The sequence below is a fragment of the Nuphar pumila genome, chromosome 7, assembly GCF_984573655.1.
Source record: "Nuphar pumila chromosome 7, dmNupPumi1.hap1.1, whole genome shotgun sequence".
Taxonomy (NCBI): Eukaryota; Viridiplantae; Streptophyta; class Magnoliopsida; order Nymphaeales; family Nymphaeaceae; genus Nuphar; species Nuphar pumila.
Window position 1 is genome coordinate 121,378,746 of NC_143255.1, and position 72,089 is coordinate 121,450,834.

Genomic DNA, 72,089 nt, shown 5'->3' on the forward strand with positions numbered 1-72,089 from the left:
TTATTGGGGTTGTTGTTGTACCTCCCATTGTTTTCGTTATTCTTGTTGTTTGGAAACTTGGTCCTGCAGTTCCTCTGTATGTGTCCAAACTTGCCACATTTGAAGCATTTAACTTGAGAGCCTTTGTTTCCTTGTGGTCTTCTGAAACCTGCACCTTGTCCTTTGTTGAATTTTCTATTACCCTTTCTTTTAAAGTAGTTTGTTTTAAGGGGTACTCGATTGGATAAAGAGGTGTCTTGAGCAATTAACAGTTCAGACTTATTTTCTTTAGCTATGTGTTCTTGTTCTATGGCTAGTTGCAGAGGTAATTCAGTCAAATTTAGGTTTTTGGAATTTAACCTTACAATCGTTGTGACCATCTTCCAAGAAGGAGGTAGGCTATTCAGTATTGTTGAAACTTGCATCCGGTTTGGGATCACGTTTTCGGCAATGGCTAGATCCTTGGCCATAACTAACATTCTATTTACATGGTCAACCACACTTTCTGACTCTTCCATTCTATAAGAGTTGTATTGTTCTAGGAGTAGTTGTATGTGGACTTCGGATGTTGTATCATACTTTGTAGCAATTGCCTCCATCATTTCTTTGGTTGTTGTATAATCTTCAAAGACCCTTATAAGGTCATCATCCATATAAGTAAGCATAATTGTTTTAGCCATTAGGTCATCTTTTTGGAATTTTCTATATTTATCTTTGTCATCTTTTGATGCCTCTTCATCTGGTTTAGGAACAAAGGTAAGGAGAACATATTCAAGTCCTTCTAGAGTTAGAGCCAAGGGGATGCGTCTTTTCCAAATAAAAAAGTTTGTTCCATTTAGTTTGTCAGTTTTGGCCAACTCGGATGTACACATACGACTAGTCATTTTTCTATTTATGTATATATATATATATTGTTTATTTATTTATTTATAAAAGAAGGACAAGAACAAGTGAACAATAATGTTAATAACTTTATAAAGAAGGAGTCAGAAGACAATAACAAAAAAAATAGGTCGTTAACCGAAAATAGATCAAGAATGGATGGTTAAAGATGCAAAACCTGTCGGTATAATTTTATAAAAGATTCAGGTACTTGTCTGGTATTTCAAACAAATTTGAAATTTTTTATGAAATTTCAAACCACGCAACCCTTGTTTAGTAATTTTCAGAAAGAAAAGAATGCAGGTTTAATTTTAAAGACTTGTAACAGTCTTTTGGAGAAAATTTAAAAAAGCCAAGGGTAAACACATCTTTTCAAAAATAAGGCATATAAAACTTAACAAACACGATTTTTAGTTCATTTTAATGAGGGTTTTCTCTCTCCTTTCTTGAGTCTTCGTCGAGAAGACGAAAGGAAAACTGACAACTCTGGTCGATTCCGGTAGTGGGGAGGCCAGACGACTGCTTGGGTCTTTAGATCTCGCCTCAGGCTCCTCTCAGCGAAAAAACCCAAAACAAACCGACGGGTTTTCCCCACTTTGGTTGATATCTCACGTTTTCCAGTTTTTCAACAGATGGTTTTCCGACAGACTAGACTCTGAGTTTCTCAATTTTCTTGTCGTCGTTTTTTCGATAGATCCTGAGATTCCTGTTGTTTTACCAGCTTATCTCTTGTTGTGTGTCGTTTTCAAGCTTGGTGTTTTCTTTTCCAGGAGGAGTTTGATGATTCGGGAGAGAGGAACAACAAACAATTAAGAAAGCTCCTTCCCGGCGACCAGAAAACAGAGGTCGCTGGACAACTTTCCGGCGACAAACAAGATATTATATATATTTCTTCTGTGTGTGTGTTTATGGTTTAACAAAAAAGAGATACACAGTTTTCCTGTATTGTCAAAGCGGGTTGCCCAAAGTTGAGTGAGCCTTGTAACTTGTCCCCTGTGTTGTTTATGCAGGAGCCGTATCCTTGATGTACCAAGTAAGGGGTTTAAAACAAATGCACAGAACTAACTACTGTGATTTTGTTGTGGCTTACAGGAAATACATGCTTATTTTCAGGAATAACAAAAACACAGTGAGGAGTCCTCAGCTCGTTGAGGCACATGCAGACATAAGACAAGTTTCCAGAAAGGTAAAGCTCTAAGTGTGCTTGTTTTCATGCTTAAGCACATATGCAAAAGGGCTTCCCCAAGAAACCCTGACTTACTTGATGTACATTTAATCCTATTTGCTTGTGTGTGCAAGAATGATCAGCAGGTACCCTTTTGCAGCTTCAGTGTCAGAAGCAGTTCCTAATCGCAGCAGCAGTGTCCATCGAATTCGCGGATCAGTGACACCTGAAAGCTCTGATACCATTGTTGGGTGCACAACAGAAAGGGGAGTCCACGAACGGGCTACTGCTCGAAGTTTCAGAAAAGAAAAGAAGAAGGAGAAAGGAGGATAGTGTTTGAGGTTTGCTTTGAGAGAGCTTTAGTAGGAGTTGCTTAGAATTTTTTTACCCTCTTAACATTTGGCTAAGCATAACTATTTATAATTTCTCTCTCGGTTTTCCTCAGGCTCAGCTGTTGCAGATAAGCACAACGAGAGATATTAGGAACGGGCAAAAGCTGAAATCTGTTGAAAATAAATTTTAATTTAAAAAACAGTTTTTGAAAATAGCACATGCATATCCACAAACATGGCATGTTTGTGGATATGCCGAAGTGTGCAAATCATGGCCACACACTCCAATAGGTTACCCTTTGCTAAATATCAGAAAATGACATAAATGACATACTGCTTAGATCATTTGATAAAAAATCCAAGGGGGTCATGTTTTTGAACAACTCCGCTTGTTTGGTAGATGTTGTTAGTGCACCTCATCTTGTGTTGGGATGTTGCAAGTTAAAAACCCAATGATAAGTTATGTAAATAAGGGGTGTCAAAGGGTTTGGTTTGGTTTGGACCTAGGTGGAACCAGACTTGGACCCAATTTATGGGTATGGTATAGGGTTCAGACCTAGGTTGAATCAAATCCATTATAAGAGAAATCATACCCGAACCTGATAAAAACTACATGAACCATACCCGATAATTTTTTTTTCTTTTTTAAGTTGAAAAATTGTGGGTCTTAATCAGAACTCGGGTCGAGCCTTGGTATAAAATTTCACAAACTATACCCAGATCCATATATTAATCAAACTTTTGAGTCTAGACCCGGGTCTTAATCAGGCCTTCTTATTCATCACTATACCTATAGAGTTTGGTCCAGGTAAGGATGTTATATGGCTTTCTATGGGCTTAAACTTACCCAACTGAAACAAATGCATTGGGCAGATCACAGAGAATATATGAACCATATCTTTTATATAATACAAGCGTCCTTGCAAACATTGATTGGTTTTCAATATTTTGTTGTGCGTGCCATATCCTAGTGAGTACTTGCCAACCCACAGTCTAGTGCTCCATGAAACAGTACCACCGTCTAATATTGGTGACTCTGCACTGGTGGGACCCACTGAACCAGCACGTCTTTGTGTGGTGTCTGCCTTTGTGACCCATACCAAATTCAACTAATCAGATTCACGAGTCACCTGGAAAAAAAAGGTAAGGCCTACTTAAAAAAAAAAGCGGCCAGAAAAGTTGTTGACCCATATAAGGCCTACCATATATATATGTGGTAGGTGCTTGAACATTAAGTAGTTGACAGTTACTTACTTGATAGACGGCCAACTTACAAAAAAAAATTAACATCTAAAATGAATTTTTTCTCCAAATGAGCAATAGCGGCCAGAAAAGTTGCCCCTAATGACCTTTAAAATCAACTTTTGTCGCCGCTGTTGCTTGTTTGGCAAAAAAACTCATTTTTAATGCTGGCCGTCTATCAAGCGCTCACGATGAACAATCAGCATGTTCAAGTACCTGTCAAGTACCTAATGTTCATGCACCTACACACTACTATATATATATATATATAACAAAACCCTCATCAAACGATAAAAACCTTGAGTGAGGCCCTGTGATCACAAGACTAGATCAAGTGATTTGGCATCCTCACCGATCACAATATACACAAGGACCATGAGGTCCTTTGTGGGATGAAGCAATGGACAGTGAAGATGTCAAATCACTTTCTTAAAGTGATCTAACAGATCACCTGATCTGCTCTCCATGATCACCCTGTCTTACCTGGTCTCTGTCTTACAAGTTGTACAATCTTAAACCGAATCCATCTCTAATCAGCTTAGGTCCTTTCTTATCTTTGGTGTGTTTTTTTTCAATGTAAGAAGTCACTCATACGCAAATGACAAACTAAAGAGATCTCTCATCTTTGGTACTATTTTTTTCAATATAAAAAGGTATATAAAAAAGAAAAAAAATTGAGTTATTTCGTTCCTTTTCAGTTTTTCTGGTGACATTGATGTACCAACAATTTATTTCTCCTCTTTTGACGCAATGGCTGATGAGCATGATTTTGGTGTCATGGCTTTTGCCCGGACAACCAACGGCTGTAGAACTCCAAACTTTCTTTGGGTTTGTACTCAGGAACTGTGTGCCCTGCACCCTGCAACACCAAACACAAATCATTGGTTTTTCTCTCTTTTTTTTTTCTTTTTTGAAAGAAACCGAAAAAATCATTGAAAAAATAAATGAATCGCCCATTATGTGACAACCTGAGGATAGACTGATGTTATTGGCTTATCCATCACAAGGTCATTCATTTGCATTGTTATATGGTTCAAGTGGTAATCCAACTGCTCTCTCTCTCTGAATTTCTATTATATAGAAAGCACCATGAATAACTGATTCTGACAAGCTCCCTAAAAAAATGGAACCCTTCTCTATCTCTTCAATGTGATCCAAGTGTCATTTCTTAGCAAATCAACCATGCCAAACACAGCATGGTCAGAATTGCAAAAAACAACACAAAACCCCCTATTCCATTATATATATATACTGTTTCCTGTAAGGTACAGATACCTCATCTCATGTTCTCTCCAAAACAGTTAATACAACAGTAACTTTTAAGTTTTTATTTACCAACATTCATTTTTTATTACCATTATTTTTAAACCTCTCTCTAAACTTTTCCATGTAACTCCCTCCCCCTTATCTCCTTTTATAAAATGCAGTTATCAAAACCACCTCTCTCTCTCTCTTTTATGTTACTTTACCTGTTTTCCTCTGTTTCGTCTTCTCTTCTTATCTTAATTTCATAAATGTGTTTCATATGTAACATATTGACATATACATATCTTAAGTTCTTTTCTTTTATGGGATTTCCAATTTGTTTTTGACAAATATTTCAGTTGTGAATCAATATGATTTAAAGAAAGGTAATATTCGGTGGAAAGACTTATCATTTTGTTGGTATTCTTCAATTTTTTCTTTTGTGACAACCCTCCACTGAGTTGTCAATTTGGACATCTCTCTCTCAACATTTTTTTGTTTGGTGCAGAGCACCAGTACATTACTAGTACTGACAATTTGCAACTGGTTAAGTCCATAAAAAGAGAGGTCTTGGGGGTAGTGACATCAATAGATGATGGGCTCGCCAGGAAGCTCGAAGAGCTTTCTCTGTCAGAGAGTGAGTGACGAAGGGAAGTGACTCATCGTAGAAGCTTCCTAAAGCAAACGCTTAGCTGCACGAGCAAAGCCTAAAAGATTGGCTTTCTAAGGTGTGGTGTAGGGAGGGTAGAAGGAAGCAGTAGGAATGAAGGGAGGCCTTATCCTATAGGTCGCTACAGCTTGCACATGCATGTTTGTGTGCGTGCGCATGCATGTTTGTGTGCGTGCGCATGCATGTGTGTGTGTGTGTGTGTGTGTGTGTGTGTGTGTGTGTGTGTGTGTGTGTGTAAGAGATACTTTGTTTTAAAAGTAAAGAAAGGAGGTCACCTTGATGGTAAGAAATGTAAGATTATTGGCATAACCTCGAGTATACCTGCATACATAATATTTCCAAAATTAGTAAGTATATCTAGTTCTTGTTCTTCACACACACACACACACACACACACACACACACACACACAAGTATTTCTAGTTGTTTTATGAGCCCTTTGTTTCAAACAAGGACCGCGGGAAAGCCTTTTCATGGGAAAGGGCACTTGGCTCAAAAAATGGCTATGCAAACACATGGTTTTGTGAAAAACAAAAGATGGGACCAGGTGGGCTGACATGTTTCCCATGAGCGGGTGTTTGGCTGATTTCCTGCAGGAAAGGCAGCCATTTCCTAAGAAAATGTCTTTCCCGTGAATCATAAAGACCCTTAAGAATGGCCGGAGGATCTCAAATATGGGGAACATGATCTTTCATTGCTGCCTAAACAACCAGGCCTCAAATCCCAGGGAGATGGAGAATCAAGAGTTGGTGTTTGAATTGCTCGCATGGTTGCTGATTACTTTCTTATTGGTCCCAATCTTAGTAGTTTTATTTTGATTAGTGAAAGGTCTGACATCCAGATTGGTCCTAGTCTCAATACTACTTCCGGGTGAAAGTTGGTTTACAAAATCCAAAAAACACTTAAATTGGATCTTTAATTTGGTATCTTAACCAAGGGATCTCAGGTTCAAATCATAGGTGAGACTGCTTCTGACTAGAGACAAAGTAGATGGCCAAGAGTTTTGATGCATACCCAGCAACATCCGTGCCTACCAACCATGGTCTCCACTCATCCACTACTTCATACCCAAGCGATCTTGTCCATGCTTCACTACCAGTGAATGGTATACACATGTCATGATCGCCACTGTCACGAAGAAAAAAATAACCATAATCAGTTTCCAAAATAGAAGGCAATTATCGAATGGCACACAATCAAATTGGTTCGATTTAATCAGGATCACTTCTCCAAAAATAAAAATAGATCAAATAACTTGGTTTGAGTCCATGTCCAATAACCAACATGATTGCCCAAAAAAATCTAAAGATATTTTGTAGTTCTTCCAATAACTTCTGAAAATATTCCAGAAACAAAGAGTTGCAAATATTATAAGAATTAAGAAATTTGGTGTCATGCCTTCTGTTTGTAAAAAAAATTGCCTCATGCAATTGAAGGCATTTAATTGTTTACCACAAGCAGTTTGTAATCAAAGCCAGGAAGATTTTGGTCCCAAACTTTTGAAGATAAACCTTAACCTGGATGACTCTAGTCAAGGCTGTGGAGCTGTTACCCAATATGCTATGACAATAAAACATTATCAAAATTGTGAAGTAGTGTTTATCACGTTAATATCAGTAAAAATCATGATATTTTTCATAATATGCAATGTTTTGAACACGATATTTTCAACATATCTTAATATTTGAGACATAGCTGGTATTCTATGGTTCAAGTCAAGACCTATCCAGTTTCAGGGACGGGCTGCAAATTTGAAATATTGGCAATGCGTATTTTGCTTGCTGAAATATCTTGAACTTGCCTGTATATAAGAGCACGATATCCTTTAGCTGTCAGATTTCTGTGATAATTGAGCATGCTTCCTGAATCATGGGAGAATCTTATGCGGGCTGTGCACAATACCCACTCTCCACTTACATCTTTCTATATATATACATAGAGAGAGAGATTAGTCCACCTTCAAAGATGAAAAGAACAACCAAAGAAGTTGAAGTGTTGGGACATACCGATGCAGCATGAAGTGAACTCCGGACTGTTTCATCGTTCAGCCAAGTAGTTGCAACTTGGTCATCCTGATTGTTGGCACAAAAACTTTTGAATTTAAAGTTCGTGAAAAGGTCAATGTACAATCACTACTTTGTAGTGAGCCTGCTCAGGCTTAGCACGAACTCATGACAGGGCAAGCTTGGGTTAAGTCTCAAGCAATATCAAGCAAAACAATCCAAACTTGAACAAGGCAAGCTAGTTTTTTGGCTCATATAGCAGCACTACCTGTAAGTGATCAGGTTGGGTTTTATGAATTAGAAAGATCCTCCCTACAAAGTTTGAGGTTAGCACATTTGGTGTATTTTGTACGTTTCCACTATACTATGTCAGTATGTTGGGATAGTTTTTTTTCTCATTATCCTTGAACAAGGACATTTTTTATGGTCTTAATAATAAATCAGTGATTAATCTTTGTCCAAACTTTTGTAAGATGGAACTGATACTGCAATGCATCAATGCATTATTGTGCATTGAATGAACCTACTTATTGAATAAGAATTTGGTTGCTTTGAAACATGGAAAGATCCAGGTGCTAATTAAGCAAAATTTCACAAGGTACTAGCCTTACATGCACAATAGAGGTGAGGAATGTTTATAAGGGTGAGGATTAAAGAACTACTACAGTTGGCAATTTTGAGCAAAATATGCAAACAAATGCTCTGTAAGTGAGACCATTAGCAAGAAGAATGGTTATGCATGCTAAGACCTGGTTGTGTAATTGGTGACATCAATCAGATTAATTCTGCATTGTAGAGTTGCAGTTTAATTGTTTATCAATATAGAGCATACCAAAGATGCTTATACTTACTGTGACTGATAACCGTTCATCTAACTTCAGTACTAATGTTTATCTTTTAACAACAGAAAATATAGTATGGGTTGAGATTTTTAAATGAATGATAGCAATATGAGTACTACCATGTGCTCCAAAGTCTATCCTGAAGTAGAGGCCTTGGATGCTTGGATTATCCTAATCTGTGCCATGTATATGCATCAAGCATGATTCAGATAGAAACCGTCACAGGATTTATTGGTAATATTTAGAGTTTAGACAAAACAATATCCCTTGAACCTAATTATTAGTCATTTAAAAGTTTCAGACTTTGTGCTAAAACATAAAAACTGTATGTGTCTAGAAAGTAAGATTAGAGCTACCAAAGTGCTGAATCTGGCAGCACTGAAAAGAAATTCCTGGAAAAGAGGTGGGGGTTTGATTAGTTTATGGAAGGATCATACTAGGTTACTGGTGCATGTTGTTAATAGTTTTTGGATCTATTCCTCCACTCTATGCAAGTTCATATTCTTTATCACAATATCATGAGTAACTGAGCCCTGTTTTCATCATACAGAGTGAACCTAACACATGCACATGGTCACAACTTCTTTGAATCCCACTTGTATTCATATTGTGGTTTCCCAGCATTTCGCTTGTTTAAAACCATGGGATAACAGATAATTTAACTATTTCCATGAAAATATTTCAGAGCACACTGATACTCTCACATTTCAGTTGGTGCCTTGAACAATAAAATAAGAAATTGAACATCCAACTTATGTGATTTTCCTAATGCGAGATTTTCTTTCTTGTAAACAATGTCTACATTTATTAAGATAAAAAGAGCAGCCTAAGTAGTAGACCTATCCAGGCATTTGCCGCAGCTGTCTACTTGTGATGATAATCATAGGTAACTATGATCTTGTGTAGGGTTTGCAGTGGACCAGGGGGAAACGGGCCCCCGCCCTGCCTCGCCCCGTTTGGACCGGGGATGAAGGACATGAAATGGGGATGAAGGTTAAAATCAGAACCCGTGCAGGGATGGAGGCTGTAAGAAGACTCGCGCTTTAAAAAAAAAATAGATCCAGGTTGGATCCGGGTCCATACAGCTACCCCCCCCCCCCCCCGTATTCTATTTAAACCCCCAAGGAGGGGGGTGTTCTTTTTAACGCAAACCCCTTTTCCCCCCGACTCCTCCCCTGCGCAACCCCGACCTCACACCCGACTCTCTGTGCTCGACCCCCTCCCTCGCCGAAAAGCAAGTTGGGCACCCTCCTGACGCCCGTCTTCCCCTCTGCTGAAAGCCGGACCCCCACCGGAGTCTCCCGACTCCCGCCCCCCTCTTTCGCACGCTGTCGCAGCTGAGAACCCCGAACCCCCTCGAACCTTCGCCGACCCTCTCGCTGGAGCCCTCCTCACGCTGGCACTCATCTCTCTCTCTCTCCCTCCCCGCCTCTTATCTCTCTCCTGTTCACGCCAGGGCTCTCTTCCCTCGCCGAAAAACCTCCCGACTCCCGCCTCCCTCTCTTTGCTCACCGGAGCTCGCCCCTCTCAGGTACGATCCTCGACTGTCCTCTTCTCTCTCGTCTCCCTGATAACCCCAGGCAGATGAGGGGCACCGCCCTTCTTGCACTTCTCTCCCGCCTCCCTGTTTACCCCAGGCAAAGGAGGGGTGTTGCCCCTCCTGCTCTCTCTCCCATCTCCCTGTTAATGCCAGGCAGGAGGAAGTCGCCCCTCCTGCCCTCTCTCTCGTTTGTGGCCAGCAGGAGGGCGCCACCCTCCTGCCCTCTCTCTTTCACCTCTGTTGTCGTCAGGAGGGCACCGCCCTCCTGCTCCTCTCTCTCGTCTATTGCCGACAGGAGGGCGTTGTTCTCCTACCCCTCTCTCTTCACTTATGTTGCTGGCAGGAGGGCGCCACTCTCCTGCCCCTGTTTTTTTCTATCTCTCGATGGTGGCGGCATCGCCTGGTACTGTCGCCCTGCCAGGAGAAGTAGCATTGCACGGGTGTCGCTGCGTCGCTTTTTCCCCTTTCTTTCTCAGCAGCAGTCGTAGGCTGCTGCTGCTGCTGCCGACAGGGGGTGTCGAGTCCCCTGTCGCACCCCTTGGTACTCCCCCGCTCAGCCAAACTGAGCCCCAACAAGGCCAGTCCCTGTCGCACCACCCTCAATCGAGTTGAGCCTCGACAGGGCCAACCCCTGTCGCCCCGCGAGGCGCTGTCAATGAGTTGGGTTGTCTAGGAATGCAGCCCTGTCAGCCCCCCTTCCTATCGCAACATGGGGACCAGGCCAGGCTCGGCCTGACCACCGAGCCCACCCCCTCCCGTTGGTCGCATAGCCCACCGAGCTAAGCTCAGCTCGGTCTCCGCTTTCAGACCGAGTTGGCTCAGTTAGCAAGTTGAGCCTGGCTCAATCGAGCTTTACTATCTGTCTCTTGTACCAAGCCCAGCTCAGTCTGGTCGACTCGAACTGGGTTCGGGTTCGACCCTTGCAACACAAACTTTGCTTACTTTGTTAAATTAAAATGGTTGCATCGTTTCTTTCGCAGCACAATAAAATATCTTTTAGCACACCACATCAGAGCAATGGACGCAACACACTCACCAAATCACGAGCTCTTGAAAACCTACGCTCGGAATCATCAGTTAGTCCAACCATCTCTGAGGTAAGAGAAAGTTGCATACGAGGACAAATGATAGAATACTTCTAACATATATATATATATATATATATATATATATGCTTTTAACTCAAGGATGTAGTTTTGCGTATTCTTGTCCATTTAAAATTGACGTCATTTACTTTGTCGTCGTGCTGTTATGTGCACAGGTTACTGCTTACGCAAATTACTAAGCCGATATATGGTTTCGTATATCGTGTACTGTTTACACAATTTCTTTAGCCAATGTACGGTTTCGTACATCGTGCACTACTTACGCAATTTATTTAGCCGATATACGGTTTCGTACATCGTGCATTGCTTATGTAATTTATTTAGCCAATATACAGTTTTGTGCATCGCTTACGCAATTTATTTAGCTCGATGTATGGTTTCGCACATCGAGTCTTGTTTTATGTCATTTACATTGTTGTCACATTGTAATGTGCATAGACTTATGTTTTGATATACATGTATTATATATACATACAACTTTGTAAAGTATGCATTTTTTAGTACTCCTGCCTATCTTGTATTACGCTTGCATTTAAAGATGCAGATTTGTGCATACTCGCCAAGTCTTTAAAGAAAAAGTGGATTTCATATGCAAGATTCTAAAGCTCGTAATATTCATTGTTTCGAAAAGCAAAAACGAATATTTGGCGTTTGCATATTTGCAACCAAGTCTTTTCCTCAACCCTACGTAGCCCTAAGTGGAACATACAGTCCTTTGTTTTGATGTCCGAAATGACTCAGATATCCCTGGCCTAAAGCACGAGACTTATCGTAGTGGTACTATCAGACATGTGCAACATGTTAATACTACGGTGATTGGATGAGAGGTTTATGGTAACCTCGTAGCGTGCAAATGCACAATGATAAAAAAAATCACATAAATGGTGATGATCGCCTTCATAGGCAAGATGCTCAAGCTGGTTTGAAAGACCAGAGGATGTAGAATGTGTTGTCAGTTAAAATAAAATATGATATACTCATTCGGCTATTTGGTTCCGTTAAGGAAGAGGATGAGATGGTATAAAAACTCTAATGGACAGGTTGTTAACAACTACGTTCCTCGAGTAACAATTGACTCAGTGTCCCCAATCATCGGAGTTAGGAGAAGAGGCTACCGAAAATTATCCTAGGTGGTAAATCCCATGAACTTCTGCAGAAGTTGGATACATCCCTTGCCACAAATGCTTCTGGAGAATTCTCTCTCGGTCACTGACCGTCCTCTTAAAACCGGACTCAGCTATTTTTCTGGGATATCAAAATACAAAGAATAACAAACCCCAGGGCAGTCTCAGTTGTTTCTACGTTTCTCCTATGCGTACCCTCGTGACAGTTAATATCGAAACAAAATTATCATGCTCATTTTGCTTATTCTGAACTGCACAACATGAAAGAAACAACGTATTTGTTTTGAATTTTTGATATCTATGCACCTACCAGATTTTTATAAGTCTGACCCGTTTCATGGGTACAAGTGATGATTAGGTCGGTACGACAAGTGATGACATGATGACGTGATGATATCAAGATCTCACTCTTTCCCTGACATTTCGCTCCTGGGAACATTTTGTAATTTGGTATAAGAGTTTCTTTGAAATTACACTTTTCGTGTAAACTTTAATTATTAAAAACCTCATTTTGAATCTATATGGTTTTTAATAAATGTACGGAGATACAAATCTATTGTGTAAAGGAAAGTTCACCTGTAATGATCCCAAGGTTCGTTGACTTGTTATTTCAAACACCATTTTTCATTGAACTGCTATTTTAAACTCTGAAAAAAGAATTATTACAAAGCTTTCAACATTTTTCTAAAAAGTTATAAGTCCAGGATTTTGGGGGCGTTATAGAGGCGGGGATGGACTTAGCTTTCCCCCTCCCAACCTCGTCCTCGTCCCGATCCCTGCCTTGCCCTGCCCTGCCTCGTCCAAAATCCTTGTAAGGGATGGCAATGGACCAAGGAAAAACGGGGCCATGCCCCGCCTCGCCCCCGTTTGGACCGTGGATGGAGTGTAATGACCTCGATTTTTGATAATTATTTATTCAAATTTATTTGAAAATAATGGGTATCTTTCTAAATTTGGGCCTCGGATCCGTTATCGTTATTGGATCCATAAAAGAATCCATAAATAACCCACAATGGGGCGTTAAATTATACTTATAATAGTAATTTTTAATTAAAACAAATAATTAATAGTTTTTATAAAATAAATAAAGTTTAGTATATAGGGTCGGACCCACGGATCCAACTGAGGATTCGTCACTCGTAGGCGAAATCGGGTCCATTATTAAAATGGACCCAGCGTCGCGGGTCACGGGCTCGGACCCGATTTCACTTATTAAGGGGGGCGTAAAACAGAATCGTGCTTAGGGCACGATTCTTGTTTTCAAGAATGGGAAACAGAAGGGGGAGGGGGGTTACGCAGGGCGTAACCAACCCCGCGTCTCGCGATAAAGGGGAGTGGAGAGAGGGTTTTGCCCTCTTCACTCGGGCTCTCTCTCTTCCCCCATCTCTCCCTGTCTCTCTCTCTGTCTGTGTGCGCACGCCGGAGGAAAAGAAGTCGTCGGCGAACTGCGGCAACCAACAGTCACCACAGGCCACGACGAGGACTCCCTGTCACGATAGCAGCAAGGAGTGTCAACCGTGACTCTGCCTTCGCGTCCCCAGCCTCTGATCGCCGGAAAGACCGCCGGAAAAGCTTCAAAAAGGTACAGTGCTTCTTGGATTTTGGGTGAGGGATCGAACCTGAGTTTGATTTTGGGTAGTGATTTGAGAGGTGGGGTTCTTGGCTGCCGAAAAAAAACTCAGATGGTAAGGTATTGGGTTTTTCGGTGGCTGCGACCCAGATTTGAGGTTTCTGTCAACCCTAAACCTAAAACCCGAAATCTATGATTTGGGGGTTTCAGATTCTTTTTTTTTATGAGTGGTGTTTTGTCTTTGCTGGATTTCGGGACAAAGGGGAGGGGTTTTGATTGTGCTATGGGTTGATGTGCCATGCATTTCTCGTGTACTCTGTTGTTATATATTTTTTTTGTTTGTCTGGTCGTGGTGTGGTACTCGAGTGCTATTTCATTGTTCAGGCAAGACAAGGATGCCTATATACTATGGACACTTAGATCCATGTCGATGCTTCTGCATATTGGCATTTCATGTTTGTTGAAGCGCGGATATACTTTCCCTATTAGTATGCACATGATTATGGGATTGCAAGATGGACGATAAAGCGTGCTAGTTGTAGGAGTCAGTAAGTGCACAAGATGAACTGTGTCTGGGATTTTATTGCCCATTCCAGAAAAGTGGCGAGCATACCATATTGGTTGCCAAAAACATTTTTATCTTGTAACTGTCTTCTTCATTGTGAAACATAGTCAGAGGGGAATCTTGGCCATACCCCAGGTTTGTGCAAGACAATATGAACAACAAGTTCCTTGTTGCTTGGTGTAGGTTTCACATTTTGTTTTCATAGCACAAAGAGCTCTAATGTACATATATGCCAAATATAGGTTTAATATGAAAAACATTGAATCTGCACATTTGAACTTGTACTCCTTATTTATGCAATTACTCAATGGTTTGTAAGCTCTTAATACACAGGAATGACCATCTGTAACTTAATCATGTATAGTGTTAGGTTCAAAATTTAGTGATCATTAGGAGTATACTTGCTAAAATGAATATCCATTAGTATTAATGGACTACACTAGTATGTGCTGAACAATTTGTGTCAATTGAATACCTTAGGGTATGCTGAACAGTTACTAGAAATCATATACTCGGTGATATTCTGACTTTCCTACCCTATCATACTAGCGTACCCTGCTATCCTCTGATTTGACATAGTTGGGCTGTATTGCAACAATGTGACTTGCTTCCACCATACTGATTTTTATTGCACCATTATGAATTGCTTTCACCGCTCTGATTTTCTGGAAACAGTAAGATTTGACTTTACTTGATTAAAGTAACATTGACTATTGGTTTTTGTATTAGGTTACACCAGATTGTTTACTTTTCCCTACTTATGAATATTTGATATACCTTCTCTTGAATGTCTTGTTCTGTTAATATGATTGCAAAGTTTGTTTGGTGGAGGTGCATACATGATGTGAATGCGTGCAACTTTGAAAAATCAATTTCTAGATCCGGTTTATGTGCTTGTGTGTGGGTGATAACTCATGCTATGAATGGAAGGTTTCATGTATCTACATTATGGGACATGTTTAATTATCATGCATGTATGATTTGGTTTCAAGTGCATGTGCATATATGGGATCGAAGTCTATTGGCATGTATAATCATGCATAAATATTCTCATATACTTATGAAACTATGGATGAATGCATGTGTGTTAAGTGATTACATGAAAGCACTTACACATGAATGATTACACATGCATATGACTGCGAAAGCTCATGCACATTGTTAAAATGGTATGAATGAATGTGCATGTGGAATTATGTTGGTATGATTGCATACATTGCAAGTTGTTATGATTTTTGCATACGATGCATCGATGACCTAAATGGACCATCATCGGCCTGGAGAGCCGTGGGTTTGGTTTGCTTTCACATAGGTTTTTAACTGTATCACTTGAACCACATAAGATGGTTTGGCACATTACTACACTGTTCTAGTGGTTTATATGAGCTGGAGTCCCGAATGAGTCCCCGCAAGGGAGGATGCGGGTTTTCACTTTACTTTTGCATATGGTGTTGCAAATTTAAAGAATTAACTTTAATAAAGATATAATAAGAACATTGTAATATACATTTTTGGATATCTCATCTGGAGTATGAGAATCTTAGAAATCCGGTCTTGGGGAGACTGTGAGGATGCAAAAACTCCGTGTGCTGTAATCTGGTCCCCTGAACCCGATATTGAGGTTCTTTCTCCTGGCCACGGTTTTAGGGAGAGTCTGTCACTTTACCCGGGAGTGGTGTGTTTGACACAACTGTTGTTTATGGTACCAAGGAAGTGACACGTGTGGACGTGGGGTGTCCCTTGTGTCCCCGACATTAGATGTGGAGGTCTAATGTTCCGAAGGTGATTTGGTCGCTAAGTTGGAACCCAGTAATAAAATACAAATTGTGTGTTAAGCTACCCTGGGAACCTACTTGACCTCGGAGATTGTACCCGTTTGGTATATCCGCGGGCAACGTTAAATAAAAAAAGAGGAACTTAAGGTTGTGTGCATTTAATAGAGCATGCATATGGAAAGATGGAACTTAAATAAAAGATAACAGAAAAAATCATACATTGCACATAATCATGCATTTTTCTGTTGTGCATTAGATCATGCATGTTTGAATCATTCTCTATATCATGACATGATTTGGTGGTAGCATAAGATTTACTTATTGAAATCATGTTGCAATGTTTGGTTATTTAGTTCTTGATATATGGTACTGCTTTACTGTTCTTGACTGGTGAGCATATGTAATTGTTGGTAGGTACGGATATTTGAATACTGCAAATTTTATATCTGTACTTACTCAAATCATTGCATGAAATCTTACTCATGTTCTTTGTCTCACCTGGTTTCTTTAGAAGTAGTTGTGCTCAGAATTTCGGTTCTAACACCCTACTTTGTTGGTTTTTCACAGGACATGGTGAACAGTGAGGCTGAACTGACTACTGGGGATGGATGAGAGTCATACTTGAGCTTGTCAGCTTCAGCATGGGCCATAGTGGCTCTATTTTTGTTTCTTTTAGTTCTTTCTTTTAAATTTCTGCAGTTGTTACTTCACTTTTGAGTTGTGTATGAGACTCTTATTGGTTCATTAATAAAAGAGTTTTAGTTGGTTGTTATGGATGATGATTGCAACTTCGTTTGTGGTGGTTGGGCTATCCAATGGAAATTAGAACTGTGAGGACTCCGGATCTCTGAGAAGGTTTCCGCATTGAAAAAAAAATATTCCGCATTTTTAAAGGGTATGGATTGGGGTCGTTACATGGGGGACATGAAACGGGGATGGAGGTGAGGGTGGAGGTTAAAATCCCAATCCGTGCGGGGATGAAGGCGGGGATGGAGATCCAGATTTTGAGATGGGGCGGGGGTGGAGACGTCCATTGCCATCCCTAATATTGTGTTCTAAAGGTTATCATTTACTACTAGTCCTGAAGAGTGTAGCATTGTCAAAATTCTAAATTGAGTGATCCTGAAACAGAAACCATGTGAAGGAAAACATTGAACTAATCAAGAGTTTTGATATAATCAAATTATCCACCAAACTGCTTTAAGGTTGTTTTAATCTGTACTCTCTGGATACCTATCAAGCATCTTCAGACGACAATTGTGAAGGCTGTAAAGCTACTAAAGATATGTGTTGTGATGAACTGTGCATTGGTATGTGCATGTGACAGTGATAGTAGTGACCGTCTTTCATATCTATAACTCTAAACATTTATTATGATATGCTAAACAGTGAAATTGATACTTACAACACAAGGAACTCTGGAAGTGAGAAGATTGATCTCTGGCCAAGTTGGAACGATCCCATCTCTTACAGGAGCTCTAAGAGGCCAAGAACGTCCAAACATTCTTTTTCTCACTGGTAGAGGCCTTTCTGTCTGTCCCAATTGACGGAAGCTTGGTGGCAATCGATTTCGGTGATCAAGTGTCTCAGAGTTTTGAGGTTGGTGGTAGCATGGCTCAAGAATATCATATATGTTAAGAGACTCTATGTCCTGTTTTCATTTAAACTAGTCAGCCATTAGAATTTTTCATGATGACTGAAAATTTCTCAGTATAAAATAGTTTGACCAGTTTTTCTGCCCCATAATGTAGCAGGGTCAATTTTACATGGCCATTCATAAAACTGAGTAAACCATAGTGGCTGAATGAAATCATAGTGATGCTCTAGGAAAACTGGAATTTTTCTGGTTGCGCTATTTCACAATTTAATTGGGTTTACTTGGTGAGAGAAATGAAACACTAGTTAGTTACCCAAACATGAATTGTTATAATACCTCATCTACTTTATGTAAGATGCTTGTGCAATCATTGTTTCTGCCATTAACTTCCCAGTAGTTCCGGTTACAATTCTTCTTTGCTTCCTGCAGTATTTCATGCAAGAAACATTATTATTTGATTAGCAGAAACTAAAATTCAGATTCATAGTTTTGGAGAGTCATGTCTCGGAGGAGAGTGAAGTCAACTCATTTTAATTGTGGTTCTCAATTAAAAATTCAACTCTGGTAACACAAGTGCATGGCAACTGGGTGATTCAGTTCACCATACACTTGCAGACAAGTGTCACCTGCAGTTTGTTCCTCACCTCATATAGATCATCTGGTATCAGACCCATTCCATGTGCAAATGGGACAAGAGCATTGCCATCAAAGACTTCATCAGTAACTCCATTTCCAATCAAGTATCCCTGGATTAAGTTCAAGCATAAATAAATAAAAAAAGAAAAAATGTTGTGGCTATTATATATGACCAAAGCAAGAATTTCAAATGGCCTACCTTGAAGTTTATAACAGGTTTCAAGCCGGATTCAATTCCTACAGGAAATTGCAGATTATGAATGTCTATCTGAAAAAAGTACTATTAGATAACATAAAATACTGGAACTCATGTAGTAGTACCATTAACAACTTCGTGTGCAAGCGTAGGCACGTACACTCCAGCATAAGACTCGCCAGAAATATAAAAGGGATTCTCTAAGAACTCTGGATACTCTGCAAACCACTGTTCAAATAATAACCATAAGCCAATAAACCATGATCTGAGGTTACTGTTACAAAAGTAGCCCAGTGCTTGCAACCATGGAATCAACCCAGGAGCTGTAGTTTAGAAAATCTCCTATGGATTCAGATGCATGCTCTCTCCCTTAGGGCCTGATGATGCACAATAACAGGGTAGAAGAACTTGGATTCAGCTGGTCACTGAATCTTTTACAAGCTGAACACGCTGTAGTGATTCTGAGAGCATGCTGACACTAGGACTCAGACCAAGCTTCATCATCAGTGCCTGAGTCAGTGAATTCAAAAGCCTCATATACAGAAACTTATTCCAACCAAAATTTGGCATCAAGGAAAACCAAAGTTCTCAATCTGAGTGTATGGATCATATATGAAAAGGGATGAACCTTTAAGAGGAACTGGTGTGTATCAGAAGCAGTTTTAAGATCTCCAGTAACATAATCAGTCGAGTCATTGGAATACGAAAAGCCGACACCAGCTGGTGTGTCCAAGTAGAGAACATTAGAAATCTGAAATGAGGAACAAAAAATTGGTATCAAATTTGTCATCTTCTCATCTCAGCAATCACCAGATCAATGAATTAAAGAATTCCGAATTTCTACAAGTTTACCTTTGACCAACTGTAAGGATTGAGATGAAGTACAGGAAGGCTTCCGGCAATTTTTCCCGATTGAAAATTGAATGGGCCTAAGAGTCAAAGTTAAGATACTTGAATCTTTCTTCTATTTCACTGTAATAACTAACAGAATAAATAATTTCTAAATGGTGATCATAAGATCTTGGATCGACAAATAGCTTTAATAATATGCATATTTGCAGTGACATGAGAACAATATACTTCGGTGCCAAAATAAAGTACTGGGCGATAAGCCAGGCTTAATGATCCAGCAGAGCCTCCCAAGTTCATTGAGTCCCAAAACCAGTAAATAATTTGAATTCAGAATTTTTTCCAATGGTTTTTTTTGTCTTTTCACGTTACAAATTACCAGAGGCAATTTAACCTTTAAAGGGGATATTTGAGAAACTGAACATCTGCAGATTGCAGTTCTGCTTTCCATGTCTCTTGCAAAATAAAATTAAGACATTAACACCATGACTCTGCTTTGCTTTCTAAATATCAAAATTCGAAGAACTCAAGGGGTTTTCTCTCCATTTCTTAATATGGAGAAATGATTCCACCGTAAATTCTTTGCAAGGAACTTTCTGCTTTCCATGGAGACAAATGTAATTCATAAAACAGAAATTGTATCATCCTAGCGTCCTTTTTCCTGAAGTGTCAAAGTTTGTCAGCCGTTGACATATAAAGTAATAGGTGTTGCTATCTCTTTTGCTTGAAGTCCATTAATAGTTGAATCCTGGATGCATAATCTCTTTTCCCAGTCATTTATCTCTCTCTCTCATGCATAATCTCTTTCTCCAGTCATTGATTTTGAATTCAGAGACAGAGGACTCTCTCTCTCTCTCTACCACCTAACACCATACAATTTCTACTTCTGTAATAGATGCGACATTCTTTCCTAGTCAGAGAAAGTCTCTTTACATGTAAATCCTTCCTCTTATCTTTGCAGGTTTTTGGTTTCTATATATCAAACAGGCAGCCTAGCATTGACTTCCTAGATAGTAAATACCAACCAAGAAAGAAAAGTAAGGGAATAAATAAGAGAGTTAAATTTTAAGGTTACCATGTTCATATACGAATCCATCAAAACTGGAACATCCAGGACCACCATTCAGCCACAGAACTAGTGGATCTTTTGATGGACTTCGCTCCGATGTCACAAGATAATAGTAAAGGCTTCTTCCATGTTTCTCATCAATGGTTACATATCTACAAAAACAACAAACAATTCACATAAGAAATTATCCTCTACAAAAACAAAAAAAACAAAAAAACAAATGTGAAACCACCAGGACAGAGACCAGAAAAATTAGAAGAAAAGAAGAAAATAAGGAACTTACCCTCCATAATGTTTTGATGGTAAAGTTCCATCAAAACCAGGAACTTGGCTGATGAGAGATTGCTGGGGTGCTGCCTTGGAAAACTTAGTACTAATCAAATTAATAAAGATAAGAAACAATACGGTAGAGAGAAGCTTGCTCTTCATCTCTTTCTCTCTCTGCTTTGAAGCTTGGAGAGAAGAATGGGAAAAAGAAGAAACAAAGAAAAATTCAGTATATGGTGAATTGATTTGTTGGTATCTGTAGAACAGATTGTTGAAAGAAGAAAGGAGAAGTTGGTATGTGGAGGCTTGATTTTGTTGGTATTTGTAGAACGGAATCTTGAGGTCAAAGGATTCTATTTAATTGAGTCACGCTATGGGTAAGGCAGTTTAAACAAAAAGAAAAAAAGAAAGAAACTGTGGAGAGAGAGAGAGAGAGAGGGAGCCTGACAACAGAAATTCTTGTTTCTTACATCATTTGGTGGCGGCATCATTTGGTGGCGGGAAGTTACTTGAGAGAGAAGGAGAGAGGTCAGGGGATCGAACCGTTGTTTGGTTCCTAGGTACAGGAGAACATCCCCTTGGTTTCCGGGAAAGGAAAGACATGAAGATATGGCAGAGAGAGAAAGTACTAAATTGCCCCTAGTGAGGAAGATGATAAGTCCACGCCAAGAAAACTTTGGTCGTCGTCACCACCGAGGTGGTATCCCATGTGGTAAGTGGGGTCCTGTGCCAAGCTGAAGGCCCAGGTTCGAATCCCTTTGTCACACGAGGCTTAAGAGAGATCTGGTAGGGATCTGCCTAACCCCAGCTTGCCTTTCAAAAAGAAAAAAAAAACTTTGGTAATCGCTCTCGCTTTTGCTTTAAAAAAAAAAGTACAAGACGTTAAGCATGACTGGTTGGTTTCTTTTCCCTTTATTTGCTTTTTTTTTTTTGTTGGTTGATTGCATGTGACTGTATCGTCCCTGCAATCTGAGTGACGTTGCTGATCTTTCACCCTGCATCGAACCATTACATGGTTGGATTCCTTATCGCTCTAACTGGACCTCACAAAAATTTTCAGAGCCGTCGATGCTTTAGATCAATGGCATGTAGGACATTTCTAGTAGATGGCTCAGAGGAAAAGTCTCCAGTTGTGAATTGAGACCAGGTGCAATGTGCATGCACAATTTTAAGTGTGCTGCTGCACTTGATCACTCACCATCTGCTGTTGGGCCTCCAGCCGACAGGTACCATCCGAAAGTGATCAGGCGCAGCAGCACATTAAAAGTGTGCAATCACATTTCACCTAATCCTCCCTCCTCAGTTATGGTGGTTAGTGGTCCTGTTCTTGTAGGGTGCGTGAATGCCATGCTAAAGGTCCAAGGCATTAATAGTCCTAGTCTTCAATTTTTTTTTTCTTTTTCAACAGAGAAAGCTGGGGTGGGGTTAGGTAGATATAACCATACCATTAGGATTCGAACTTGCAACGTCCCAACACAAGGTGATGTACACTAACTGCTCATTCCAAGGAGCCCCCCGTTGGTTGGTCTTTAATCTTTTTATTCCAGAGATTTGAGATCGCTGAAATAAAAGGAGAGAAGGAGACATCCGAGGAATTCTTCTTCATTCTTCTTCTATAGAGTCTGATAAAAGGGTGTTGAGATATGAGTGAAGATCATGTCAGGGGCAGATGAACGGCATCTAAACCACTATGGTTGAGATGTCTATCTTTTTTGACAGGTCCACTTTTTTTTTTTTCCAATGCTTTTATCCTTTGAATGAATGTCATCATAAGGGTTTAAAATGAGTGGCTCAAAAAGAGCCATCCATATATACCTCTTTATAGGGGTAGTTCTTTTCAAGATGAACATCTAAATCACCATTGATCTGATACTCACTCTTGTGGTATTGCTTGGTCCAATGGTATAATGGCTGCCATTGGTGGGATAAAAAATAAATTAGAATTATGAGAAGGACCACACTTCATGCTAAAAGCAGAAGGTTATGACCACCTTTATTCATCCCATCACTGCCATTCTTGTTCTCTTGAGAACTCGCTAATGATGAACGTCTTACTCATGGAAATGAAACTGATACAAGTTGATTAAGAAATACAACTTGTCCTCCCCACCAGGAGATAGGATCGAGTGTACAACATTAGGATTATGCAGTATTATACATGAAAGATAGGGTCCTAGCCTCGGAGTTTTAGGCTGCCGGCATGATGGCCGTAGGTAGGGCAGATTGAGCCAGCACTACCAGGTCTTTGTGCTGAGTGTGGTTTCTTCTGATAATAAATTCAAAAAACACTTTCAAAGTCTTGAGGTCCAACGATCAGAAGGCATTATTAAGAGTGTAATTATATAAGTTTCGGACCATATATAGACAAAAGAATATACCCTAATTTTGGACCCAAATACCATATATAGACAAATAACAATAGGCTAATTTCACTGTCAGGGTTCACCACCCACTATGTCCAAATATATTAAGTGGAGAGATCAAGTATTGTTGATGCTGCTGCTTTACCAAAACTCTCTCTCTCTCTCTCTCTCCAGGGACGGACCAAGAAACTTTTATTGGGGGTCCAAACATAAACCAATTTGTTTTTCTTGGGGGGGGGCCAAAATTTTATTTTATTTGTTCAGTGGGTTGGGGGCCAGAAGTTTCTTTTACCTCTGTTGGGAGCAGCCAGATAAAGGCTCGAATATCCTTTTTATAGAGGAGGGGCGACGCCCCTCCCTGTTTTCCCTTGTTCACAGGAAAGGGGGGGTGTCGCTCCCTCAGTTCCCTGTGGTCGGGGGAGGGGCGCAACCCCTGTTGCCTCTCTCTCTCTCTCTCCTTTTTTCCTCTTTCGCCTTCTGTCAGGCAGGGCAGGGGCTGCGCCCTGCCCCCTGCCCCCTTTCCTACTTTGATCAAGCCGGCGGGCAAGCAGGGGTTGCGCTCCTGTCCCCTACTTTCACTTCTTTGGTTCAACCCTTAACGCAGGTCGACACTTTATTTTATTTGAGTTTATCGGGTAAAGATCTCACCTTTGTATTTTTTGCATCTAGCGCAATAGATCTCACTCATGCCCCGAAGTCTGATTCCTTTGTCACTTACATGCGGACGCCTGCACAACCTCGACACTTCCTGAGGTAGAGGAAAGTTGTGCAAAAAGGATAATGGACGGACTAAACTAAGCAATTAATACTAAAATGAAAAAATGATAATATATATATATATATATATATATATATATATATGCTTTTAATTCAAGGACGCAATTTTGAGATTCTTGTTATTTTTCTTTTCGTTATTTACTACTTTCTACTTTTACTTGGTCACCGCACTATAGTGCACATGCTTCTGCTTTCTATCGTTTACTGCTTTTGTCATTTATTGTTGTTGTCTTTACTTTACCACCGCGTTATAATGCAAAGGCTTTTGCTTTCTGTCATTTACTGTTACTGTCTTTACTTTGCCGTTGCGCTTTAGTGCACATATTTTTGCTTTTGCATTTACTACTTTCCGTCTTTGATTTGCCACCACGCTATTACGTGCACAGGCCATTATTTATGTAGTTTATTTGGTTGATGTACGGTTTCGTACATCGTGCATTGGTTATGCAGTTTATTTAAGCTTGTTGTGTGGTTTCACACATCGAGTCTCATTTTATGTCAATTACCTTCTCACCACGCTAAAATGTTTATAAGCTTACACTTACTCTTAAAGACGCATGCTTGCCTAACCTTTTGAAAAAAGGGATTTCATACAAGATTTAAATATTTGAAATATCTGTTGTTTCGAAAAACAAAAATCAAACTTTGGTGATTGCACACTCGCAGCCAAGTCTTTCTCTCAACCCTGCGTAACCTTGAGAGTTACGTACTGTCGTTTGTTTTGATATTCAATAATGACTTGAATATCCCCGATGAAAGGTAAAGGACGTTGAGATTTTCTAAATAGAGTTGGAGTTACTTTGTAATATATGTATTTACATAAATGCATCCTCGTAGGACACGCAAGAGCGTATCCTGTCCTATCTATTTCTTACTTGCTCATTTTCAAAAGACATGGGTTTGCATATGAGCGTTAGAGTTTTAAAGAAAAAAGATTCTTTGCAAGAACCTAATATTTTTTCTAAATACGTAGTTTTGCAAAAACAAGGTTTCCATGCTTATGGTTTGTGAAAACACAACTAAGTTTCCCAAGTTGGTGCATTTGAGAGAAGTGTTTTATAATTACGGTTTGAGATTCTGATACAACTCGGATAACCCCAATTAGAGGTATGGGCATGAGTTTGGGTAGAGTTTTTATTGAGAAACCTGTGTCGTAAACAGTATCGCAAGACATGCGTAGCATGCTGATACTGCGATAATTTTGATGACAGATCCATGACGATCTTGTATCGTGTAATTTGCATAATGTTGTTCAAGTGGTATAATTAAAAGACTTGATCTTGTCAAACTAAATATTTGTTACATTGTTTCTGTTACGAAACATTGAGATTGAGTTTCTTCTGAGAAACCAATACCCCTCTCATCATAGTCGTGCTTTTTGTCAGGCATGACATGTTTATACTACAATGATTGGATGAGACGTTCGTGTAACCTCGAAGCGTGTGAATGACACTTTGTAGAAATCACTTATATAGTGATGTTTCGCCTTCACAGGCAAGATACTCGTGTTCGTTTAAAAGACCAAAGCATGTCAAATAAAATGATTACATTGTTTCTTTTACAAACACATTAAAGTTGGGGTTTCTTTCTGAAAAACTTATACCCGTCTCATCATAGCCGTACTTTTAGATATGCACAATGTGTTAGCACTACGTTGATTGGATGAGAGGCTTATGGTAACCTCGCAATGTGCAAAGGCACAATGATGAAATAAAAATCACATAAGTGGTTATAATTTACCTTTACAAGCAAGATGCTCGAGTGGGTTGAAAGACTAGAGCATGCAAAATGTGTCTTCAGTTAAATAACACCTGACACACTCATTCGACCCGATGTTTCTCATCAAGAGAGAGGATGAGATGGTACAAAAACTTTGATGGACAAGTTGTTAACAACCACCCTTCAGGCAAATGACTCGGCATCCCCAGTCATCAGAGTTAGAGGGTGGGACTACTGAAAATTATCCTAGGTGGTAGATCCCACAGACTTCTGCAGAAGTTGAATGCATCATTTGCTACATATGCCTTTGAAGAATTTTCTCTCGATCACTGGCGTCTCCTTAGGAGAGGACTCCGCTAGCTACCCGTGGTATCTAAAATACATGACATAATAAACCTCTGGATTAGTCTCAATTGTTTTTTACGCTTCGTGCCTTGTGCATATTTGCAGGCCAGCTAATATCGAAACAAAAGTTATCATGCTCACATCACTTGTTGAATCTAGATTAATTTATATTACTTGTTGAATCTAGATTTGTTCACGTTAACTTGTTAAATTGTGTATCATATATGCATTTAATATATATGCCACATTTGTTCATATTACTTGTTGGATTAGGCTATTATGTGTTAATTAACTGCTCATTCTAGCTTTGTTGTATTAATTGTTGAATTGTGTATTATGTGTTAATTAACTGCTCATGCTAGCTTTGTTGTATTAATTGTTGGATTGCGCATCATGTGTTAAATAAATGCATAAACTATACATGTTTGCATCACTTGTTGAATTGAGTATCATGTTTGAATTAAATGTTTAGGCTAATTTTGTTTTTTATTGTCTTACTTGTGCACCTATCAGCTTTTCATGAAACTGACCCATTTTATGGGTACATGTGATGATTAGGTCGTTATGACAAGCGATGACATGATGACATGATGGTATCAAGATGAGACTCTTTTCCTGATGTTTCGCTCCTGAAAATATTTCTATAATTTTGCATAAAGGTTTACCTTGTAATTTTCTCTTTTGTATAAACTTTGAATTATTAAAACTGTATTTCTTTTTTTTATCTATTTGGTTTTGAATATTCAGAGTTTCAAATCCATTATGTAAAGGAAAAGGTTTCACAAGTAATGCACCCAAGGTCCATTGACTTGTTATTTCAAAAATACCCTTTTTTGTTGAATTATTATTTAAAACTCTAATAAATGAATGATTATAAGGCTTTCAAAATTTTCCTAAAAGTTACAAGTCTGAGATTTTTGGGATGTTATAACTTGATATCAGAGCGATAGAAAAAACAGTAATTCTTGATCATCCGACATTTACATCGCACTGTAAGTATTATTGATTAAATTATCTTCTATTTATTTTGATTAAAGAAATATGTTTCAGTTTAAATGTCATACAAGAAAATGATCGAGTCATTAGATGCATTGACTGGAATAATTGAACAACTCTAAGCAATGGTCTACAACCTAGATCATAAGGTGAATGGGTTGACTTGCGAAAGCACTAACCTAGGATGATGTGATAACCAAATAAAATACCATCAAAACTCTTTCAGGATAAATGTGCCCCCGAGATCCTTATGATTGCGATGCTTATGTTAGCGTATAGGTGAATAATACATCACACCTACAAATAATTAGTTTTTACTTATTAGGTGAATGACACATCACACCTACAAACTGATTAGTTTTGGCTTATTAGGTGAATGATACATCATGTTTGCATAATTTTATTGCAAATGATTGTCTGGTCTAAATATATCACACCTACGTCTCATAAATGTCTAGCTAAATTACTTAGAAGGTATGTGCGTGTATTTCACGCTGTAATGCCGGATGTGATTTGACTTATTGTCTATAAGAATTATAAATGCACATGAAAATGATGCAATGATCTGAATGTCTTAGATGCATATATGACTTGAATCTTGTTTGCATAACTCAAACTACGTAGAAGTTACATATGTTGAGGTTTATTTGCTTCGTATTATGAAACATGCATGTTCACGTATGCATGCATAGAACTCATGCTTTATTTATGCTTGCTTCGAGGTTCATTTTATGAAATGCAATATTTCTTGTGGCAATGATATGATGCATAGGATATTATGGTTCTGTATGATATGATTTAAATGCCACATGATATAAAATTATGAATGCATGCGATAAAATGTTTAAGTTCAATAGTGAATTATGATTCTTGGAACCTTATTGGTTTAATGTATGATTTTTATTATTTAAGTGTCATATAAAGTGATGCGATGCATATTGATGGTGTACATGCTTGTGTCTGTGTTGGTGGCTATCGACCTTGAGAGTAGTCAATTATTTTGATGCATGTATCACAATAGTTTTTCACTGAATATGGTACCGATTGAGAAATTGTCCCCAAAGGATTCTCTGTGAAGGTGTGTATGACCAGATCAGGTAATCTAACTAGAGTGGTAAATCTCTGTGAGGAAGTACATTGTCCAAGAGCAGGTAGCTACGAAGACGGTATATTCCTGTGAGAAAGTGTATTGTCGAAGACCAGGTAGACCATCTTGGGTGGTAACTCCTTATGAGGTTGTACATTTTCTAGACCAGATGATCTGACATGGATGTTGTGAATTTTTATTAAATAAAGTGTTATGATGAGTTGTGATGATTTTCTGAGTTAATTGAGATAGCCAGTTGTGAATCTATAAGATTTGACTTTTCTGTGGTAGAATGATTATATACTGAACTCTGATTAAAGAATCAAATCCTTATTGATTTTAGATCTTGATATGAGGATATGTTTGTGTCTTCTGTGAAAAGGTGGGTTATTCTATGAAAGAATGACACCTTAAGTAAAGTCACAACAGGAGACAGCTGACCGCACAAGGCCTTGAGAAATGAGAGCAAATTAAGGTTATTTAGGACAAAGGGTCTGTTAAAAATAGTGAGGGCAATAAATGACGACCTGATAACGATAAAATACAGAGACCCCCATTAAAAAAATAAATAAAAGCAAGCTGGAGAAGTGGCAGGCCGTGCCTATTTCTTCGTGACCAAACAAGTAGAGAATAGCGAATACACACTCTAATAGTCTTAGGTTAAGACTTTTTTGTGTTTTAGTATGGATTTTGTCAGGCAAAGGTCCATCAATGAAATCATATATGAATTTTCTTCTATTGAATTGATAATTCAACACTTTTCTTAGAAACTCATTGTGAGTAGTCTTAATCACTTTAAAAAATTATATGTTAGATACACACACATGTTGTGTATCATCGTCAATACCATTTAACTTAGACTATGATCTTTACATATAGTCTTTGAATAAAATTTAGTAGAAAAATTATTTTAAGGAGGGCAGGATGTAAAACCCATGATTTTACAAAAAAAAAAGATAGACCTAGATTGGATTCGGATCCAACCCAGATTCAAACCCAAACCCTCACCCGTGCCCTTCTATTTAAGCACGCAGGGGGGGTCTCTCCTTTACGAAAAAGGAAAATCCTCCCCCCGACTGTCGCTCATCCCCCTCCCTCGTCCTCTCCTGTTCGCAAGAGGCCCCCACACTGACATCCTCACTCAACGTTAGTGGTCTCACTTGATGCCTACTCTCTCTCTCTCTCTCTCTCTCTCTCTCTCTTGAGCTCCCTCAGTCACCGTAGCCCCGACCCTCACTCCCTTTCTCTCTCACCCCATTCCTCTTCCTCCCTCAACACGCTGGTAGGACCCTCGCTGGAGCCCTCGTCTCACCGGTGACCTCCCCCACATATGTGTGTGCCTCCCCATCTCTTCTCTTCTATTTGTCTCCCTTTGTCTCCTCGATTCGTAGGGAGGGGTGTTGCCCCCTCCCTGTTCTCTCTCTTTGTGTCCTCTCTCTGAGGACGGGGAGGGGTGTGACCCCCATCCCCTTGCATTCTGATCGAGGGAGGGGTGTCGCACCCCTTTCTGCTCTCTTTCTCCCTCTCTCAGAGGATAGGGAGGGGAGCATCCCCCTCCCCCCTTTGTTCTGAGTTGGGGGAGGGGCGTTGTTCCCCTCCCCGGTACTTGTTTTGCTAGGATGGGGCATCGCCCCCTCTCTAGTTTCCCTTTTTATAGCGGGAGGCGACGCCCCTCCCTGTTTCCCCTTGTTCACAAGAAAAAGGGGTGTCACCCCCTTGGTTCCCTGTGGTTAGGGGAGGGGCGTAGCCCCCCCCCCCCCCTCTCGTACTCTCTCTCTCTTTCCTTTCGCAGGGGAGGGGCCTCGCCCCTCCCTGCTCTCTCTTCCATTTTGGCAGGGAAGGGGCACCACCCCTCCTTGTTTCTTTTTTAGGGAGGGGTGCCCCTCCCTACACTTCTCTCTCTGTCAGGTGGGCCCAAGCTCATCCGAGCCCACCACACCTCTCCGTTTTTATGGGCTGGGGCCGAGCTTAGCTAAGCCCACCCAACCCTTCTTTCTCTGTTAGGTGGGGCCAGGCACAGCCTAGCCCAACCCACCTTTTTCCTTTTTGGCCTTATATCAGACGGGGTAGGGGCTGCGCCCTGCCCTCTTTCCTACTTCGGTCAAGCCGGTGGGCAGGGGTTGCGCCCCTACCCCCTAATTTCACTTCTTTGGTTTAACCCCTAACGCAGGTCGACGCTTTATTTTTATTTGAGTTTATCGGGTTAAGATCTCACCTTAGTATTTTTTGCAGCTCACGTAACGGATTCTACTCGCGCTCTAAGGTTTGATTCCCTCGTCACTTATACTCGGATGCATGCACAACCCCGACACTCCCTGAGGTAGGAAAAAGTTGCGCAAAAAAGGATAATGGACGAACTAAATTAAGCAATTAATACTAAAATGAAAAAGGACCAAATATATATATATATGTGCTTTTAACTCAAGGATGAAGTTTTGTGATCCTTATCATTTTCCTTGGCCGTCGTGCTATAGTGCACAAGCTTCTGCTTTCTGTCATTTATTGCTGATGTCTTTACTTTACGACTGTGCTATAGTGCACAGGTTTTTGCTTTCTATCATTTACTGCTTTGGTCATTTACTGTTGTTGTCTTTACTTTGTCGCCGCGCTTTAATGCATAGGCTTTTGCTTTTGCATTTACTACTTTCTGTCTTTGCTTTGCGGCCATGCTATTACAAGCACAAGCCATTGTTTACACAGTTTATTTGGCCGATGTATGTTTTTGTACATTGTGCATTGGTTATGTAGTTTATTTAAGCTCGTTGTGTGGTTTCACACATCGAGTCTTACTTTATGTCAATTACCTTATCGTCATGCTAAAATATGTACAGGCTTACACTTACACTTACGCTTAAAGACGCATACTTGCGAGTGCTTGCCTAGCCTTTTGAAAAAGGGGATTTCATACAAGATTTAAATATTTAAAATATTTGTTGTTTCGAAAAACAAAAATCAAACTTTTGGTAGTTACACACTCGCAACCAAGTCTTTTTCTCAACCCTGCGTAACCCTGAGAGTTATGTATGGTCGTTTGTTTTGATATTCAATAATGTCTCGGATATCCTAGGCCAAAGGTACTGGACATTGAGATTTTCTAAATAGAGTTAGAGTTACATTGTAATATATGTATTTACATAAATGTATCTCCGTAGGACATGCAAGAACGCATCCTATCCTATCTATTTCTTACTTTCTCATTTTCAAAAGACACAGGTTTGCATATGAGCATTAGAGTTTTAAAGAAAAAAGACTCTTTGCGAGAACCCAGTTTTTTTTTCTAAATACGTTGTTTTGCAAAAGCAAGGTCTACATGCTTATTGTTTGCGAAAACACAACTAAGTTTTTCAAGTCGGTGCATTTGAGAGAAGTGTTTTACAATTGCGGTTTGAGATTCCGATACAACTCGGATAACCCCAATTAGGGGTATGGGCATGAGTTTGGGCAGAGTTTTTGTTGAGAAACCTATATCGTAAATAGTATCGCAAGACATGCGTAGTATGCTGATACTGTGATAAATTGGATGAGAGATCCATGGCGATCTCGTATCGTGCAATTTGCACAATGTTGTTCAAGTGGTATAAAAGACTTGATCTTGTCAAACTAAATATTTGTTGCATCATTTCTTTTACAAAACATAGAGATTGGGTTTCTTCTAAGAAACTAGTAGCCCTCTCATCGTAGTCATGCTTTTAGACAGACACAACATGTTTATACTATGATGATTGGATGAAATATTCGTGTAACCTTGAAGCATGCAAATGACACTTTATGGAAATCACTTACATAGTGATGTTTCGCCTTCACAGGCAAGATGATCATGTTGGTTTAAAAGACCAGAGCATGTCAAATAAAATGATTACATCATTTCTTTCACAACCACATTAAAGTTGGGGTTTCTTTCTGAGAAATCTATATCTGTCTCATCATAGCCATACTTTTAGACATGCACGACATGTTAGCACTACGATGATTGGATGAGAGGTTTATGGTAACCTCACAACGTGAAAAGAAACAATGATGAAATAGAAATCACATAAATGGTGATGATTCATTTTCATAGGCAAGATGCTCGAGTGAGTTTAAAAACTAGAGCATACATAATGGGTCTTCAGTTAAATAATACCTGATGCACCCATTTGACTCGTTGTTTTCCATTAAACTTTGATGAACAGGTTGTTAACAACCACCCTTCAAGCAAATGACTCAGTGTTCCCAGTCATCGAAGTTAGGGGATAGAACTATCTATAATTATCCTAGGTGGTAGATCCCACAAACTTCTGCAGAAGTTGGATGCATCCTTTGCTACGTATGCTTTTAAAAAATTATCTCTTAGTCACTGGTCGTCCTTTTAGGAGCGAACTTTGCAAGCTACCTGAGGTATCTAAAATACATGGCCTAATAAACCCCCGGATCAGTCTCAGTTGTTTCTATATTTCGTGCCTAGTGTGTACCCGCAGGCTAGCTAATATCGAAACAAAAGTTATCCTGTGTACATCACTTGTTGAATCTAGATTAGTTCATATTATTTGTTAAATCTAGATTTGTTCACGTTAACTTGTTGAATTGTGTTTCATGTATGCATTTAATACATATGACACATTTGTTCACGTTACTTGTTCAATTAGGCTATCATGTGTTAATTAATTGCTCATACTAGCTTTGTTGTATTAATTATTGAATTGTGCATTATCTGTTAATTAACTGCTCATGCTAGCTTTGTTGTATTAATTGTTGGATTGCGCATCGTGTGTTAAATAAATGCATAAACTATATATGTTTGCATCACTTGTTGAATTTAGTATCATGTTTGAATTAAATGCTTATGCTAATTTTGTTCTTTATTGTCTTACTTGTGCACCTACCAGCTTTTCATGAAACTGGCACATTTTATGGGTACAGGTGATGATTAGGTTGGTACAACAAGCTATGACACAATGACGTGATGGTATCCAGATGAGACTCTTTTCCTAACATTTCACTCTTGAGGACATTTTTATAATTTTGCATAAGTTTTTTCTATAAATTTTCTCTTTTGTATAAACTTTGAATTATTAAAACTGTATTCCCTTTTTATCTATTTAGTTTTGAATGTACAAAGTTTCAAATCCGTTGTGTAAAGGAAAATGTTTCGCAAGTAATGCACCCAAGGTTTGTTGACTTGTTATTTCAAAAATACTATTTTTCGCTGAATTATTATTTAAAACTCTGATAAATGAATGATTATAAGGCTTTCATTTTTTTTTAAAAGTTGCAAGTTTGGGATTTTTTGGGCATTACAGTAAGGGTCATGACTTAATGATTTGAGTCTATGGTGAGATGTTGTCCTCAAATATACATGTGTCTACATGTTAAAAGTAGTTAGTGAATATACATTGATGATTATATAAGACACTAATGTTAAGAAATAAAACTTGAAATAATAATGTGCATAGGATAACAATACGAAGCATGATAAAAGGTTCTAGTAGGTGAGGTATGATATAGGGCGTTGTTTGATGTGTGTATATTATTCGTGCATCAGGATTTACTCAGAAATTACTAGGTGACCCTTAGGGGTTAAAAACATTGCCCACTAGACATATGTAGGATGTAGCATGTAGCACAACACCTTGTCAGCAAGTATAACTCTTTGACACCCTAAGGCCATGTATAGCTCATTGAGTACCTTGGGGGCAGATATAGCCTCCTGAGCTCTTCGACTAACTACCGATGAGTACTTTTTAGCTCTTGGCTTACAACTGACGAGCAGTTGCAGCACTTGTGAGTACATAGTCTGTACCGGTTTGGAGTATATTGTTGTGAGTGGTTCATATGTCAGGCCAACGTCGTAGACTCTGAGTTGTTTACATAGGTTGCTATGCCAAGGAGGCTACTTTTGGAATAACTGATTAGAGTAGAATGTGAATGTCTACTGTGAGAATGATGATACACCACAACAAAGCAGTGGATTAGCGACGACCACATTCCATCGCTAACAGGCTTAGCGACGACGAGGCGACGGTATGCTTACGTCACGAATTTTTTGACGCTAACTGGCGACGGAATAAATTTGTCACCCGGTCCGTCACTAATTGCGACAGAATAACGAGCGACGTATTCCGTCGCCAATCCGCCGGTACTAAACGGAGACCTCGGTTGGCGATGGATTTACATCCATCGCTAAGCCATCACTAGATTTATATGCATAGCGATGGATGTTTCCGTCGCTAATCCGTCGCAAACACGAAAAAAAAATAAAAAAAATTATTTGAAAATTAAATATCGAGAAGGGTGCAATTTATATTTTCTGTAAATAAAAAACAAATTACACATAAAATTTCATATAAAAGGAATCTGCAACAATTAATCGTTCCACCTTAAAATTAACAAGTTTAATTATTTATAATTCAACAATTACAATTTGGAAAAAAAAAACAGAACTTCTTCAACACAGTTCTCTAATCATCGCCAAGATTTTGTGCGTCTTCTTGTTCATTGCCTTTATCTGTCCCTTCAACTCCGTTATGCTGATTATCGCTAGCAGCCTACACAAGAAACGAACAGTCAATATTGATAAACAAAATATAATGAAATAAATTACACACTATATGTGATTCTATCATGTGCTCATATATGTTCTAAGCAAATAAAAAAACTTTATATGTGATTCTATCATGCTCATATGTGCTCCAAGGCAGACAAAAAACTCTATATGTGATTCTATCATGAATTATATGTGTTTTAAGGCATTAAAAAAATTATATGCGATTATATCATGCTGAAATGAGTTCTAAGGCAGCTAGAAAAACTCTATATGTGATTCTACTATGCTTATATGTGCTCTAAGGCAGGCAAAAAACTATATATCTAGTTTGATCATGCTCATATGTGTGCTAAGGCAATCAAAAAATTGAATATGTGATTATAGCATGCTCATATGTGTTCTAAGGCAGACAAAAAAACTCTATATGTGATTCTATCATGCTCATATGTGCTCTAAGGCAGGGAAAGCAAAAAACTTTATATGTGATTCTATCATGAATGATATATGTTTTAAGGTAGTAAAAAAACTCTATATGTGATTTTGGCATGCTCATATGTGTTTTAAGGTAGTCAAAAAATTGAATATGTGAGTATAACATGTTCATATGTGTTCTAAGGCAGTAAAAAAACTGAATATGTGATTATAGCATGCTCATATGTGTTCTAAGGCAGTCAAAAAAACTTTATATGTGATTCTATCATGCTCATACGTGCTCTAAGGCAGGCAAAAAACTTTATATGTGATTATAACATACTCATATGTGCTCTAAGGCAAACAAAAAACTCTATACGTGATTCTATCATGCTCATATGTGCTCTAAGGCAGGCAAAAAGTTATATATGTGATTTGATTATGCTCATATGTGTTCTAAGGCAGACAAAAATCTGAATATGTGATTATATCTGAGAGGGACCTCCAATCGAAGATCCCCTGTTCAGCACAAAACTGTTGAACTCATTTCGGAGAAAGGGGAAGACGGTGTCATGGAAGTAGTCATTTGGTGTGTCCTTAATGATCTAGCGTACATCATCACCGAAAAGAATAGGTTGTTGCTTGAAGCTTATGTCGGCGGAAGAAGTCTGTGAGCCGTAACTGGAAGAAGCAATAACTGGTGAAGTGTTCATATTACTCCCAAACCCGAACACACGACCTTTTTTGGGTTCACCTGCTGCAGTCACCCATGTTGCAGGATTAAATGATGGATGATGAGTAGCGTCATCGCCATATCGCTCTACCATTTGTTGCTCATATCCCTCATACAAAATAATGTTTAAAGTATGCACTAATAATTAATGATAACATTATAATAACTTTCATATTGCAATGATTATTAATAGAATAAATACATATCGTTGTCGTTCTCGCCTTCTCTGATACAAAGACTCCCGTGGTCTTCTGTTTATGTGTTTCAACAAACACATCCTTATATGGTACAATGTCTCCTTTTTCTGCTTTCTGCGAAGTTAAAGGACAAAAGATTTAGTTCACAAGTTTGCAACAATACTTATAAAATTAATATTATATATTGATGAGTTATCATTTTCTTCAGGTGGCTCCCAAATGTCTTAGATCTACCTGTGTGTAGATGGGCTTCGGGCATTTTTGCTCGATTTTGTGCAGCTTTCGCAGAGCGATTTTGAAATGCATCTCCCACCCACTTATCACACATTTCATCCCAATAATCTCTCCTGATAGTAATAGGTCCATGGCCCTTCCATTGTAGTGGATCATCTATTACGCCAGATGCTTTTTTTGCTGCAGTCTTCATATTGTGCAACATGTATGCAAATCGATTGACAGCCACCTTCTGCCACACCTTTCTTGCATCATTTCTTCCACCGTAGTTGCGAAGCGATTCGAAGCCTATAAATATTTTCAGAAAGTTAGTAGACATGACTTAAAAAATTAAATATGAAACACATTAACTATGAGAAACAATTGTATATCGTGAATGAGGACCACAATCTGTCTAACACCTTCTTTGGGTACTCTTTTCATTGAGCAACCGGTCCTGGTAGATGTTGAAGAAGTGAATTCCTAATCTTCCGTACTACTTCTTGTGGCTCAAACCTCGTGTTGCACATGAATTGGTACACAGTAAATATCAATATAAAATATTTATAAGATATGCAATATTTGAAAATGAAATACTTATGGTCGATTATCGATATACACTATTCGAATGAGTCTTCTTGTGCCAGACTGAGAAGACTCTGCTTCCTGTGTTGGCTCCTGACTTGTGTGATCAACTGGTGTAGGTGGGTCGTGTATAGGTGAAACATCATCTGTAAAAAAATACGTTAGAAATTCTCAGAATGCGCATTTGAACTAATCAAGCATCCAATTAGTTAAATGATATACCTATCACAGGAGCCCGTGAAGATGAAGGTTGGGCCTGACTACTACTAGATGAGCGACCACTATAACATCCATGAACCATATTCTAACAAATAACATATGTTATACAATACACTCAAATAATTCACATCAAGTATTACAATACATTCAAGTCATTGGCATCAAGTGTTACAATAATTCAAATCATTCGCATCAAGTATTGCAATACATTCAAATGATTCGCAACAAGTATTACAATACATTCAAATCATTCATATCAGGTACTGCAATGCATTCAAGTCATTCACATCAAGCATTGCAATGCAATTAAATCATTCACATCAAGTATTACAATGCATTCAAATAATTCAAATCATTCACATCAAGTATTGCAATAATTCAAATCATTCGTATCAAGTATTACAATACATTCAAATAATTCAAATCATTCACATCAAGTATTGCAATGCATTCAAATCATTCGTATCAAGTATTACAATACATTCAAATAATTCAAATCATTTACATCAAGTATTGCAATACAACTCATTCATTCGCATCAAGTATTACAATACATTCAAATAATTCAAATCATTCACATCAAGTATTGCAATGCATTCGATTCATTCTCATCAAGTATTACAATACATTCAAATAATTCAAATTATTCACATCAAGTATTGCAATGCATTTAAATAGAGGTTTGTATTACAAGATTTTGCTCACTAGCTTGAGAATTCTTCCCCGTCACTTGTTTGACTTTCTTCTTCTTCTTCTTCTTCTTCTTCTTCTTCTTCTTCTTCTTCTTCTTCTTCTTCTTCATTGTTTACCCATCCACTTGGTATATCATTTGGATCACATTCCTCTATGAATGTTTCATCGGCCAATGGAGATATGACATGCATATCATGTGCAACATCGTGACCATAAGCGAAGTCATAGACATCATCTGATTGATAGTAATCGTTGTCTTTAGCTAACTCATCTTCCTATAACTGATCATACTCAGGGTATAGTTTGGACTTCACCTTGCAAACTGCCCACCATTCATTTCTATCTGACTTTTTTATACTCGAATATGAAGTATAATAAACTTGTTGAGCTTGTGAGGCTAATATGAATGGTTCATATGTTCCAAACCTAGATTTATGATTCACCTCCACAATGCCTGAAGCATTGTCGAGTCTTGTTGCAGTTGGATCAAACCAATGACACTTGAATAAAGTTACCCTGTTTTTTATGCCTAAGTAAGTCAACTCCATTATTTTCTCTATAACACCGTAGTAATCATGTTTATTTTTACCGTAGTTACTACCCTTGACACACATGCCACTATTCATCATTGATTTTTTTATACCGTAATCTTTTGTATGAAATTGATAGTCATTTACGATATACCCGTTGTAGCATTGCACAACTTTGGTAGGATCATTTTCTAAATCACATATTCCTTGATCTTTAACATCACCATGACAGACCTACGCACAGACAAAAACAATGATTGTGATCACGACCAATTAAGTAACTTAGTAATGTTTACAAGTACAAAATTTATGTTAGCTTCTTTACCAACTGTTTCAACCACTCCACAAACTTAGTTTCACGTTTTTTTTTGTACTTCTGCTTCACTGAGATGTGAAACTTCTCTTTGCAACTCCAGATCAAATCGTCTGCAAAGCACAAATACTTATATTACCGAGCCATGTATCCACGTATAGAACATAAAAAGATTTATAATTGTGTTGCATCTACATATATTTACTCGATATATGGGTAGATCGCTGAGCAATTAAAAAGAATATAGATGTGTGCTGCGTCTTGCTCCCGATCTGTTAAGAGCCTTGATCAGCAACTACCAAATGCATGCCCAAGTAGTTGAAATATCGACAGTGTGTCAGCTACAATTACTTGTTCTCCATCATCGTTACGGGGCAGACATGTGTAACGTGTTGGAATATGAGATTCGAAGTACATAGATGAGAAATTTGAAATCTCTTCTAAAGTGTACGCCTCACAAATAGAGCCTTCTACTCTTGCTTTATTACAAACCTTTTTTTTGAGGTCGAACATGCATCTGGCAAAAATATACATTTCAAATTTTAAATATCTATCATTAAATAAACAAATATAAAAAAACATTTACCTTTCAAATGGGTACATCCATCGATATTGCACAGGGCCACCAACCCTTAGTTCATATGGAAAATGTATGATCAAATGTTCCATAACATCGAAAAATGCTGGTGGAAATATCTTTTCTAGCAGACAAACAGTGGTGATGACAGAGTCCTCGAAATTCTTTACATCTGATACTACGACCTCTGATGCGCACAATGTTCTGAAAAATCCGCTCAACTCAGACAATACCCCCCATATAGGTTTGTCTAACATATCATGGAATGCTAGGGGTATGAATCATTGCATAAAGAGATGACAATCATGGCTCTTCAACCCATATAACTGTCCATTGTCAATCTTCACAGCCCGAGCAATGTTAGAGACATATCCATCTGAAAATCTCAATTGTCTCAACCATTGACATACATGTTTTATTTGTTCAAGTCTGAGCACGTACTTTGCCTTTGGTTTCAGTACTTTGCCATTATACTCTTTGAGTTTCAATTCTGGTCTTTTACATATTAATTTTAAATCCATACGGGCCTTCGGATTATCCTTCGTTTTCTCTTTAACATTCATTACTATATTGAACACATTATCAAACACATTTTTCTCCACATGCATCACATACAAATTATGTCATATCAATAGGGTCGGCCAATATGGTAATTCCCAAAAAATAGATTTCTTCATCCAATTGTGATCATTCTCAAATCCACGGAAGGGTGTAGGACTGCGGACATCTGTTAATACATTTGGAAAGTATCGCAATTTTCTTAGAATCTCTATGCTAGACAATCTTGAGGATGGACCTTCTATTTCAGTTGTGCCTGCTTTAAACACATTCTTTTGTCGTCGGAATGGATGGTCGCTGGGTAGAAATCGACGATGGCACTCAAACCAGCAAGGCTTCCTTTCATGCCTCAATCTAAAAGCTTTGGAATCCTCCATGCAGTACGGACATGCCAACCTCCCATGTGTGCTCCAATCAGATAGCATACCATATGCAGGGAAGTCACTGATTGTCCATAGAACAATGACCTTCATATTGAAATTTTGTTTTTTGTGAGCATCATACGTGGTAACACCGTCGTCCCACAGTACTTTTACTCAATCAATGACCTTAAATATACATCAAGATTTTGTCTAGGTGAGGTCGGATCAGGGATCAATAGAGAGAAGAAAAGATTTGGACGTTTCATACACAATCTTGGTGGAAGGTTGTATGGAGTTACAAATACTGGCCAACATGAGTATGGAGTTGATCTACCCCCAAATGGATTAAATCCATCTGTACATAGACCGAGTCTAACATTTCGCACTTCCATTGCGAAGTTTTGATGAGTACGATCAAAGTGCTCCTAAGCTTCAGCGTCAACAGAATACGTGATCTTGTTTTCATCGTGTCAAACTTTATTTGCATGCCATCTCATGTGTTTAGCTATCCTTGAAGACATATACAATCGCTGCAATCTAGGAGTGATAGGAAAGTAGCGGAGCGACTTGTATGAAACTTCATTTGATCTCGTGCTACTATTGCCTCTTTTCTTTGGCTTGAACCGAGGATGCCCACGCAACGGGCATGATATGTTGTTTTCTTGCTCCTTGAAATACAACATGCAGTGATTTGGACAAGCATCAATCTTTTTGTAACCCATACCTAGAGCGTTGACCATAACTTTCGCACGATAGAAATTTTGTGGCAATTTCTCATCTTTGGGCAACATACTCTTCACAATCATGCACAAACGGTCAAAACATGATTGACTCAAATTATACTCGGACTTCAAATTCATTAGTTGAAGAACTGCAGACAAAATAGTGTGACTCTCACAACCGTTCCAAAGTGCCTTATCAGCATCTCTAAGTAAATTATAAAATCTACTAGCTGCATTGTTTGGTGATTCTTCATCTACGGTAGTTCTTATGTCACTAGAACTCATAGCAGAACCCAGTTCTGTTCCTGCGGCATCAAATATCAAATCCGTATATGGATTATCGTGCATCATATTCACCCGTGCATCAAAATTATTTCTAAATTCTTCTTCATGAAACATCCAGTTCTGATAATCACTCACAAAACCCTTCCTGTATAGGTGATGTCTAACGCTATGAGGTTCTACAAATCGATTATTCTTATAAATCTTGCAGGGACACCTAATCTGACCTGTGGGATCCATTATACTGACACTTGTCGTTGCAAATTCAATAAAACTTTCAACACCATCCATATATTCATGCGATAACTCATTGTCCACTATCCTATGGTACATCCATTCACGCTTTGCAGTCATTTTCTTATGATGTTACGAATAATAACCTAACGAATTAAAAGAGAACAATCAGAATGCTACGATGAAGAAAATATCAAATTTATCATGCAATATATGATGTCATACAATAACAAGAATTTTGATGCATGCATTAATAACTTAATATTTTCATGTGCAAACTATTAATGACACGATATAATCATTTGAAGCATGCTTTCATTATACAATTTCACATGGAACTCATAATCAAATTGAAAGTAACTACATGCAAGCATGGATACAATTACATCAAACATTGCAAAACATCGTAATTATTCATATCAAACAAATGACAAACATGTACCTGCAACAAACACACTTCAATATTTCACTAACTACTACCATGCCTAGCTTGGACTCCGTACTCTAAAAATAAGAACACTTCTATATTCATACATTAAAATCATGCTCAGCATGATCTCCGAACTCCAACAAAGCAACCCTAAATATCAACAACTAAGTGAGTGTGTGAACAATAAAGTGTTACATCTAATAAATTAAATAACATATAATAAGCTTGCATCACTTACTCACCGCGGTTATTTACCCGATTTGTATTATTTTTGTCACTTACTTACCACAGGTGGCTGAGCACAAGCTGGTTCTGTTGAAAAATCTACACAAAAAAACATTGTTTTAAAATGAAGTCACCAAAAAAAAAAGTGGTTGTTCCGACAGGGGGTCGACTCGCCTGCTGTTCCGGCAGGGGGTCGACCCCCTTACGGAACATAGGGGGTTAACCCCCTTACAGAACATAGGGGGTTAACTGACCCCCTGTTCTGGCACGACGTCGACCCCCAGCCTTTCCGCCAGTGAGTCGACCCCCTGCCGGAACAGCAGGGGGTTGCCCCCCTGCCTGAGCAGGCAGTGGGTCGACCCCCTCTTGTTCCGACAGGGGGTTAACCCCCTGCCGAGGTCGACCCCCTGCCGGAACAGGTAGTGGGTTAACCCCCTTCCTGTTCCGACAAGGGGTTAACCCCCTGCCGAGGTCGACCCCCTGCCGGAACAAGCAGAAGGTTAACCCCCTGCCGGAAAACGCGGGCGGGGGGCGGGGGGCTCGTTTACCTGTCTCTGGGCGGCGGCGAACTGCCGACGGTGGGACCGGCGAATGGTGGGAGCGGGCGAACGGCCAGAACTGGAGAACAGCGGGAGCGAGAGCAGCGAAAGAAGAAAAGGAAAAGTTGTTTGGGATTAGGGTTATTCGAAAATTAGCGACGGATTAATTTTGAAACTAGCAACGGAAAATATTTTGTCGCCCAGTCCGTCGCTACGTAGCGACGGAAAATCTTTCGTCGCAAAGGTCGTCGCCAAATGTTGTGTCTGTCACGACGAAACACTATGTCGCAAAATTCGTCGCTACGTAGCGACAGATTTTGCGACGGGAGTTATTCCGTCGCTATTTTCGTAAACTTCATTCATTATAGCGACAGATTTTTTCGCTCGTTAATCCGTCGCTAACTAGCGATGGAAGTATTCCGTCGCTAAAGTTCGTCGCTAACAACGTATTTTCTTGTAGTGATAGAGATAGGATAAAATCCATAAATAACATATGTGCTTTGTTAGCAAAATAAATTAAGATTAGGAGTTTAGCGCTCACTATAGTTGTAACGGTCGTGTCTAATTTGTAAATGAAAACTTATTGAGTTGTAGACTCACTCAGGGACTGCCGCCAACCGAAGGAATTGTCCTTGGACTTTGACTCAGCTGTAACCAGACCACTCAGCATTTGCAGTATTCTTCATTTTGCATTTTCTGTTTATTCTTCTTATATAATTGTGACACTTTTTGGATGGTAGACCTTTAGTTCTTATGGAAAAAAAATTATTGACATGGTTTTGAGGTTATTTTGATAATTTTCCTCTAGAAACTAACGTCTATGAACTCGAGAGGCCCTGGTTTGGTCTCTCTCTCTCGTATAGGTGCAAGCTTCATTTAGTCATTTTTAGCCATGAGTACGTCCAACATGGTCGATTTACTAGGAAATGCACTTTGGGTTGAATTGTTTCTATATAAAAATCTGATTTTCTTAATACTGAAAATTTGAGACATTATATACTATTGAAAATTTGTAGCTCTTAGAAAATTTGCTTATTCAACACAATCGGATGATCTAAAGCATGTTTTAAAACTAAACAAGACTTTTTTTTGGGGATAGCAAGCTGGGGTTAGGCAGACCCCTACCAGTCCATTAATTCACTAAAGAAAATCTGTTCAAAAGAATTGATCTTCCCTCAAAGGGTTGCCAAACCGGGTGGTGATCTTTCCAAATTCTCCGCCGCCCCCTCTAGCCAACTTTGCTCAGTTCCTAACCAAAAAAAAAATTTGCTTACAAAAACAATACGTTCAAAACTTCCATTGGAATCTCTTCAGGCATCCCCCTTACCTTCCAGCGCCCTGTAAACTTTGCCGGCAAGGTCGGGACGACCAATTTCCAAAATCACTTTACCTAAGATCGCTGGAGATATCAAAATCTCGGACCAACTGCTCCATTTCGTTTCTTCCACTTGCATATCCTTAAAGGCTTGATTCACAAAAATAAAAGACTAACAAAACTATGAGGGAACAAGTGTTTCTCTTAAAAGGTTGCTAATACATATATGAAAAATATTTGCTACTAATGAAGGTAAGAAACTAATGAGTTAGAAATCATGAGTGCAAGTTGAATCAACTCAATCTAACTACATAGATCTGTTCAGTTTGTTTGCTAAGGTTCAAGCTTTGGATTGTGCTTTTTTTATCTAAAAATGTGATATTTTGAGTTATGAAATTTTAAAACATTGTGAGCAATTAAATTTTGGACTCTCTTTAAAAACTTAATTGCTTGTCATAATTACATGATTCAAAACAAGTTTCTTACTAAACAAACCATGTACATCACATCCCTAATATTTGACCCACAAAAAATAAAAATAATTTGAAAAAAAATGTGATTTTTACTCATTAGTTTCTTACCTCCATTAGTAGCCAATATTTATGAGTCTGCATTGGGAGCAATCACATGACACAAAACTTGTGCATTAAGCACCCGATTGACCTCCATCAGGCCTTGGGCCCTACAACTGACAGGGCCTGTCCCCAAGATGGCGGAGGATCAGGTGCTTAATGCACAAATATTTGTTCTTGCACCTGATTTTCATTATTTATATATATATATATATATATATATAGGGTGTAATTGGACGGGTGCGATCAGTGGTGCACATGTTCATAAGAAATAAGAGCATCTTTTTACCATACATTTGGTGCGTTCTAGGCACGTCCAATTTGCCCGTCCGACGAAAGAGGGTTCGACAAACCTCAAAAGTTCTGCCAAATGTGGGCAGCTGGTGAAGGGTTTTTTCTTGACTTAGAAAAAAAATTATTAGAATCATTACATCTTTTTATTGTTTTAATATTCGAAAGAAAGAAATAGATTGTGCCTCAAATATATTGTCACCTTGATATAATTAACAAGATTAGTATAGGTTTCTTATTAACCAAAAAGGGAGTTGCCTTGCCCAAACGAAATATAGGTTTCCCGTTTCACATTGGCTAAGACCTACCTACATTTGAGGTTGTTTTGTCTTCACATAATGTTTGGTATTTCAGTGTTATAGTTCAAGGGTATATTACTTATATTTGGCTTGTGCCAAGGTACACTAATCCTTATAAATCCCAACTATACTTTAGGATAAGAATAGGATGATCATCCAATTTTGAGAGAGAGAGAGAGGTGAATAGCAAACTACTCCACTTAGCTTTACGTGACTTGCCAAATAAATTGAACTCCCCCCAAGCAATGTTGTCAGTATCGGTATCCGCCTGAATTTGGCCAACTATTCAGGTGAATTCGGTTGATACCGATTCTCAAGTGAATCGTTAAAAAATAATAAAATATATTTCATGTCAATCAGAACGTGACACATGCAAAAATATTAAAATAATATTACAAATTAATTTTTAAGTTTTTTTTTATATTTATTAAACAATAGCTGATTCAGGTCAGTTTCGTATCGATTTTTTGCCGATACTTGTTGAAACTAGGAGTGTTAATGGGTTGGGTTTACCCGGACCTGACCCAAACCAAACACTATAGGGTCTGGGTATGGTGATAAATAATAGGACCCAGGTCCGGAGCTGAAGGTCCGATTAATACATGGACCCAGGTATAGTTTGTGAAATTTTATACCAGACCCGAGCCCGACCCGAGTTCCGATTAAAACCCACAATTTTTCAATGTAAAAATGATAAAAAAATATAGCTTTACCGGGTATGGTTCGGGTCTGGTTCATGTAGTTTTTATCAAGTTCGGTATGATTTTTCTTATAGTGGACCCGATTAAACCTGGGTATGGATCCTATATCATACCCAAAAATTAGATTAAAGTCTGATTTCACCTTAATCCGAACCAAACCCGGCCGATACACATCAATACGTACAATCAGAATGTGACAAATGTAAAAATATTAAAAATTAATTTTAAGTATTTTTATATTTATTAAAAAGTAGCTGATTCAGGTCAGTATCGTATCGATTTTTTGCCGATACAGGCCGATATGCACCAATACAGACATTGACCCAAATGCATACTATGGAGAAGAGTTAAGAAATGGTTCTGTTAAAACGTCACCCAAAAAAAACACTTTCGCTTCTCTTTGGCAAACGTGTTGAAATTAAGAGTGTCATTGGGTTGAGTTTACCTCTACCGGATCCAAACCAAACCCTATAAGGTCTGGGTATGATGATAAATAATAAGACCCGGGTTCAGACCCAAAGGTCCGATTAAGACATGGACCCAGGTATAGTTTGTGAATTTTATACCAGACTCGGGCCTGACCCGAGTTCCGATTAAGACCCACAACTTTTCAATGTAAAAATGATAACAAAAAATATGACTATCGGGTATGGTTCGGGTCTGGTTCAAGTAGTTCTAATCAGGTCTGGTATGGGTTCTTATATCATACCCGAAAATTAGGTCCAAATCTGATTTCACCTGAATCCGAACCCAACCCAACCCGTTGATACCCCTAGCTGAAACCGATGCGCTTACTCCCACACGTGAGAGGGACACTGCTGTGCCTTGCAAGAAAGCCAGTGGGTGGCGTTCGCAGTTGCATCCACACGTGTCAAGTAAAATGTTCACCTTCACACGTGTCGATCAGTGCACAGCCAACAAACGACAACCTTTGCTAGACTTAAACCAACCTAAAGTCATAAAGCTTTTAAGATCCCCACAAATACGTGGTGGTTTTGCTCTCTTAGGAATCCAATCTTCTAGAGTCTTCCCCCACAAAGAGAATCTCCTTTTTACTTTTCTTTTAGTCTTTGTGAGTGCGAGTGCGATATACCTGGGTTTACCGAATAAGGCTTACTTTTAGAAGTTGGTGTGTTATGGATTTAAAACATGCAAATGTAGCGAATGGTCATGAGATATGGGCACTTTTTGGGTTAGTGATATCAAATCACTTTTTTATTATTATTATTATTTTGTTAGTCTTTAATCACTATTGAGGAGTCTTTTAATTATTTTGTTTTCATTAAATTATACAAAGAGACAAGAAGTGAACGAAACGATCATCACATGTTCGAGCTTGACTCGTTTACCAGTAGACCAAGCTCGTGACTTGGCTCATATTCATGTTTTCCCAAAGTCAGCTTGCCAATCAAACAAGGCGAGCCTCACACACGAGATGGCTTGTGTAAAAAATAATAATAATTGTTTATATATATATATATATATATATATTGAACTTAATAATAGTTCATATTTTTTATGTATATTTTTTATGACTTCTCTCTCCCACTCTTGTGTGTTTGTGTGTGCATACACTTAAAATATATGAAAAATGATCGCATTGTCTTTGCAAAATGATATGTTTTTTGAAATACTCCATAATTTGCATTATCTACTTCATATCCACAATTTTGAATGCCTCACTTTTTAAAGGCATTTTTACCTTCTTTTTTTTTAGAGAACCTCCTTAGATTCATGCACTACCGTATGAATCTCCTTTAAGTAATTGATCTTCGAAGAGGTCCACAAATGTCACTACAAGAATAGGTAGCAACAATAGCAACAACATTTTAGCAATGACTTAAAAAAGTGGATGTTGTTGGGTGGTCAATAGTGATGACATTAAAAGTGGCTGTTGATACACATGGTATTAGCAGCCACCTTCTCTCATGACCTTCGATAAGCAATAAATAATACTTGTGTGTTACCAATCCCTTTCTCAAGTGACCTTTGATAATCTACTATAACCACTAATATAGTTGTTATTGGGTAAGCAATAACGACCACACTTTTAGTGATTGCTAATAGCTCTACTTTCCCAAGTAACTTTTGATAATCTACCAAAACCACATTAGTGACTGTTATTGAGTAAACAATAAATTTTTTTTAAATGATCTAATGCAACCACAAAAGTGGCTGCTATTAAAAAAAAACAGCAGCCACTTTTAAGTGGCTACTACTAGCCACAGATGCTATTTACCTTTTTAATAGCAGCCACAATATAATGTCGTTGCTATTAACATTATCAAGAAATATGATTTTTATGCCTGCATATTTACAAAACTTTTAAACTATCAATTTTCAAGCCTTAAAAGATCATTCTTATACATTAGAATCAAATCCAAGAGTCTGTTTTTATAAAATCATTCATCTAGATCACATCCGTATGGTGAAATTTTAGAAAAAAAAAACTTATGTGTAACAAAATATGTAAATTGGTATGAACTGAGATTTTTATAGGTTTTTTTTTGCAAATCTAACCCTGCAAATGCATTTGGTGTGATCCATTTGCTTGGAATTGACTATTGGATCATCACAATCGGATTAAAAAATGTGATTTTATATGCTTACGGGTTCATGAAAATTTTGAGCTGTTGATTTTTAAGCCTTAAAAGATTTTCTTATACATCATAACCAGATAATCCAAGAGTCTTTTTTTATAAAACCATACACCTAGATTGCGAGCTACAATGTGAATCTCTTGTAAGCAATTGATCATTAAACTAACAACTTAAAGGTATTAGTAGGAGATCCAAAGATCCAAATAATGGGATGAAATTTTTGCAAACTTTCTTGACGATCATTACTTAAAGAAGATTTTCATAGTAGCTACCGAATATTGTACTATATACGTATTTGATGATCATTTACGTACTTAAAGAAGATTCACATGGTAGCTCATGAATGTCATGCTATATATGTGAATGTCATGCACATATTTGTGGATCTCCTTGACGATCAGTAACTTAAAGAAAATTCGCATGCTAGCTCACAAGTGTCATATATATATATATATATATATATATATATATATATATATATATATATATATATATATATATATATATATATATATATATATAAGAACTAGAATATGAGAACTAAAATATGAGAATTTTCAATATTTTTTTGCAGATCCAACCATGTAAATATGCTTGGTGGTGTAAATTTTATGAAATAGATTTTTAAAGATATATTTTTAATAAAAATAGCTTTGTGAAAGTCAAACACCAAATAATAAAAACCGGCTCACACTAGGGTGAGATCTGGGTCGAACTCAAGGAACGAAAGAAAACTTTGTATTCCACATAATGACAAGATTTATTGCCTTTAAAATAAAAATAATTAACTATTACAATGTGTTACCCTCTTACACAGAGCTCAAAAAGAATAATAAATGGTCTTATTACAAACCTAAATTAAGAAAATAAAAAAACCTAAGCTAAAAGAAAAGAAAAATGGGTCTTCAGTTTTATTGAGTTTTAGTCACTTTTAATCTTCATTGCTTCCCTTTGAACCTTAGAACATTATCATGTAATCTTTAAGCTCATTTACTCTTTGCTCAATTGATGAAATATTTCTTAAGAGGTCCTTTAGGGGGCTGTCAGGAGACCTTTTTTAGAACTTTGAGGCTCTTTTGAGGGCTTATCGCACGTTCAACCGCTTCCCTGCAAAACAAAAACACAAATCCAGCAGAATAACACAAAGAAACAATACTAAAATATAATATTTCAATCAAGATAAATCAAGAACGTAATCTAACAAACTATCTAATATGCTAAAGGACAAGTAGCTAAATGACAAAAGTGAATAACAAACTAATAACTATGATATACGACAATGATAAACTAACTAATAAATAAATCAAGAAATAATAAAATAAAGAACTAACTTAGAAACTAATCAAAAAGCAAGAAAAACCACTAACCAAATTTCAAGATTTAACTAATTAATTAACTAACAAAAACAATTATGTTGTACAGAATAGCTAACTTAACAACTAAAGAAAACTCACTATCGAGAAAGGGCTAACCGGAATTCAAGAATTACGAATACTAACTACACAAAAACAAGAAATTAATAAACTAACTAGTCTAATATCTAACCATTACTCCTTAAGATGCTATACAAACATACAAGGTAACTAATAACAACTGAAAAACTAAATAAACTAAATACTTAATCTACCTAATCTAATAAATTATGCAACTACGGATGAAAACAAGAACTCGACAACTATGCAAATTAATGACTATGCAAGGCAAAGAAAAATCAACTTTGCATTAAAACTAAAACTAACTACGTATATCATATTAAAACTAATTAAGTAGATAAATCTGAAACTAACTTTAAAGCCACAACAATTTACTAATTAACGAAAACATTCTATACTATTCTAACAAATGACAATTGCAACAAATGGAAATTTGGCTGAATTAATTAAATGACTTCTACACTAATTGATTTAAATTAATTTCTAACTACTTACTCTTATCTAGCTGACGTGAAAACCAGACTTGACAACATTTAGAACTAACTAATTAGAAATAAAAAAAAGGATAACTCGCTATCCCTAAATTGACTAAATTAAAGTACTTAACTAAAAATGATAATTGAATTGAAACAACTATTTCTAATATGATTGCTAAAAAGTAATTTTTGAAAGTAAATATTAATTTTAACTAACTAATAAGAACAATAAATAACTCTAATCTATTCAGCTGAATTAAATGAATTAAAATAAATAAAGATTTCTACTACCGATTTTTAATTTAAGCTAGTAATTAAATGAAAACTAATTAAAATTAACAAAAACTAATTGACGTGCAAGAAAAGTAACAAAAACATGATTCAATCAATAAAGAACTAATCTATTAATGAAAATAATCAAGAAACATTCATATCTAATTACCAAAAATTAAAAAGAATAAAAAATCTACCAAAAAAAACCTAAATCAACTACTTTTATTTTAATCTAAATAATTAATTTAACAAATACTGAAAATAAAAAACCTATTCTAAATTAATTCTACACTAAATCTGAACCTAAACTAAATAAAATATAATGTGATTAAGGAAAAATATTTAACTACATGCATCGATCCACTTAAAATAATATGAATAAGCATGAAAATCGAGGAAATCGGCTAAAACTAAATTAATCTATTTTTTTTATGTTATAGTTTATAAAAACAAAACTCATCTAAACTATATGTAGCGATTAAACTATGCTATATGAAATGATAAAGTACTATTCATGTATTCTATGAAATAAATAAATAAATAAAACTAATCTAAATAATAAACTATGGAGAGACAGAAGAGAAGAAGCAAACCTCAAGATTCACCTCTGATAGAAGGGTTGAGATGAAGAAACGGTCTTTCCTTCGAGCTGCACGTACCTTCGATGATGGGGACGAGAAAAACCGATGCTAGAAGAGATTATAAGTAAGATGAGAACGGAGGAGAAAGAGGAAGAGAATAGGGAGAACCAGTTGGGAACGAGAATGAGGAGGAAGAGAAGAGAGGGAGGAAGGTAGAGGCACATTTTTTTCTTAAGAGGAAGATGCCCCTCATGGCTAGAAAACTACTATTTATATTGAAAACATTAGGTCAAAACTAAAAATTCTAAAAAGTCTAAGTAGATTTCAAAAATTCTAAAAACTTCTCTCCTCTAAAAATGTGTTTCATAAAAACAACTTCTAAACCAACTAGAATATTAAATAACAATTCTTAAACTAATTAAACTACCAATTAAAAAGTTTTAAACTAATTAGAACACTGAAAAACACAGGGAAAGGTTTAAAAAAATATGATTTTACCTTTATTTTCAATTCTGAAGCAATTTCTCAATAACATTAATAAGAATGAGTTTTTAATGTAATTTTTTGATGGATCATGCATTGAATTGTATGAATAAAATGCAAAAATTATGCATGATCACTTGGCATGATGAATTTGCTAGGAATCAACCATTGGATCGTGTATTTTTGATGAAAAAATGTAATTTTTGAATGCTTGAATATTTATGAAGATTATGAGCCATTGATTTTAAAGCCTTAAAAAAAACTCATATGGTTAGATTAAAAAGAAAACCAAGCATGTAGATCACATCTGTATGGTTAGATTCAAGAGAAAAGAATAAAAAATCTATGAAAATTGTGGTTCACACATTAATTCTCATATTCTAGTGACTATATATATAGATATGTGTATGTGTGTGTGCGTGTGTGTGTTATTACACATTTGCAGTCCTCCTTGATGATCAGTTTTTTAAAGTAGATTCACACATTAGCTCACAAATGTCATATTATATATATGCAAATGTCACCATACATTTGCGGACCTCCTTGATGATTAAGAGATTCTCATGATAACGTGTGAATCTCAGAAAGTTCGCTAGTGGGAAAGGTAAAAATATCCTAAAAAGGCGATGCATATGTGATTATGAGCATAGGGAGGATAATGCAAATTAAGAGCATTTCGAAAAATATGTCATTTGCAAGGAAACTATGAGCTTGTTCGAGCCAAGCCAAAGACCCTATGTTTAGACTCCACTCATTTAAGCTAAACGAGTTGTTCATGACTTGGCTTGCCAGCTGTCCGAGATGGTCATAAACGAGCTCATGACAAGCCAAACATAGCCAAGTCATGAGCTTATTAATTCATTACCAGACCTACTTGTAAGTTGTAATGCATGGGAGTTTTTCTCTCATAAACTACCCTACATTCAATACATGGGGGTTTGAAAGATTTTTTAGGGTATTTGTTTTCATGTTGCCTTTTCTTATATCATGTGCACCGATGAAAACAATTTTTGATGAACGGTCATAAAGGGGTTTATGACAAATCTGATTTATGATGAAGGTGAAAACTTGTGCAGAGGTAGGGGGTAGATGCAACCAAGTATGTTAAAGTAGTGGATTATGAATGCACCATGCATGGGTTAAATCCCCATCAAATAAATAGATCATTTGCTTGCCCATGAGAGTAAATCCAACTTTCTTAATTAGAAAGAATTTCTTCTACAAGAGTTGATGGCTTTTAAAACTTTCAAATACTTCCAAGCAATTGGTGCTTCCTGAGGTTGTGGTTGGGAACAGGGTTGCCAAAAATGCTATAGCACTCTGAAAGTGCGCTTCCCGAAATGCATGGGGAAGCAACCCTTTTAAATGGGAAGTGCACTTCCCATTTTGCTTCTCACTTTCTTTCCATTCAGCTTCCTGATTGCTTCATGTTCTCTTCTCACTCGCTTTCCAATATCAGGAAGTGGATTTTCTTTTTTGGGAGGGCTTAGAGCCTTTAACAATTTTTTTTTTGTCAATATCAGGAAAACTCAATTCATATTCGCTTTTCACTCAAATCCTAGGCCGCTTCGCTTGTTATTTGCTTCTCTTCTCACTTCCAAAATGATTTTCGATTTGTTTCTAAGTCGTCTCTTGCTTTCCGCAGGACCATTCCCTAAACTATCATACCTATGTGGAGGTACTGCTCTTGAATCATCACGCATGCCTCAGTAGGGGGCTTTGGCCAAAAAAAATCCTACTAGTTCGTGCGTAAAAGACCAACAAACCTAAAGTCTGAAAAAGATAATTTTCAGATCCATTCAATTATTATTCATTTATTTTAATTTTATATTCACTTTTTATTATTTCTTACATAAATACATATACATTTTCTTGATCTGAATTTCATATATCGTTTCATGGAGAGTTTGAATTCTGAAACCTAGTTTTTTTTATAGTGGACATCGAGCTACAAAGATAGAACTGTTAAGACAAGGAAGTTGTACACGATAATTTAAGTACAAGATTTTGATGATGAACAACTGGAACAACTGAATTTCAGCTAAGACAATGAAGAAAGATGAAAAGAATTGAAGAATTCGTTGAAGAATCTGTGAAGACAAGTGTGTAAATGTAAATCTCTTTAATAATCTTAGATTCTTGTAAGAGCCTTACTTTGATTGCATATCTTACTTGCATTTCACCTAAAAATACTTAAGAAAGACTTTTCTAAAAGAACTCTTGGCGAAAATCATTTTAGAAAGCTCGTTACCCATATTTTCAGGTTTATCAGTCGACCAATAGACTCATCAGTCAACCATTTTTTGTGCCAGTTTTTCAAAGCAAAATGCCAACTTTCTGATTAGTCGACCGGCCAAAATGTTCAATTTCTAAAAAATTTAGTAGGAGTCAATTAAAAGTTTTTTTCAGTCTACTGATGATTTTCATCTGTCGACTAACTTTTTTTTAGTTGACTAAGTTTCAAAAACCAAAATTTAAATCTGTTCGGCTAGACACAGTAGTTTACTGACTTTAACTGTTAGTCTGCTAATATTTGATTTCAGTCGACTAATAATTATTCTAGCTGACTAATATAGCCATTTTTGAAACTTTTAAAAGGTGCATCTTTTCAGTTTTTCAAACGATTTGTCCATTCAAAATTATTTGTTTTGACACTCTTTCGTACCACCAACATATGGAATTCCTCAGTTATAAATAAGAGTGTGATCTACACTCAAAATGATTGAATTGAATCAAATTACATTGATTTGAAAGATCAAATTCTTTGTTTTTCACTCTTATTCATTCAAATATTTGTTTTCTCACTCACTGAGTGTTTTTACTCCAATTCTTTCTGTGAGTTAGTGAAATTGTGAGTTCAGTATTTCAACAGCCTTATAAGTTTATTTCACTCCATTTGCATTCATAAGAAATGCTCGTAGGTTGATTGTAAGTTGGTTATCTCAATTTTTCTGTAAAAGGACAAAGCATTTTTGGTTTAAAGGAGATGTTTGCTTTCAGCAGGATTGTTGATGAAAGTGGGACCGGTTTTGGTCTATTTGATCTTATGGTGACACAAGTGTGATAGTGAAAATCTCAAGCGGGTTTTGCTTGGGGACTGGATGTAGGTCTGAAAGACCGAACCAAGATAAAATTCTTGTGTTCTTTGTGTGTGATTGCTTTGCAGTATTCAAATTCCTTCAAATTTTAAAAACGGAAATTAAAAGCACTATTTACCCCCCCCCCCTCTAGTGCTCGTTGCATCGATCCTACAACACTTTTAAGAACCTTCTTTCGCTTTACCTTCTTGTGAAGAAGGACGATTGAGGCATCCTACATCTTTTAAATTATTTTAAAAAGATATTTTATGAAATCAAGATAAGTAAAATTATTTTGTAGCAAAATCATAAAACTATGGAATCATCAGTCAGTATAGTATAGATGTCAAAAAATTTGCAAGTAGATTATAAATATCCCAAGTTCAATTTACATGCTTCTAAGAGAACAATAAACATAATAATATTTTAAAATATTTTTCCAGTGTTCCTATCCTATGTCACATGGACATAGATACAAACGCGGTGCGAGTTTGATATAGATGTAGGAAACAAGTATACATTTTTTTTGGAAACTACAATGTGAGGTCATGATTTTTTTTTAACTTTTTAACCATTAAAAAAATGTGCTTATCTAACATCAAACTAGTTATATTTTTTTGAGATAGAGGAAAACATTTCATTAGCTCATAAAAACAATGCTACATGGTGATGGAAGTTGGCAGGAAATTAACTTTAAGGGTGCATTTGGATTTAGGTGAATTTGCATGAAATAGAATTCATGTTCCTTACCACATTGGATTATGATGTTTGGATCTAATTTTGGTTTCGAGAAAAAGAACTCATAAACATTTTGATGTAGTGGATAAGATGATCGCTTCTGAACTCCCCAAGAATCGGTACCCTAGCACATCTATGAACTTAGAAAACTAAGAAAGCATGAAAACTAATATGAAATTAAAGAAAAAAAAATCATTCATCATGCATTCATCTCTACCTGCATGTCTCTCTAGAATAAATATTTATAGCAAACAATAAAGAAACCCTAATCCTAATATGGATATAAGATGGATCCAATCTGAAACTATGATCCAAACATGACTCAATAACCAATATGGACTGATATAGATTCGATATAAAATAAGATCCACAACTAAATAATTAGAAAAAAACAAATAATCAAAATGGATTTGAATGAACCCTATAGACTCAATAGTGTCTCGCTCCTGCATCATTCTCTCCGGTTTGGAGAAGACTTGCCCTAAAGGCTAGATCTCGCATATACTTTTTTCAGTTTTGCTATATTGTTCAGGTCATGCAAGTACAATGAACAATATTATGCTCCACAGACTGAGGATACCAAGCATGACTCACTCTGAGAAGTGTAGAAAACCAGGTATGCTATTCTCAAAGCAACCATAATCATCCATTGTGTCTCTAGTTAGAAAAGAATCGAATGGATTATATATATCCAATATAGGAATACTCCAATATGAAGTACCCATCACTCCATGCTCCATATGCAGATGTTGATCCATGACACATCTTAGGATTTGGGAAAAGTTTGAATATGGTTTAGAGAAATTGGATATAGGGTAATTTTTTATATGGGTGTTAGTTACGGTTTGAGGGGATTTGTGATAGGCTAGATTTAGTGGGTTTTGGCTATAGGGATATTGATATTAGGTATTATGTAAGATAAGGAAAAGTTCACTTTGGTTTGGACCTAATTAAGTTTGGATATGGATATAAGAAGGTTCACTTTGGGTTGGATCTAACAATCTTTGGTGCAAGTCTGAATTGGATTTGTCTATGATTAAGTCAACAAACACTAAAATAGGCTTTAGGAGATTCAATAAAATGGATTTGGATTCATTACAATATTTCATATTTAAATCTTCTTTAATTGGATATGAGTCTTTAGGAAAGTCATGGATAGGTTTTAATGAAGGAACGAACCTAATTTGCATCAAACTTTGCATTTCCACACATGTTTAAACTTGTCCCATACTTTGATTGTCACAACCTTTATGCAACTAATCCCACCACATCTGAGCTAAACCTCAAAGTCATGTCGTTGCCAATGGAATCATGCGATGCTTCAGAACATAATGATACTCAAAGTAGAACCACATCACATAGGACCATTCAAAGAATATCTTCACATTCAATGAGCCATGAAACTTTGAAAATTCCACTTTGAACTCACAGGTGTTGACCAACTTGTGTTGGATCTTAATTGATTGAGATCTTGAGGCCTGCGAGTTATTCTAGGCTTGAAAAGGTTCATCTTTCATAGGAAAATTAATAGACAAGTAGAATAATGATTACATTAACAAGACAAAGTTTATACCCCATAAAATATCATTTTTATATTTTTAATTAATTTATAATGAAACATTATAAATTTTATGAAATTTCATAAACCATACCCAACTCTATTAGCTAATGTGACCCCAAGAGATCGACATGGATAGTTAATTGGGTGCTTTCCTTTATTACCAGACATTGGCCTTAACAGATCTGATATAGGTCGAGACTAGAACATACTGAGAATCTTGCAAAAAAATCTACATCTATGAAAGACAAAAACCTGAGTGCTAGAATAAACAGCTAGGCTGGAGACATGAGAAGGAATGAACATTAGGACCTTTTTCAAGAACTTGCATCTCTACTAATAAAACATCATATGCCACACTACAAGAATGAGGGTTAATAGTAGTGACTCTTTAGCGGCAAGAAAAAAAGTCGATGCTATTGATTGCAATAACGGCGAGAGTTTTGTTACTGCAAATTGATAGGTAATAGCGGCAACATAAATATATAATTGTTATTACTCTACTACGACTATGAATCTCATTATAATTGCTTCATCAATAATGGCAAGCTAGACCAGGCCTTGAATGCCTTGCCCCTGCATAGATCTCGCTCTTAAAGACATATCTATAAAGGCAATATATAGATGTCATCATTAAAGATATGTTTATAATAGCGAGATTATCTGAACGTTAAATATTGTCATTAAAATACTTTAACAGCTATATTTAGTAGGCAAAAGATCTTACTGTTATAGATCAATAACAATGAGCTCTAAATCTCGCCCTTATAGGGTTTTACTCTATAACGATGAGAGTTATATCACTGTTAGAGACATATGTACAATGATGAAATTCTTCGTCGTTAACCATTAAATATTATCATTGAAACACTTTAACGGCCTTAGAATCTCGTTATTATAGATCAATAATGGTGAGATCTAGATCGCATCATTATAGGATTTTACTATATAACAGTGACAGTTATGTCATCATTATAGAGTCGTATTTAAAATGGGCCCGACAAACCCTCTCTCTCTCTCTACAATATCGAAGCACTCAGAGTCGAAGGGCAACTTCACCATCCTCCTCAACAACATCATCCTCTATTATAAGTTTGTCTGCTCCTTCGTCAACAAGGTCCCTTCCTTCTCTTTTTCCTTTTCCCCTCATTTTTTTTCTATCTAACAAAGATTTATTCAAAATTTTCTGGATTTTGCTTTCTATCAATGTTTTCTGGAACAATTTTGGGGTTTTTTCCTTGGTTTTCAATTTGGCATTTGAATGGTTTGTTTTGATAAATTTGGAAAGGATAAACCACCAAACTGATATTCCTTTGTCTTTGACATAGTTAGGGCTGGAAAACAAATCAAGCTACTCGTAGCCCAACTCATGTTTGGCTTGCAAAGAGATCGTTCAAAATTGTAAAATAGGCTCCGCAAGCTGAATATGAGCAATAGGTATTTGGCTCGAGTCAACTCGTATGAAATGTTTCACTAGCTCTGTACTTTTGCAAATAAGAATAGTGCAAATGGATGAATGTGGGATTTTTAGAAGCGAGTCTATAATACTAAGTGCCATGATATGGAAAATCCAACAACTAGAAGTAATCGGTCTAGTAACCACCTTAGGAAATGATGGATGAAGAGTTGGAACTTCAATGGAGATATAACATGGTGAGTTTTTTGGATTATATTTCTATCTCTATTTCAAGGGCTACTCATCAAGTTTACAAGCTATAAGTTTCTCTTGGTGGCTTCTTATTAATAAAATAGGAGAAAGAGAACGAGATAGAGAAGAAGTTGAATATCCATCATCCATCTAGCATAAGCAGTTAACTATGGATGGCAGTGGACCAAGGGGGAAACAGGGCATGCCCCATTTGAACTGGGGATGAAGAACATGAAACGGGGATAGAGGCGGGGATGAAGTTTAAAATCAAAACTCGTGCAGGGATGGAGGCGGGGATGGACTTATGCTTTCCCCTGCCCTGCCCCGTCCCGATTCCCGCCTCACCCTGCCCCATTCTCAATCCTTCTAAGAGATGGCAATGGACCGAGGGGAAACTGGGCCCCATCCCGCCTCACCCCCATTTGGACCGGGGATTGACAACATGAAACGAGGATGAAGGCGAGGGTGGAGGTTAAAATCCAAACCCGTGCGGGGATGGAGGTTCGGATTTTGAGACGAACGGGGGTGGAGACCTTGTCCCCTACCCCCGGCCCGATCCACTGCCATCCCTACAGTTAACATAAAAAGAAACTATATCTTTTTCTTACAAAAGGTAATCAATCTTCAAAAACAATCAAACCCAATTTTTTTTTGCTTAACACAATTTATCAACCTTTCCCCTATGGTTCTGCTATACAAAAGGGAAAATAAGGTACATGATTGTATTGAGAGCTTCATTGGTTTTTTGACAAACTTACTGTCTTCCTCTTCCAGTACATGCAGATCACTAAGGCTGCAGATGCAAAGTTATTTATAGTATACGTGGGCCTTAATAGTCCTAACTAAAGTTGGGAATTCTAACATATTTAAGAGTTTCATATGGTTAACGTATCACCATGTTTATACTAAGTATACTATGCTGAGTTATATTTCTAACATTCTCTGATAGCATTGATTTTCTGGAACCTTCGAATCTCCAAGCAACATAGATGGGGATAGAATTTCCAAAAAAAAAAAATCATTGTCAGACATAGTGAATAGTGATTACACAGACATGCATGCTCTTGCCCAAAAATAGCACCTATCGACGTAAACTTTGTTTCATTGTCCTTGGTTAGGATGGACTTGCCATCTCTAACTTCAGTTGAGCGTGAAGTGTTACAACAACCCATCCAAATAAGACGTTTAACAATCTCCTATTCTTCTATTTCTCCCTATGAGAAATTCACATCTATGAAAACCTTATAAGGAGGATTTCTACTGCCTGAAAGTGGCATTGGCTCTAGCTTCCTAATTTTCAGTTGGCAATAGTGTTGCTTTCTTGAGGTGCGCAGTAGAGTTGCTCTGCACTATTGTTATTTGCAAAAGTAAAGAGCTAGTGAAACATTTCATTTTTGTGTTACATAGTAAACTAGGTTCTTGACCGAATTAATTTGATCATCTCGCTGTACCTTGTAAACTTATAAAATGTGAAACTTGCTTTTTAAATATAATACCAATTTTTTGTTTTGTAGAACTTTTAAACATAAATGCAGCCACTAATCAAAGATTCTTTTGTTGAATATAGTGGAGTCGACATCTATGAATATGGATCAATCATAAATACCAAAAGCGGTTTACCGGTTATACTTTTAGATTCAAAATGTATGAGACCTCGTTGGTATATACTAGACAACTGCGTTGAATGTGAGTCATATCTAAAAGAACACATAGAGATAGTTTACAGCTTGTACAATAATGTTCAAGAAGCTACAATATGACATAGGAGTTTGCAAGTTGATTTCTACATAATCATGAGGATACTTCTCTAGAATTATGAAGTCTCGTAAGAAGACCTAAGCACAGATCACAATCCTATTAAACTTGCGATGTGAATGAAATTAGGTTTTATATATAGTCTCGAGGTCAAGACCACTTTTTGTAATTCTGCAGCTTAATATCATTTTTTATCATTTTATGATTTTCTATGCCATTCAGGAATTGAAGACACTTTTTGTTCTCTTTATGTCTATACATTGAGTTCATTCTTAGCAGCTGGTTTGGCTTCTGCTTTACAGCATTTAATCAGATGCTTTTGACAATCTTCTTCTTGAGAATCTTATCAGGCTTGCAGTTTTATCCCCATTGCTTTCCTTTTCCTGATACTAGAGGAAGCCACTGGGCTATCATCGTAACCTGTTAGCATCAAATTTTTTTGTAGCACTGACCTTTTTTGCTAGGAAACCCAATTTAAGGTGACGTCTAACAGTTCATTACAGGAAGAAAAGATGTTTGATGATTCAATTGCTCTCAGCTTGTTTTTTGCCAGAATTTTTCTATACCGACTCTCTAAACTAGTTTGTTGACACCATTGTAGCATCTTACAATTTCAGAATTTTTGAAAGGAAAAGAAAAAGCATCAAGGAGTTCTTCATGAGTTAATATTATTCATTCTAGTATACATTACTACATTTATACTATGCTCCTAGCATTTTCATATCCTTCCTGTAGCGTCATTATGAACAATGTCAATTTACTGTTGTCTCTGCCTACGGAATTCGTTCACTTTTTTGGAGTTGTTCATTTGGAACAAGTATATATTTGAACATAAATACAAAATATAAAATATTGGATTTAAACATAATATTAGATATTTGAACATCCATTTATGTAAATATAAAATTTAAATGGATTTAAACATAAATACAAAATATATAAATAAAATTAATTTGTTTGCCAATAAAAAAGACTATTAGTGACTTGGGGTGTCAACGGGTCGTGTTTACCAGGACCAAACCCTATAAGGTCCGGGTATGGTGACAAATAAGAAGACCCGATTAAGACCTGGTTTTGGACCCGATTAAAACATGGAACTGGGTATAGTTTGTGCAATTTTATACCAGGCCCGGGCCTGACCCGAGTTTCGATTAAGATTCACAATTTTTCAATGTAAAAATGATAAAAAATATTATTTTATCGGGTATGGTCCCGATCTAGTTCATGTAGTTCTTATATGGTCTGGGTATGGTTTTTCTTATAGTAGACCCGATTAGACCCGGGTCTGGACCTGATACCATACCTGAAAATCTGGTCCAAGTCTAGTTCTAACTGGGTTCGAACAAACCCGCCCCTATTAGTGATGGCTCAATCTATCACTATTGGTAAAGTGTTGTTTTCCAAAGTAAATACCTAAAGCAACAGCTAAAGCCGTCACTATAGGTACCCTCTTATGACAGAAGATTTTATTTAGTGATGGTTTGACCTGTCACTAAAATATTTTTTGACAGTTAGTGACAGCTCTTCGGGCTTTTAGTGAAAGATCCTGGTGCCTTTAGTGACAGAAATGTCGGTCACTAAAAAGCCTATTTTGTTGTAGTGGATTCTGGTTTGATAATAAAGATTGAAGTCTGATTAATAATTCTGGTTAGATCCATATAGGGTTCAATTAGTATATGAATATGGTTTATGAAATTTCATACAAGGTGTAATGACCCAAGTTCCATTTATGATCCACCAACCGGGGCTCCTCTTGTCTGGTAAGAGCAGCTAGTGCACGTCACCTTGTGTTGGGACGTTGCAGGTTCAAACCCCAATGGTATAGTTTTCTTGAAAGAGATAACCCCAATGGTATAGTTGTATAACTGGTAAGGGTCAGATTAACCCCAGCTTGCCTTTCAAAAAAAAAAAAATGCCACTTATGATCCACAATTTTTTAATATGAGAAACAAAAAACGAGACCGAGTCTTGTTTATCTCATCTTATAGGATCTCCATATGGTTTTCCCTGCGTTAAAGTGTGGTTGGATCTGGATAAAAAATCAGCACCTTAGAGTTGGATATGATTGCAGACCCACCAGTCCGACTAACCCACTTTGCTATGTATTAAAACCCTAGCTTGCGCCCCAGCCTTATTACAGGGGGAGGAGAGGAAGAAAATGGAAAGAGAGAGAAAGGGGAAGAGAGGTGGAAAGGAGAAGAGGTTGCTTACATTTCAGGGAAAGCTTGCTTCCAACACCCACAGAAGGTGAATTTCATTAAAATCGATAATGTTCATCGCATGAAAGAAATCTTAGGCTCTGACCCTGGCCTATGGGTATGGGCATCACTATATCTGATCCAAACATCCATCCATCCAACCAATAACCAATTACAAAAATTCCACTCAAACCAGTCCATAATGCTTACTCCATAGCCAGGGTCATAACACTATTGTCACATGAAGAAGGCTCAAGTGTAGGGGTGTCAATGAATTGGGTTCAGTTCGGACCCAGGTAAAACCAGACCCAAACCTGATTTCAGATATTGATACTGAATCTGGACCCGGGTCCAATCAGACCCACCATAAAAGAAACCATAACCGACTTCTATATAAGGATTACATGAACCAGACCCGGACCATTCCCACTAAAATGAATTTTTTTTATCCTTTTTACATTGAAAATTTGTGGATCTTAATCGAAACTCGGGTCGGGCCCAGGTTATATTAATCAGACCCTTCGAGTCTGACCCAGATTGTAATTGGACCTTCTTGTTTATCACCAAACCTGACCATATAGGGTTTGGTACGGGTTGGGTACAGGTCAAACCCGACTCATTGACACCCCTACTCAAGTGTAGCGGATCTCTGCATTTTGGTATCCTGAGCGATCATAGAACTCTTTTCAAGGTTGACATAGGGGCCTACATGGTTTTTAACAAAAGAACGCAAGAATAATGGAAAAAATCTACATATTAATCTTAGAACAATTCTTGTTTGGCTTCAGAAGTGATTGAGCATCACTAAAGAAACTCCACATGCACGCAGCAGACAGCTTTTCCATTCAATATCAAGCTGGTCAGTTGATTCTTGTCTCCATAATACTGATAAATCAGACTTGACCTGAAGTCCACAAAACTTTAGAACAAACTGCTTAAAATAACTGGTACTTTCGGAGAGCACTGGAACGTCAATTATCGAAGGAACAAAAAGATTCTCTAAGCAAGCAGGGAATGGTATTGGATTCCTCCTTCCTGAAAACATCTTCAATTGTCGAATTAATCTACTTACAGAGAAGTTAATAGGCCAATGGTTTTAGGCAAAGTTTTTAGGTAGGAGTATCCCATTCAGAGTTTATGTTTTAGCAATATGGCAACAAGAAATGACAATCCAACTCTAACCAGTTCAGGCATAGTCAGCAAAGTGCGGGTGTTCCAAATCCATGTTCTAACAAAGTTGTTTAAATTCAGTTTGTATAAAAAACAAGTCCATGCTCAACAATAACGACCTTTCCTCATCCTTTAATCACTTTTGCATAGAACAACAGTCCAGACAATCATTTTAAGTACTGAAAGAACTGATATGATGCAGATCCTCCCACAACCAGACCTAGTAATGAATCAGCAAGTGTGTGAATGTTATCTTCATCAGGATGTTGTATGATCTTTAATTGTTTCTTGGCATCGTCTGACCTGTGCATCTAAGGGTGCAAGTGAGCATCCAAAGATGCCCGCAAGGCAGTTCCATTCAGATTGATTGGACCTCAAATACCTCAGCAAACAAGGGTTGGAAAATCACCGCACTAGGACAAATTTCCATACCAATCATTGCTGTGCACAGTTAAATCACAACTGGGCTCAAAGACCTTAGAATCTAATGTAGGAGAACTGCTCAGCAGTGATATTCCTGCAATTTTAGTGCATAATTTCCATGTTACTGCCTAATTTTGCATTCACAGTATAAACCTGGTTGGCTGGGTCAATTTGGCAGATGACTAGCACAATTTTCCAAGGTCATCTGTTAGCTCGGAACTACCTCCATAGAAGTTTCTGGATATGAAAACTACAGTTCCAGCCCTGTACTACACCCTGAAACTTTGATGGATGCCCCTAATTCATTAGTCATCACCCAGTGCCAGCTGTAGAGGGGAATGACATCAACTAGGGAGCAAATGGCCAAAGTATCACAATATTCCCATGTCACTAAGGGAAGGTCAGAGAAACATCCATCTGTAATGTTTTATGAACAAAAAAGACAACTTTCACAGAATTCAGAATCTCAACAATAATCAGGCCAAGTATGACCTAAACAGAAATCATACACAATTCACAGAACATTCAGGAAGCCCAAAACATAAAAGATCTCTTCAATTTGAGCCTTCATGTCGATGATCACATGTCAATGCAATTTTCTGCAATTAATGTAATATGTAATAGAGGTAGTGACTAGTGAAACAGTGATAAGAATATAGCCCAAGAGAGGCCAACTGCCAAGCTGCCATACATGAAAAAAGCAAAGGTGTTTTTGCTATTAACAAAAAGGATGAAGGTGAACAGATACAGTATCACGTCGACCAAGCCCTGACATATATTCCCAATTGCAACCCATATATAACCACCATAAGCATGAAAACATGCTACAACAATCTGCAGAAATTTCATATGGATGCAAGTTGCAAGTTGTATTACAAAAAGTAGTTTATTTAGCATTCAAGATCCTTCACAACAAAGCAAACACAATAATGATAAAGCAGCAAAGGAGGGTTCCGTTTGGGAAGGAGGCTTTGACAATAGTTATTAGATGTAAGAAGCGCATCCAAAAATGTAGAACCCACAAATATCACCACTCCATGGATTTGTGCATTCCTTCTTACTGAAAAAAAAACTCCTTAGCTGCTCTCCTAAATTTCCAACTACTACAATGCCTTGCCCCAAACCAGCACTTAACACTAATCCTTTCATGAAAAATGAACAATTCTGACACAGTTTAGCTAATCAGATGCATATGCCGAGAAAAAAGTGTTACACAACAACTTCACAATTCCAAGGCTCAGTCTAAAGATATTGGAAGACAATGGTTGGCATCTGCAGCAAGCTTTAGTAGGCAGTCTAAGATGCATATGGTTTTTTCAAGCATGAAACAGGATTGTTTCCATAGCTAAAGATGTCTTTTGCTCGAATATAATCTGCATCAATAATGACTAGACAAAATATCAAGATCTACAAATGCAGTACATCAGGCTGCCAAATGGTCAAATAAGAACAGACTTTGAGAAAAGCACAAATGAGACAACAGTGGAGAATAAGCTAATGGGAGATAATGAACTTGATTGTCCTAAAATTATTGAATATAAACTTTATTGTCATATGTTTGACCTTTTTAAGATGTCATATCATGTTCTGGACCTTATTTCTTGGAGCCAATCATTGTGATTAGAGAAAGAGATATCAACCACTAAAACAGGAATGGACAATAGGTGCAAACATTGATGCATACCCTTCCATTCTATTCACCTTGAGATCTCTGGATCCTTGGAATCACCATTTACATTCCTAGTAACTTTTAAAACTTGAATCAGTTTTAAGTGATGAAGCTTCCTTTATACTGCAAATCATCTTTACCATGTCATGGTAGAAAGTTCACGAGGAAAATCAATAACTCTCATGCCCACGGAATGATAAAATGCATTCAGATTTGAACATATACATACTGGCAAAAAATGTGTGTTACATGAACAAGCACAAAAAAGCAGCAGTAATTAAACAGAAAACAGCGTTCATCGAAAAAAAAAAATTAAACAGAAAACAGCAATAACTGTTCTTAATATTGGACACATTATTCAAGCCTGAGAACTCACAATATGTCCCAGGTTTCAGTCAACATAACAGAAGGCATTATTCTTGTCGCTTCTGTAAATACCACTTGTATGTGTCGACAAGTCCATCCCTCAGAGAAATTTTTGGAACCCATCCCAGACCAGCCAATTTTGAACTATCCATGAGTTTTCGTGGAGTCCCATCTGGCTTTGTAGTGTCCCACACAAGCTCTCCTTCAAATCCAACAACTTCCTTCACAAGCTCTGCAAGTTCTTTAATGGTCACCTCCTTTCCACTTCCCACATTCAAGTGACCTAGCCCGCTATACTTATCCATAAGGAACACAACTGCATCAGCCAAATCATCAACATGAAGGAATTCACGGAGGGGTGAACCAGTTCCCCAAACAACAACTTCCTTTGCACCATTGACCTTAGCTTCATGAAATCGACGCATCAGAGCAGGTAGAACATGTGAATTCTCGGGGTGAAAATTATCATTTGGACCATACAGATTGGTGGGCATACCAGATATTGCATCCCAATTGTACTGTATGCGGTATGCTTGACACATCTTTATGCCAGAGATCTTCGCAATCGCATACCATTCATTGGTCGGCTCAAGCGGACCAGTGAGCAATGCATCTTCTGTTATCGGTTGCAGAGCAAACTTGGGGTAAATGCATGAAGAACCCAAGAACAGAAGTTTCTTCACACCACTCTTGTAAGCTGCATCAATCACATTGGTTTGTATCTGCAAATTGATGCCTATGAAATCAGCAGGATAAGTGTTATTTGCGTGGATGCCTCCTACTTTCGCAGCCGACAAGATCACGTACTTGGGCTTCTCCTCAAAGAAAAAACTCTCGACGTCAGATTGCCTGGTTAGATCCAACTCTTTGTGGGTCCTAAGGACTAGATTCTGAAAGCCCAACTCAAGCAGTTTCCTCACAACAGCCGAGCCCACTAAACCCCGGTGACCCGCAACAAAAACCTTGGCGGATTTATCATCCAAGAACGAAACTGGAACAAAAGCAAGCTTATATCAGAGAAGCCCAATTTCAAGCTGCATAATTCATTACACCATAAGATGCTCCAATTTGGTATAAACTAAAGCATAATTTCGGTTCAATGAAAAAGATATTGCTTTTCCTCTCCAGATAAGCAGACATTGAAAGTCGCATTCAACAGATTCATATTTTTGGGTCTTTCCCCTCTCCAAGGACGTATATATATATATATATATATATATATATATATATATATATATATATATATATATATATATATATATATATATATTAGAGATTGACATAACTTCAATTTGAAAAACCCCAAAAGATCAAAACAGAGAGAGAGAGAGAGCATCTAACTATCGTAGCAACGAAAATGAAGAACACCCAAGTACCAAAAGGACCTTTTCTATCGTTGGATCATCAATAAAATCCCCAAAAAAGGGGGAAATCGTGGGTTTCTTAAAAAAAAGTGTGATTTTTCTAGAGAGAGAGGGGAGGTCTTACCACCATCAGCAGCACCACCATTACCCGTTATTTCACCACTCGATTGCAGAGACATGGTCTGCCTTCGGATACCCTCACCCCCCTCTTCTGACGATTCGATCCCGGTGGACGTGGATCGAGCAGAAAAGAACCGCCCTCCTTTTATTATCGGATTCTTCTTCTTCTTCTCGAGCTTAAAATCCTTGGGATCGGCGATCTGTCACCGAACAAAGAGAAAGAGGGAGGGGAGAGTGATGGGCACGTTTGCGAGAGGCAATCAAAGCCAAAGCCCCCCAATGACTGTAAGCGTACCGCGCACTCAGCATACCATGTGAGTCGCTTTTGCTTATTATAGATTTACAATCTGCTAAGAAGCATCAACGAGGGAGGTGTGGTGTGTGTCGGTAGCAGACTCTGCCTCAGATTCTGCTGGGGATATGCTTTCCCGTAAATGGCAGACAGCAATTGAGGTCGCACATCTGATTCTCATCATCCCCCACCGCACCTCACTTGGCAATCATGTCACAAAGACACGTAGACACTAGGACGCGTGACACGAATCCGACGTGCAAGTCTAGTTTTTTTTTTTAAACAGCACACAAGGACACGAAATTTTTTCATTTTTAATCAATAAAAAATTATTTTTTATTGAAATAATACTTAAAATTATTAATATTCAATATTTGTTTACCTTGAAATTTGATGCGGACCCTGCTTCAGTTTCGATATACCGACGTAAGACACACCCAAGATTTAAAATAATGATCTGCTAGCATTGGAAGATGTAAATCAACCATGTGTGAAGTCAAAGGGCAGGCACAATATTAATGAAAATAGTTTTTCTTTTTCTTTTTCTTTTTACGAAGAAACCCTCGTCGAGAAGCAGGTCAAGAATTCAAGACGTACATAATGTAATGCCCTAAATAGTCTAGATTGAGCCTATGAATGGATTGGATCTTAACCAACTCGTTTCAACCCAATAGTATTAGGATGTCTAAGTTGGTCTGATTAGCCAATCAGATCAGGTCCACAAGATTCGAGTAATATATTAACCCAAGTCGTTTGAAAGTTTACAAACCAGACCCGGAGTCCAACCTAAGACCTAATCAAAATCTGGAATTTTTACATCTAAAATATCTAAAGATAGAGATTTTATTGTGTCTGGTTCTTGGTATCTGAGCCAGCACTCAGTCCAGATACAAGCACCTCAAATTCAGATCTAGTCTGGACCCATCAGATCCAGCTGGGGTCCAACCCGTTGTTAGCCCTAGCTCAGATTGGCTGCAAATACGTTTCTATTTCCTACTAATAAATTTTAAGCTTTTTTCATATTTAAATAATATAGAATCCGACCTGAGGTAGCTAAGGGTGGAATGGACCTCTTGCTGATATCGTGAGTTTGCTAAACCAATTAACAAGAGATGAAAGGGAAATGTTTACGTATGATAAAATCGAAGATGGAATGTGCAGTTGAAGCATTATTTAATGAACTAATTAAGAACTTGTTTTAGGGTATGTTAATTAATAAAGATTTTTTAGAGACATGAAGAAAAATTGGTAAGCGAGCTTAGCAACAAATTGGAAACAGATCTATTGAAAAATATAAGAAAAATGATGTCTGGGATTGAACATTCAAATATATATCGAAACAATAATGACATCTCTCTCTCTCTCTCTCTCTCTCTCTCTCTCTCTCTCTCTCTCTCTCTCTCTCTCCCTTTATTTGAGGCTAAAATAGTCTCATAAGTATGCAGCAAATAACTATTTCTTAATCCATAACTACATAACAATTTCAACATTTAAGCTCAAATATTATTATGGTATGAGAATTGTGTTTTCCAGCTATCGATATCTCAAAATGAAATGGCTAAAGAGAAAATCGGAGATAATATAAGAAAAAAAGGCCAGAGAATCTTATTTCAACAGTTACACATGCAGAATAAGTCCGGGCATTATTTCTCCACTTCCATAAGCACGGTTTAGTAACAACATCCTGACTAAACGGTGAACCTCATTACACTTCTTGATCACACTCAAATTAGACAAAATTTGAAGGCACTGCGCCCATCAAAGATCTCCCTTTCCAGTCAGGCAATTTAAAAGGCTGTGAAGAATCAAAATAGCGTTAGAATCTGAAATGCAGAGCTGTGGTTTAGCACTCTTGGTGCTGGAAGGTGACAAATCACAGCAGCCTTAGTCTTCCATCCTTTTCATGAAAAAGAAATACAGATGAATCACTTTACAGGTCGTGCTACCCAGATCATTAATGTGCTTCAAACATTCTCTTTCGAGCAATCAATACTCTCTCTTCTTGAAGCGACAGAGCATCAACACCGGGCTCAACTTCGGACAACCAACTATCCCAACCCAAGGCTATGAAAAACCTCCGGATGTAATCCACAACAGATTTCTTGTCTCTTATGATGACAAAGCCTGAAGGCCGTAGAATTCTATCCATTTCAATAAGCAGATCCACGATACTGCATCCCTGAGTCTCAATCTCAGAAAATACAGTCCAAGCATGAAGGAGATCATAAGTTCGAGGATATGTTGAAAATGATTCACACCTGAACCAGATGCAGCAAATCAGCTTTAGATGATTACAGACAACACTTTCTTTGAGCTAGATTGACATTAAAAAGCACAACCTCTAGATTACTTCACACCAAGTGTCTCCATAGAAGCAATGAGGTTGATCAAACTCGCAGAAGCCATCTTCACGTTAACAGAACCTAGTACTTCACTAGTTCGTAGAGACTCTAATGAAAGGTAATATACTAATCACTGGCATTAAAACAGTAATCCAAACACTGTTTCTGGTAAACAGACAATAGAAAATATACCTATTCCCCCCCACACACACCTTGTCAACAGAGACTCCAAAGGCGACACAACAATTTATGAACAAAACCACATGGGTTTGACAGGGTCAGTACCACGTCTGGGACTTCATCCACAATGGATATGCAACAATAAGCCACTCTGATGCATGATACCATCTCCACAAGAGGTAAGGATTTTGATGAATTCTTTAGGAAAGTACTAGTCTCACTTGAAAAAGTGCACCATATTTTATGTAACCCGCAATCCATGAAAGCCCAAGATCTGCTCGAAGGTCACCCAACAAAATTATTTTCCAGACACAAACAAACAATGGGCCAACCAATAAGCTCAAGAGATGCAAAGTAAAAGGCATATTTACCGAAGTTTTCATAGGAAAGTGTTATGAAAACCATGGTTATTGAGTCTCTGTATATGGTCATGATCCAGTGGCCTCCATATTATAGGCTTCCATAGCATATCCAGTGACCCACACATACCAACATACACATTTATGCATATTTCATTTTCAGTTTGATTTGCAACAGGAGCACAATTTTACTAGATTGTATTTTTAATCACACACACACACATGCACACAAACATGTATGCAAGCATGGACACACCAATTTCACACATGCAGAAAGTTTTTTAGGACATGCAGAGCAAACAAGTTGCCACAATAATTACTATGCAACAATAAATGGTTTGTGTAGAAAGAAAATTCAAAAAAAAAATCTCTTCAGCGTCCAACTAAGACACAGGTAACTCTTACTGCAAACAATGGATTTATTCTTACCAGTCATGCACAGTTCCGATAAGGCCTCTGTCATAAATGATCTTCAATGTGCTAGAGCTGTTCACAGGAACAACATTCATCACCCAGACATCTTTATCTTTAAGGGCAGCAGCAAAACCTCCCAGATTTGCATTCATGTCCATGATATTTCTGAAAGTGTTCGCCTCTATTTCAGATTTCATCTGCTGCCAGTACTGAATAACCCTCCAATGCCATATCTCCTGATTTGTATAGGGTCTTTCTTGTTGACTTAATTTAGAAATTAATGAAAAAGGTAAAGCAAAGAACAGAATTGAATGTCATAAACATAAAAAATAGTAAAAAAAATTACCATGTCTTCAAGAAATCCCTCACTACTAATATCTAACTCTGCTAAGCGAGGTGGCGGTGTTGAAAGCCTTTGAGGCCATGGAACCAGGCCACTACCTTTTTCCTGATGCGTCTCTTTGTTGCCATAGAAAACAAAATAATTTCAGGGAAACAAAAAATGTATACCCAAACCCAAGCATAATGCAAAAGAATTCTATCAAACAAATAGTCAATAAGAAATTACATGCATGAACACAAACACAACCTACTCAATTGTGAAATTTCTAACTATAGAGCAAATAAAGTCAATTTTTTCACGTTAGAAAAATATCAACAAGATCATCTGAATTAGACAACATCAGCAGCTTTTCAATACTTAACTGCTTGATTCTTCCATGGGAGTGATATTTTGCATGCATGCACTTGATCTCACTGTTGGGAACTAATTCACGCCTCACCCTAAGCTAGGCTCACTCTCAAACCCTTCCGGTTTAACATACAAAACAGTACAACAAAGAGAACAAACAAGGTATAGCACTAAGCTGAACCAAAATACAATCATATTGAATATTCAACAATAAAAATAACTTCCAGAGGTTGATGTGGGAGCTCATCTTTCATGAAGCTCTTGCTGTCAATACTCATATGAAACGCAAAGATTATGCGTAAAACCCACCCGACGAATTCGTCGGGTGGGGAAGGTAAAAAAAATAAAAAAAAAGAGGTCCCCAATGAATGAGGAAGACAGTTCCCCAACCGTCTCCCTCACTCGCCATGGGAA

At 37.5% G+C, this 72,089-nt stretch overlaps 3 protein-coding genes across 4 annotated transcripts in view; all 3 read right to left on the reverse strand.

The window, feature by feature from the left end:
• Nucleotides 1-4,298: 4,298 nt before the first annotated feature.
• Nucleotides 4,299-21,288, reverse strand: LOC149833234 (serine carboxypeptidase 1-like). Of its 2 annotated transcripts, XM_090015011.1 has the most exons (15): nucleotides 21,125-21,288; nucleotides 20,671-20,753; nucleotides 20,394-20,539; nucleotides 19,322-19,398; nucleotides 19,098-19,220; nucleotides 18,595-18,697; nucleotides 18,473-18,510; nucleotides 18,282-18,383; nucleotides 17,974-18,060; nucleotides 17,446-17,691; nucleotides 7,522-7,587; nucleotides 7,317-7,438; nucleotides 6,530-6,643; nucleotides 5,791-5,836; nucleotides 4,299-4,459 (listed from the first exon to the last, which is right to left on the reverse strand). In XM_090015011.1, the coding sequence occupies exons 1-15, from the start codon at nucleotides 21,143-21,145 to the stop codon at nucleotides 4,376-4,378; spliced, it is 1,458 nt and encodes a 485-aa protein (XP_089871137.1). In that variant the 5' UTR covers nucleotides 21,146-21,288; the 3' UTR covers nucleotides 4,299-4,375. The 2 variants fall into 2 exon arrangements, with proteins under 2 accessions (XP_089871137.1, XP_089871136.1); XM_090015010.1 differs by lacking the exon at nucleotides 21,125-21,288 and having other exon boundaries at nucleotides 20,671-21,011.
• Nucleotides 21,289-65,737: 44,449 nt separating this feature from the next.
• LOC149833235 (GDP-L-fucose synthase 1-like) lies at nucleotides 65,738-67,841 on the reverse strand. Its single transcript, XM_090012761.1, has 2 exons — nucleotides 67,402-67,841; nucleotides 65,738-66,904 (listed from the first exon to the last, which is right to left on the reverse strand). The coding sequence occupies exons 1-2, from the start codon at nucleotides 67,454-67,456 to the stop codon at nucleotides 65,961-65,963; spliced, it is 999 nt and encodes a 332-aa protein (XP_089868887.1). The 5' UTR covers nucleotides 67,457-67,841; the 3' UTR covers nucleotides 65,738-65,960.
• A 1,433-nt stretch (nucleotides 67,842-69,274) lies between these two features.
• Nucleotides 69,275-72,089, reverse strand: part of LOC149833236 (putative methyltransferase PMT9) — a 20,060-nt gene continuing 17,245 nt past the window's right edge. Inside the window, exons 5-7 of the mRNA XM_090012762.1 lie at nucleotides 71,331-71,443; nucleotides 71,000-71,220; nucleotides 69,275-69,947 (exon numbers count right to left, since the gene is read on the reverse strand). Of these exons, the coding sequence (XP_089868888.1) occupies nucleotides 69,644-69,947; nucleotides 71,000-71,220; nucleotides 71,331-71,443 (638 nt within the window). The 3' untranslated portion in view covers nucleotides 69,275-69,643. The remainder of the gene's footprint in view (nucleotides 69,948-70,999; nucleotides 71,221-71,330; nucleotides 71,444-72,089) is intronic.

Excerpts from the sequence above, each read along its gene's own strand:
- LOC149833235 (XM_090012761.1), bottom strand. The coding sequence starts at position 67,456 with ATGTCTCTGCAATCGAGTGGTGAAATAACGGGTAATGGTGGTGCTGCT. Across the intron at positions 66,905-67,401 it reads TGGTGGTGCTGCTGATGGTG|TTTCGTTCTTGGATGATAAA; the intron begins GTAAGACCTCCC and ends CTTTTGTTCCAG.
- LOC149833234 (XM_090015010.1), bottom strand. The coding sequence starts at position 20,816 with ATGAAGAGCAAGCTTCTCTCTACCGTATTGTTTCTTATCTTTATTAAT. Across the intron at positions 20,540-20,670 it reads CCATCAAAACATTATGGAGG|ATATGTAACCATTGATGAGA; the intron begins GTAAGTTCCTTA and ends TTGTTTTTGTAG. Across the intron at positions 18,061-18,281 it reads TACCAGATGATCTATATGAG|GAAGCAAAGAAGAATTGTAA; the intron begins GTGAGGAACAAA and ends GAAATACTGCAG.